This window comes from Tamandua tetradactyla, chromosome 9 (assembly GCF_023851605.1).
Source record: "Tamandua tetradactyla isolate mTamTet1 chromosome 9, mTamTet1.pri, whole genome shotgun sequence".
Taxonomy (NCBI): domain Eukaryota; kingdom Metazoa; phylum Chordata; class Mammalia; order Pilosa; family Myrmecophagidae; genus Tamandua; species Tamandua tetradactyla.
Window position 1 is genome coordinate 2,074,603 of NC_135335.1, and position 66,704 is coordinate 2,141,306.

Below are 66,704 nucleotides of genomic sequence, written 5' to 3' on the forward strand. Positions count from 1 at the left end.
CTGCGATTCTGAGCTGGGACGCCCAGGGACACACAGGCAGCCGCGGCTTCTCAATCCCCAAATAAGGTGGACAAAGTCCGCTCTGGCTGAGGGGTCAGGAAGCCCGGGCGGGGCTGGAGGCGCTGCTCCCGGAGCTGAGCTCAGTTCCTTCTTCTCTAAACAATGGGGCCCGTCTGACCCTCGCTGCCCCTCCAACTGCTCCACCCAAGCTCCCTCCACCTCATGGGGTGCTGGGGCCCCTGGAGTTGCATGGAGGGAGCTGAGAAGGGAATAAGGTGGCAGACAAGACCCAGGAACTGCGCAACTTGTAAAGGGCCCCCCAGAGGAAATGGGACCTTTCCCGGGGGAGAGCTTCCCAGCCAGCCTGCGGGGCTTGGGGCTGCCCCCTCCATCCTGAAGAACAGGGACTGGTCCCTTGGTGGGTGTGGGCAGTGATGCCCCTTGTACCATCATACAGGACACTCTCCGGGTTCCCCTGCCCACTCCCCTTCCCTCACCCCTGCTTGCACCCTCCCCACGCCCCCCCCACCCTTGCCCGTGCCCCTGCCCGTCCCCTGCCCACACCTCTGCCCACTCTCTTCCCCACTCCCCTGCCTGTTCCTCTCCCCTTCTCTTTCCTACTTCCTGCCATGGCTAATCTGGCAGTCACTTCCTCCAAGAGCCCACCAGCTGGCAGAGAGGAGAGCCTGGTCTGGTAGAGAGGATGCAAGCAGCCCCCAAATACCAGGGAGGACGGGGGATGGGTCAGGAAAGCAAGCCAGTGCCTGGTCGGGGTGCTAGGATCAGGTCTTCTGTTGCCCGGCTCAGTGGAGGAGCTCTTGAACCTACTGCTGTCACCAAATACACCTTGATACACCCAGGCACACCTGGACACATCCAGACACACCCAGACACACCCAGACACATCCATACATGCCCAGACATGCCCAGACAAGCCCTGTATGCACACACTCATGGGACACACATAGTTACATGCACACACACAGCCCCACACAGGTGAATGCACACGTGCACACTCAGGCACACATGAGCATGCAGTCATATGCACACACACACACACACACATACACACACGAACGGTCCTCTTGGGCAAAGGTCTCCAGAGCTCTGTGCCTCCCCAGGGACGTAGACCTCGGCCACTGCTCCAGGCCTCGGGCTGCAGTGGTGGGAGACCCTCTGCCTCCGACCCGCCCTGGCCGGGGGCCTAGAGAGGGGATCGTGCCCTGGGGTCCTAGCCCAGCTCCTCTCGGCCCTCCCTGCGGCAGCCACTCTGCTCACCGCGGATCTCCTGCCACCCTGAACCCCAGGAAGTGGGCCAGCCTCCACCGGCACAGGGACCCGGAGCACGCCGGCCCGTTGCTAGGATTAGTGGCTGGATAAGCCACCAGGCCCTCAGCCCGCGTGCCCAGCCGCAGGTGCCATAGAAACCAGGGGCGCACGGGGGGGGGGGGGGGGGGGGGGGGGGGGCGGGGGAGGCGGGGGCGGAGCTGCTCCTCAGGTTGGGTCTTCCCTCCAGGGTCCCGAGCTCCCACCTGCCCCCAGCCCTGCAGAGCGCCCTCCTTCACAGAGGTCTGCACCTGGAGAAGGTTCCAGGTTCCAGCATCTGCTTTTTCCCCAGACACCAGAATGAAGAAGGATGGCCGAATGCCTTGGGACCTGCAGTGGGAAGAGTGGAGCACTGTCCCTCTCCCGCCACTCGGCCCTTGATGCAGGGAACAGCTGGGCTGCCTTACCTCACAGCCGAGGCGCCTGTCCCTCCCGCAGGCACCACCCACCCTCTGCCCCACACCTGCCCCCTCGCTGCCCTCCAGCCATGCCCCGCCTGAGGCACCAGGTCTGCCGCGGGGACAGTGGACAGCAAAGAAGGTCCCTGTGAACATCGGAGAGGCCAGCTGAGGAAGGGGCCGCCCAGCGCCCGGGGAAGCAGAGACCACTGCCTGGCCCCGACAGCCCACTGGGGTGTCACTTGCCACTACTCCGGCCACCACGCCCTGTCCACCTGCGCCCCCGCCTCCTCCCAGGCGATTGGGACAAACCTGGAGGCAGCCTGGACGCCGGCACCTGCTCTCACCCCTGCAGCCCCCACGGGGACCCGGGCGTCTTGCACATCAGCACTTCTCCTCGGGGCCAGCCTGGCTGCCCTTCCACTCACCTGAGCCCCAAGGTACCCAGCTGACCCCCTACTTCCACTGCCCACTCAACAGCAGAGAGCCTGTGTCCCGGGCACCCGGCCACTTTGCACCTCCTGCCCAGCTGCAGCCTCTAGGGCCCACCCACCCACACAGCCCTTCCCCATGGCCTGCTCCTCTCCTGGGCCCACCATCCTGCACAAATCCACACGGAGACCCCCGGGGCCGCCCATCCTGACGGGCCTGCGAGCGTGCCAGTGGGCACTCCCCTGCATATGCATGCATGGGTGCCCACAGGCACCAGAGACCCTTGGGGTCTCCCCATGGGGCCCCTACAGCCTCCCAAGAGGCCGGGATGCAAGCCAAGACGTAGGGTCCCAGGATGAGCCCCCGCCAGCATCCTGCACTCCCGGCCCGCTTCCTTGCATGACCCTGGCGATGCCAGCCTGGGGACCACAAGGAAAATCTGAGTGGTGGGTGCAGGGCCAAGAGGAAGGCACGGACGAGGGCTGGGCATGCAGGGGGCAAGGGCACAGAGCTTCGGCCACACGCTCACCCCCAGCGCTGGCCTCTGTCCCCACCCAAAGCACTGCCACCTGGGCAGAGAAAACCAGGCCAAAGTGCCAAGAGCCCAGCCCACTCGGCACACCGCTGCACCTGTGCTGAGGGCCCGCTGGGCGGGTGATGAAGGCAGCTCCGGGGGTTCCTGGACGCCCCTTCCCTGAATGCCCATGAAGGCCAGCACCCAGGGGAGAGTCGCCACTCTGGGCTGCCCTGAGTCTCTGCAGACCCGAGCTGTGCACAGAATCCCCTCCCCGTCCCCTCCAATTTCCACAGTGGCTGCCCGCCACCATCGGCTCTCAGTGCCCGTCGTATGCCACGGCTGCCCTGTCCTGGCACAAGCACGCTGACCCATCCACAGGCAGCCCCCACCCCACACCGGGTCTCCTAAGGCTGCCCCCGCCCTGGCACTGCCGTCCTCCCAAGTCTTCCCCCTCCAGCCCCTCCCCCTCCAGCCCAGCGTGAGCGTGTTCCACACTCGCCCGAGGGCTGCACTGTTCACTCACGGCCATGGAACAAATTATCCCAAAACACAAATGTTCCTCACATCAGCAGCCTGCGCCGGGGCCCGCTCGGGGGTCTGATGGGGATGAGCTGCCTGTCGGCCCTGCGGGGAAGCCCTCGGGGATCCCCTCGGACGTGGGGCTGGTAGCCCTACTCCCCAGCACTGCGCTGTGGTTGGGGGGCTGCTCCTGGCCGACCCCCTCCCACCCCGGGTAGGGCCCAGAGGGCGGGCGCCACCCCCGGCCCCACCCCGTAACGCGGCATTCGAGAGAGACGTCCTTGGTGGCCAGGACGTCACAGGGCCCCGGGCTGCCGCCGAGCAGGGTCATATTTTTTTTTTATTAAAAAGAAAAACCTAAACCAAGAAAACAAGGTGATTAAGGTTCCCCTCCAGCGGCAGCCACGCTCGCCGGCAGGAGACTGGCTCGCTGGCACAAACAGGAAGCAGCTGGTTTTCCCGCAACGTGCGGGGAGCCGGGTCCCCAGGGCAGAGCCGTCCCCGACAGGCCGGACCCCTCGAGGCCCCTGGGGCTGTGGGGAGTGCCCGAGGAAGGTGGGCTCCAGCCCCCAGCCCGCCCCCCTGCGCACGGGGTTCGCTGGCTCTGAGACGGCCGCCACGACCCGGCCACCAGCTGAGGCTGGGACTCCTTCGGGGGGGCAAGGAGGCGAGGGCATTGTCAGGTCCAGGCAGAGGTGACAGGAGTCGGCCTATCGCGGACCCCTCCCCAAAGGCCCCTCTTACCTCCCTTCCAAGAGTGGGAGCAGTCGGTTTCCACTGAGAGGGGTCCGGACCGTCTTAGGGGCCTCGCTTTGGAATGGCGTTGAGGTGAAAAGCTTGGGAATGGGCCAAGTCCCTCGGAGGGGCGACTCCAGGTGGAAATGTCCAGCCCAACATGGTGTTCCCCCCGCCCCAGAAGCTCCCAACCCAATCTGAGAGGGGGATAAGTGGGTCTCAGGGGAAAGAGTAGGGACCAAGGTCAGTAGTGAGTTCCCCATCATGGGGAGTGTGCAAAGTGAGACTCGTGTAGAAAGGCCCCAGGCAGACGGACGGGGCGGGTGGGCAGGGCTCTGCACAGCCCACCTTGGGCATTCCCCTTGCAGCCCCCCCAAAGCCTACAGTAGGGACACTTTTCGGCAGGTCCTCATATTTTCGTTAAACACAAAGCAGTCGTCTCTGATCGATGAGACACTCGGCCTCAAGGCCCGGCACACGGTGGGCAGCTGAGAGCCGGCGGTCCGTCCAGGTACAGGCCAGGCCCACGCAGGGCCAGGGGCAGCCGTGCCCTTCTCACCTGGCCCCCAGACTCCCTGCTCCCAGTCGCAGGTTGAGGCTGGGTGGGCTGATTGCATGTTCTCGGACTGGGGACCCTGCTGTACCCTTGCGATCCTGGTATGGGGGTGGGAGGGGACTCTCATCCCAGGTTCCAAACGTTCGCATATTCAGAAGCGCAGAGGTGGGCAAGTTTGAAAGGAGCGTCCTAAGCTGGAAGGGCAGAGGGACTTGGGAGGGCCAGTGGTCAGAATGCAGTTCAGACAGCAATAATTAAGACCACTTACTGTTGTGTTGACCCCAAAATGGAAAACCAGGGAAAAATAGAAGTCAGGAAATAGATACCCCTGTCCTGGAAAAGAACAGTAAAACTACATATAAAAAGACCATTGCAAAATGTTCGAAGAGGGTGGGCCACGGTGGCTCAGCAGGCAGAGTTCTTGTCTGCCACGCCGGAGACCTGGGTTCAATTCCCGGTGCTGCTCATGCAAAAAAAAAAAAGAAAAGTTCAAAGACATCACAGGACCCAAGAAGCTCTCTAATAGTCAAAGAGGAATTACTTTAAAAATCACCTCTATGTTTGTCCAGAGTGATGCTCTGATAAATCCCAGAGTGATTTGATCAGTGAGTGGAAAAGTATTTGCAAAGTCCCCTTCGGGGAATGGTGAGAACGGGGAGAAATTCAACTTCCCCAAGTTGAATTCTTGATATTCTCACAAGAAGTGTGGACAGCCAAAGCTATAGGCTGAGCCCCCTGTTTTGGGGTTTGTTCATATGAAACTTAACCCCACAAAGGATAGGCCAAGTCTACTTAAAATTAAGCCTAAGAGTCACCCCCAAGAAAACCTCTTTTGTTGCTCAGATGTGGCCTCTCTCTCCAGCCAACACGACGAGCAAACTCACCACCCTCCCCCTGTCTACGTGGGACATGACTCCCAGGGGTGTGGATCTTCCTGGCAACATGGGACAGAAATCCTGGAATGAGCTGAGACTCAGCATCAAGGGATTGAGAGAACCTTCTCAACCAAAAGGGGGAAGAGTGAAATGAGACAAAGTGTCAATGACTGAGAGATTCCAAACAGAGTTGAGAGGTTGTCCTGAAGGTTATTCTTTCGCATTAAGTAGATATCACCTTGTTAGTCAAGATGTAATGGAGAGGCTGGAGGGAACTGCCTGAAAATGTAGCACAGTGTTCCAGTAGCCATGTTTCTTGAGGATGATTGAATAATGATATAGCTTTTGCAATGTGACTGTGTGATTGTGAAAACCTTTTGTCTGATGCTCTTTTAATCTACCTTGTCAACAAACAAGTAGAACACATGGAATAACAATAAATAATAGGGGGAACAAATGCTAAAATAAATGTAGTTTAAATGCTAGTGATCAATGAAAGCAAGGGGTAAGGGGTATGGTAGGCATAGTCTTTTTTTTTCTGTTTTAGTTTTCTTTCTTTCTCTATTGCCTTTTAATTTCTTTTTCTGAATTAATGCAAATGTTCTAAGAAATGATGAATATGCAACTAAGTGATGATATTGTGAATCACTGATTAATAAATAAATTTAAATTTAGTAAATAAATTTTTAAAAATTTGACCAAAAAAATCATCTCTATGTAACTCACCACTAATTCGAAATACGATTAAACTAAAGGCCTTCCTTCACCATACCTTGAAATGAACTCAGTTTGAGATAAAGAGGGAAATATTTTTTAGGTCGAGTCCTAGGTGAACTGGCTTTGAACTTGTTTGAAAAATGCCCCATAAAGTTCTTAGACACTGCTGCCGGCAGCTCTCACTGGGTGGTTTGAGCTGGGATGCTCCATTTTGCATAGGGGGAAACTGAGGCAGAGAAAGGTGCCGCAACCTGCCAGGATTTGAATTGAGACCTGGTGGCGCCTGATTCCGTGAGCTGTTTTCAACCATTCTCGTCTCAGGGCCCTTCCTAGGAATTATCAGGAATCCCCAAGAGCCTTTGTTTATATGCATTACACCTACCGATACTCATCACACTAGGAATTAAAGCTGACATCTTCTGAATTTTTTTAAATATTAGAATTTTAAAAATATAAGTGAATTAATTTAAAAATGAGAATAAAACTCACTAAACATTAACACAAAGTAATCTCTACAATTTGCATTTTCAAAATGAAGTAAATTTTGAGAAATCTTTCCACAAGACAGATTCTCATCTTAGCCTCTGCCTTTGGACCATAACGATGTGCTGTTTGATTGATGTACAGATGAAGTTAGAGGAGGGAGGGTGGTTTAAGTGGCTTTTTCCAAAGCTTGCGAATTTTCTTGTTGAATCGACTCCCACACCCAAACAAGTGGGATCTCTTACAAGGATGTTGCAAGGTGGAATCTGGACTCATACTGAGGAACTTTTCAAACTCTGTTAAATTAAAATCCATCGGTCTAAGAGGCGAGATGAAAATTACATTCAAAGCTGAGCCCCGGATTAGATCCTGGAATGGAAAGAGGATATTCATGGAAAAACTGGTCAATCCCAATGGAAGCCTGGAGTTGAACTGTCAGCCTCTTGGTTTTCACTGCAGTGGTGTGAGATGGTGATGAGTGAGGCTGCTGGGGATGGTCGATGCGACTCTCGGGGCCAGCTTTGCCACACTGGGTAAGTCTACAATCATTCCAAAATTCGAAAGTTCATTGAAAGAAAATCCATCAGGCTACTCACACTTCCAAAGGCTCCTTTGCCCGTGTGTGATTTAGTAACACCCCCGTGGGCTGTTGGGTAAATGCTGGTTCACTGATGACATGAGGACCTTCATCACGCAATATCAAATGCTCGCATCCCTTCGTCTCAGCGCCAAGCCCATCAGGAGCCTTTACGGATTGAAAGCCGTCAGCTCTTCCCAAATGCCACAATGCACTCCAAAGCTCCTTTGTTCAACACTCCTCACGCTCATTTTGGAGAAACCACCCCTGCCATTCGTCGGAGGGAAAACGGCACCAGCGGTCAGTTGAGCTTGTAACTCAAATACTGCTTTTCCCGGAGACGCCGCCGCCTTCGGGGTTAATGTTAGACTCACTCAAGGGTCAAGATTAACGGAATTAATAAAGTTTACGGCTTCCTAAGGACCTTCCTATGTGACCCTGGCAGCTGGCCGACATCCCAGACCTGCAGTGGCTACTCGGAGCGAAGCCCAGGTTTCGGGGTGACGTGGCACCCGGGCAGGCGACCCTTGTGTGGGAGAGCTCCTCGGACCCCCACCCCACCCTCACTGCCTCTTCCTCCCCCAGTCCAACTTTCCCAGGTCTTCGAGGTGCACGCATGTCCCCCTCTTCCCGGGAGCCCCTCTGACCCTTCCAGCCTGGAGGAACTTTCCGGAGCTCCCGTGGCCCCCACTCTGCCAGCCCAAGGCTCCAGTGCTGTGAGCTTCCTCTTGGACCCCAGCCCCCATGATAGAGTCTCAGATTAGGCAGCTGTTTCTCTCTCCACCACCCAAGCCTGAGCCCCCTGCCCTCAGACCTGGCAGCGAAGTGTCCTTGGTTTGGGGAACCCTTCTGACTCCATGGTAAGCCACTGAGAACAGAGCCCTCGGCCCTTTGCTAATTGTAAGCAGAGTGCCGTCAGAGCGGCAGCTCCTGGCTGCGTGGGCCCTGCCCCACCTCTTTCCATGCACAGCACTCAGCTGTGGACTTCCTAGGATGTCACAGGGAATTAGACTTGAAATCCAGCACTGAGTTTCCATGGAACTCGCCATGGGCAGGAATTACCGGGATTAAGGGGCCCCTGCCTTTTTGGGCTTCCTTTCCCGGGCAGCCCCGGGAGGGCCCTTTCCCCGGGGACGTCCTCGAGACTAGGGAGGGGACCACACGTTCCAGGCACACACACCCCCACCCTTTTCCTCTGCCTGTGCCAGCCAGAGCCTGGATTGGCACCTGGCAGAGCCGGCGAGAGGGCGTCTGCCGGGTCAGGGCCCAGCCCATGTTTCCTCTGACCTCCAGTCGCTGGGCTGCAGGGAATGGCAGGGACACCCCCACCTGGGCACGCGGGCCTCACCAGGGCCTAGACCCAGAGGCCGGGGTCCAGCGGAGAGCACCAGAGGCCGAGGCTCCTGGCACAGGTCAGGGCAGGGTGGGCCCTGCCGGCTCAAAGCATCACCCTTGTTTCGTCACCTTCCTCCTGTCCTTTGTCCCCAGCAGATGGCCCCAGACAGGACACGGAGAGGGCCTGGATGCTGGGACCGGGGCTGCTTGCTCCAGGCCTCCCGCCCTCCTGCCTGCTCTGCCCGGTGCCAGGCCCCGAGTTGGGAGGTGCCTGGTGGGGAAGGAGAGGCTCCCCAGAGCTGGAGGGGGCACGTATGGAGCAGCTGCTGGGACCTGGAGGGGCCGTGAGCTCGCCGCCCCACTGCTTCCCGCCTGGACGGTGGGGACGGCTCTGTCCCTTGCACACACCCCGGAGAGCTTGCGGCAAGCCTCTGTCTTAACGTGGGGATGCGGGGGCTTGGGGACAGAAGGCAGCAGCCTCCGTTCAACTCTGCGTCCCTGGCATAGACACCCCTCAAAAGTGGAAGTGAGGCAGGAACCAGGGAGTTCTACAATCGGGCCTGACCCCCACCCTGACCCTCACCACACAAGGCCGGGGCCCTCCCCTGGGGCCGAGAGCGGGTGCCTGATGCACCCTCAGGTCAGTGCGAGGGAAACCCTTACCTGTCCCACGGGTAGCCTCTTAAAGGTGCTTTCTCTCGCTGCTTAGCCCAGGATGGGAGGAGAGAAGGCATCTGCCCCTGCCACCTGCTCCCTGTGGAAGGGAGCAGAGGAGATGCTGCGGGCAGAGCCTGAGGGCTTCCTGGAAGAGGCAGGCCCCCACTAGTCTCTTGCATTGGGCTCCAGAGGCTCGAGGACTTGGGCACGTCCAACACTAGCTCTGGAGGTCTGGGGAGCTTTAGAGCCAGCCCCCAGGGGCCCTGATTCCCCACAGCCTGTAATTGAGTAATTTTCTCATTACCCTCCTTAGAGCTTTCCGCCTCTCCCTCCAGACGCGAGCTGGCCGGCCAGGCGGCTTCCAGCTGCGTGGCCTGAGCCCGGCACAGTGGCCGGCTCAAAGCATTCAGTGACAACTGAAAGGCTGCGTCCCCATCTAGGAAATGGGGAGTCGAAGCCCCGCCTTGGGGCCGAAGGACGGCAGGCAGCACGGGTGGCCCCACCTGTGGAAGGTATGGGCTGAAGGCTGCTTGCAGTTAATAATACTGTGACGCGGGGTGGCCAGCACCCAGAATTCCGGTCCCCTGGCCCTGGAGGGGGGCGTGTCCTCAACAGGTTGCCTCTCAGCTGCCCGTGAGTTCACTGAAATTGGTTAATGCTCCCACGTGGGCCTTGGTCCCAGACACCCGCAGGAGTAGGGGGCCTTCACCAGAAGTCAGGGGATGGGGAGAGAAGATGTCCAGGACAGGTCTCGAGGCCCAGCCACACCCACAGGACAGAACCGGAGGTGGCAGGGGCCGAGCTGGGCGCGTGCTTGGGAACTTAAAAGAGTTTCTGTCCCCCAGAGCTTCTGGTGACAAGCTTTCAATGCATCGTTCCCTAACTGTAGCGTGATGTTGTCTTCCTTAAACATTTTCTTTTTCAATTTTCATTTCCATCAAATTAGCTATGATGAGCCTAGCCTTGACTTCCTTTGAGTTGATCTTATTTGGGGCTCATGGAACTTTCTGAATCTGTTAATGTACGTTTTTAACCAATTAAGGAAGTTTATAGACATTCATTAATTCTTTAGATATGTTTTCTATCCCGTTCTCTCTCTCCTCCCCTTCTGAAACTCCAAACAGCCATATCTGAAAACTGTTCCATTCGTTTTTTTAAGTCTTTTCTTCTGTTCTAGTTTGCTAGCTGCAGGAATGCAATATACCAGAAACAGAATGGCTTTTAAAAAGGGGAATTTAATAAGTTGCTAGTTTACAGTTTAGGGCCGAGAAAATGTCCCAGTTAAAGCAAGTCTATACAAATGTCCAATCTAAGGCATCCAGGGAAAGATACCTTGGTTCAAAGAAGGCCGATGAAGCTCAGGGTTTCTCTCTCATCCGGAAGGGCACATGGCGAACACGGCGTCATCTGCTAGCTTTCTTTCCTGGCTTCCTGTTTCGTGAAGCTCCTCGAGAGGCATTTTCTTTCTTTATCTCCAAAGGCTTGTGGGCTCTGGAGGTTATGTCATTCTGCTCTGCTCTCTCTGAATCTCATTCTCCAAAATGTTTCCTCTTTTATAGGACTCCAATAAACCAGTCAAGACCCACCCAAATGGGTGGAGACATGTCGTCACCTAATCCAGTTTAACAACCACTCTTGACTAAATCACATCATCCAGGGAGATGAACTGATTACAGTTTCAAACATACAATATTGAATAGGGGTTATTCTGCCTTTATGAAATGGGATTTTGATTAAAACATGGCTTTTCTAGGGGGCACACTTCCTTTCAAACCAGCACGTTCTCTCTCTGCTGCATATTGGATCACTTCTACTGATTTATCCTCAAGAGCACTAGCTCTTCGTGGTCTTTGTTTTGCTGTCAACCCCACTCAGTATTATTTTAATTTCAGAGATTGTATTTTTCAGTTCTAAATGTCCATTTCTATTCTTTTGTATATTGACTCTCTGCTGGAATTTCCCATACTTTCGCTGACTACAGATGAAGCATACAAATACATTCTTTTCTTCCTGAGCACAATTACAGCAGGTTATTTTAAAGTCCTTGTCTGATAATTCCAATATAGAAGTCACCTCTGGGTTGGCCTCAGTGAATTGTCTTTTCCCCTGGGAATGAAACACACGTTCTTGGTCCTACGTGTGCCACGTAGCTTGGATTATAGCCTGGGCTCCGAGAAGGTCGCGTTGTAGACGCTCTGGAGTGTGGTATGTATCTTTGAAGAGTGTTGGTGCACTTAGCTCCGCTGGAAATGATTCGATTCCAGCTGCCATCTCTTACTCACCTGAGGTGGAGGCAGCTCAAAGCCAGTCAGGACAGCTTTTGGACTTCCCCATGCCAGGAAAGGAGATGTCCCTCCCCTGGCTATTTTTAGGATGCCCTTACTCTGCAGCAGCCTTGGCTTCCCATCTTCTTCTCCGGGTTCCCCCAGCCAGAAGGATGGCTCATTTCCACTGGGTTTTCAGATGCCCCCAGCATCCGGTGACTACAACTGCCTTGGGGTCCATTGTTTCCTTCAAGTTTGGACTTTTCTAAAACATATCTGCTTTTCTCAGCTTTCTAGAACCCTTGGACAGTTTTGTGCTTGTTGTCCGGGTTTATTGTTATTATCTGCAGGAGGGCTGGTTTGTAGAAGCTTACTTCTCCAGACTGAAAGTTGGACGAAGAGCTATTTCAGGCTGGGGGGTGGGGTGGGGAGACAGGATACTGCCAAGAAATCATGTCTGATAAAGCAAAATGCGTTCATGAAATGTGGCTCTAAGAAGGTTGGTGCTGGAGTCAGCTCAATAGGAGTGAGATAGCAGAGACTGGAGAGTAAACATCCGCTTTCATGTCGAGGAAGTTTCTTTCTATTCCCAACATGTTTTATAATCATGAATGAATATGATTTTTTATTAAATATCTTCTTGGCACTTATCAGTATTATAATATGGTTTTTCTCCTTTGGCTTATTAGCTTGATGATATTAATGGATTGCTTAATGTTGAGTCATCCTTGCATTCCTGGAAATAAATCCTGCTTGGTCATGGTGTATTGTTATTTTAATTCAATACACTGCTGGATTTAATTTTCTAATTTTTCTATTTACAATTTTTGCATCTATCTTCACATGTGAACTTGGACTGTGGTTTTCCCTTTTTTGTGCTACTGTGATCAGATTTTGGTATCAGGGTTATGTTAGCACAGAAAATGAATTGGAATTTTGTCCGTCATTTATGCTTGACACATTTCATATGACATAGGTAAGATACTGAAAGCCTGAAAAAAAAAATTGCCCATAAAACTCTCTGAGCCCTGTGCCTTTGTCTGAGGTAGGATTTTTTAACTTTTCAGTCCATAACCTGTTTATTAACATGTTCAGATTTTCTAGGTCCCATTGAGACAATCTCCAGAAATTTGTTCCTTTAAACAAGACTTTCAGATTCCACTTAACAAATTTCTTTGGACATCTATTATGTGCCAGACTCTAGAAAGAGGATATATTACAACCTGAATCAGCAAATAGAATTTCTATGAGAAAAGGCATTCAATGATTTTGCTCCATTTGCATTCCTTCTTTATCTCCTCCTAGGGTCATAACAGGTAAGAAAACAGAATGCAGATGGGTGTTTCTTGATGTGTATCTGTCCATCCACCCATCCATCCAACCGTCCACCCATTCACCCATACACTCATCCATCCTCCCACCCACCCATCCACTCATCCATCCATCCACCCATCCATCCATGCCTCTGTCCATCCATCCTTCCAACCATCCATCCATCCTTCCACCCATCCATCCATCCACCCATCCTTCCACCCATCCATCCATCCATCCATCCTTCCATCCATCCATCCATCCATCCATCCATCCACCCATCCATCCATCCATCCTTCCAACCATCCATCCATCCTTCCATCCATCCATCCACCCACCCATCCATCCATCCACCCACCCACCATCCACTTATTCACCCATACATTCACCCATCTATCCCACCCATCCACCCACCCACCCATCCACCTGTCCACCCATCCGCCCACATTCATGGAGCACACTTAGAATGCTAATTTTGCCAAGCACTGCTCTAGGTATTGGGGGCTCAACTGAGAGACAGAAGCCAAACGCTGAAAGACCAAATTGGGATTCACAATAGTCCAGGCGGAGAGCCCACCCAAACCAGGAGCAAGTGTGCAGCTACTGCTCTGGAGGCAGCCAGGAGCTAAGGAGGGAAGAAACAGGGTCCCAGGAAAGAAGGCTGGAGGTGCCTCCTGCACAGTCAGGAAGGGTTCTGTGGGTGCTCACCTGGCACCCCCTCAGTCTTGCTGCCCCCGATGTTTTCATGGTGAAACGTGAGTCTCCTGTAGAGAAGGGCTGGAGGGCAGGAAAGGGACCTGTCTGTCTTTGGGCATGAAGGAAGGGGAGGACGGCGGCCGGGCGGCAGGGGACTGTCTGCCCCCGACGTCGGGCAGGTGGCTGTGCCAAGCTTGCAGCCCCTGGATGTGCAGTACTTCCTGAAGCCGAGGTAGAGCGACGATAGCTGGGGAGCAGCTGCCTCGTCCCGCACAGGGTCCAGTCTCCCTGTCTGCATTTCAGGGTCCCCACCAGGCTTCCTGCACCTGTCCTCTCACCGCAGAACCCCGCCAGGTCCAGGGGTGGGAAAGACTCCCCAGCTAAAGGCCACCGCACCTGGCGGGGATGAGCCAGCCCTGCATGGACTCCAACATCACAGGCCTCAGACGAGGTCTCCAGGGCTTTTCTTCCCCCAGAAACCACCCAGCTGGAGCCAGGACCTAGCTGGGGTGCGCCCCAAGTCCCTGGGGCATGAGGAAGAGGGGGCACACATCGCCTGTCCCAGCTCCTCCCCTCCCCCAGCTCTGCAGAGAACCAAATAGCCTTATCAGAAAGTCCCGCAAGTGACTGGTTAACCAAATAGCTAGAATTCCTGCTCGGAGGCACATCTGTTGCTGATGGAAGGGAGGCCGGGATGACAAGGCAGGGAGGGGGAAGCAGAGGTGGTGGCCAGACCTTCCCCAAGTGGTGCTCCTGGCAGAGCAGGAGTCTTCCCAGGCCCCAGGGGCCCCTGGAGGGGGGGGGCGGAGGAGAAGGAGTGCCCCCCCCAGGGTAGCGCAAAGATACTGGGCTCCCCGGAGCCCCTCCCAGCCTGGAGTCCTACCCCCACGCCGGACCTGCCCCTACCCACCCCAAACACACCTCCTCACCCCCTCGGCTCCAGCCCCTCCCACACCCAGACCATCTTTCTAGAACTCGCATCCCAGCCACTCTCTCTCCCCTGGGAAGTCCCTCCCTGCTGTGCAGAGCTCCCGGTTGACCCTCGGGGCTGTGGCCTCCAGGCCCTGGCCCCGCCCCGCGGGTGTGCCCCCCTGCCTTGCTCTCATGGAACGCCCCCAGACCTGCACGCAACTCCCTCACCTGAAATGCCCCCCACTGTGCCCAGGCTGGCTCACTGCGAGCACCCCTCAAACTGCACACGAATCCCGGGTTCCTGCGTTTCCAGGAAGCCTTTATTCGCCCCTTACATGGTTGTGGGGGGGCGGGGATGGGTTTATCCTCCCACCTCTGGCATCACCAGCCCCTGGCCAGGGAACTCCCTCTGTGACTCACTCCTTGGTACCCAGGAGACCGTGGACAAGTGCAGGGATGAAGACGGGAATGAGGACAGAGACAGGGGAAGAGGGGTGGCTGGGGAGCGATCTCAAGAGGGCAGAGGCCCGAGGCCGAGGAGGTGCTGAGACGGGGCTGGGGCGCAGGGGCTGACCCGCGGGCCACAGGCCCTCGGCTGCTCGGCCTCCTTCCTCGGAGGTGCTGGCAGGAAGGCCAATGCTGGCTTCGTTTTCCATCTGCTCAGCTCGCGCTGGGCTGCTCGGCTTCTCCGAAGGCCGCTGCCCGAGGCACGTGGTCATGTGCAAACCGCAGAGAGGGCCAAGCCGGGCCAGCAGGAGGCCGCGGGGGCCGGCCGCCTGCCCCCGCCCCCCAGGGCACCCCGCGCCCTGCCTCGCCCCCCACCCAGCGTCCTCTGCCCCTCACCAGTGTCCTCTGGAGCTGTGCTGGCGACACCCCTGACACCGTCCACTGTAGGGCAGCCAGCTCCTGCGGGCACAGACGGCCCGCTTCTCTCTTGTGTGCCCTGCTGAGCTGGGGAGCAAGGACCTGGGGACCTGGAAGCGAGAGCCAAGGGGGCCCCGCAGGCAGGTGGGTGCTGGCCGACAGCCCCAGCCCTGCCTTTCCTTGGGTCCCCAGCTCCTGTCTGCACTCGGGGTGGGGCTCCCTTGGAGGGGACCAACCGGAGGCCATGTCTCCCCTGCCCTCCTGTCCTCTTGGCTCCACTGGACCCCGTGGGTACCCACTCAACTCCCAGACAGATATGCACCCCACTGCTGCCAGCCCCTGAGACGCACTTGGGGCCCCTGCTCTGCCCCTCGCCTGCCCTGCGTGCCCTCCCACCCCCGCCCCACCAGGCCTGCGACCCCTCCCCAGGCCCGAGGGCCTAGAGCACGCTCGGGAGAGGGAGAGGGCCAGGCTGGCCGCAGGGCTGCTCTGCGGCCAGTGTAAACAGATCCCTTCTGTCTGCCTGGGGGGCGGGGGAGGGAGTTGTCTTAGGCTTTGTTATGTTCTGAAAAAAAAAGGCAAAAAATTTGGGTCACAAACCACAAACTGTTTTGCTTTCTGCATAACTGGCATAAACAGGCATTTTCTCCTGGGTTTCTGGCCGGCTGGGGCCTGGGCTGGCCAGGCTGGGCGCACGGAGGAGGGGCCGAGGCCGTGCCCCGAGGGGGGGTCACCCGGCTGGGGGCCAGCCGGGCAGGTGGAGCTGAGCTCCCGGGCACACAGGTCGGGGGAGCTGTGGCCCCCCCAGGCCTTGTGCCCTGGGACCTGGCTGCACCTGTGCGTGAGCCCAGCTGGGAGCAGCCGGAACCTGGAGCAAGCGACCTCGGCACTGGGTGCGAAGCCCTGGGATCAGAACCCCAACAGTTTTCGGGTTGGCCTGGGGGGCCCTGCCCCCAGGGCAGCAAGCCAGTCTCTGGGGACTAGGGGGAAGGGGTTCCCCTGTGACCCCCCCCGGGCCCCCGCCTTGCCCCATCTGTGCCCGGGCTGCAGAGAGAGCAGTGGGCAGCCATCCTTCCTCCCGGGTCACTGACTACCTCCAGCGGCCAGGGAGGGGTTAAAAGGTGGAGGGGACGCTGGTGAGACCCGAGGCCTGGGGAGGGGGCTGGGGGCGTCAGGACTGTACAGAAGGAGGGAATAAAGCAGCAACGGAGGGAGGGGCACAGCGTGTGTGTGTGTGTGTGTGTGTGTGTGTGTGTGTGTGTGTGTGAAGCCTGGGGGAAGGCAGGGAGGGGCTTCGGGGGGGTGGGGAGGAGGGGGAGGGGGCATGAAGAGAGGAGGGCACGGGGGAGGGGTGTGGGGTACAGAGGTTCCTGGGGCGGGCGGGGCCGTGGGATGGGAGGGGTCGTGGGAGGGGCATGGCGTGACTTAGTAATGGGAAGGGGGAGGCTTCCTTCCAAGCGGGCATGGCGGGCGGGGGGCTGGCATGGGAGAGAGGCCTGAGGGGTGCCAGCAGCTGGCCCCTTGGCTCCTAGGCACTGTGGCGAGGAGGGCCGGAGACCCTGGAGCTGCCTCCTGAGATGTGAAATGTGGGGCAGGAGAGCCGGTGGGAGGCGGGGCTGGGCTGGGCGGGGTCGGGAGGCCGCCGGGTGCAGGGGGTCATGGGGCGCCCCCGGGGGGCTGCACAGGAGGCCAGGGGAGATGTCGTTTGGAAGCTCAGCCTTCCACACCTCTCCTTCCCACCCCTCGGGTTGCCCCTTCGGCTCTTCCCCCGGGACCCCCAGGCACGGTTGCTGTTTCATGGGCGGGGCTCACAGGGGCTCCCCGAGGAGGCGGCAGTTCCCAGCATGAGTCAGGCCCACGCCTGCAAGGGTGGCAATGCAGGCAGGCGGCAGCCTGTGCAAAGGCCCTGGGGTTGGAGCGGCTCCTGAGCTAGGAGAGCTGGGAGGGGGTGGCCTCCTGAGGGTTTCGGCCTGCCCCCCAGGGCCATAAGGACCACTTTAGGGGTTCTGAGCAGAGACAGGAGCTGCTCTGACACTTGAAGGCCCCTGGGGGTTATTGTGAGGCTAAGAGCTGGGCAACAACTTCCCAGGTTTGGGAGTCCTAGGGTCACAGCCCAGGGTGAGGGGACCATGGGCCGGGTGTCCCCCAGGGCAGGTGGGGCTTCCTCAGCAGCTGAGCAGGGGCAGGGAAGGCACAGGTTTATTAGTGGGGGGCTGAAAGCATCAGAAATTCATTCTCCCCAGTTCTGGATGGGAGAAGCCTGCAATCCAGGAGTGCTCCTGCTGGAACCTGTGGGGACTGCCCATCTTCTGGGGGTGGCCGGCATCCTTGCGCTCCCCTCACTGTGCTCGCATCGCCCCAATCTCTGGCTCCACCGCCACCTGGCCGCCTCCTGAGGTGTCTCGAGGACGCAGTCACAGGTTCAGGGGGCAGCCCCTGGAAGTATATGGGGGTTCCACTCTCAACTCGCTACAGCAGAGAGTGAACGAGGGACCCCATCCCAGCTCTGCCCGGTACCACAGCTCTCCTTGCTGTGGCTCCAGGGCGCCAGTCCAGGACTAGCCGGCCCTCTTCCCGGGAGCCTCCTCCCCACCTGCCCCCTACTTGGCCCGCAGACCCCAGACCTCCACTCCAGCGTCACCTTTCCCGACCCCCGGACCCCCGCCCCCGTCTTCCCTGTCGCATCTCACGGCCCGTGGCGGCTGCCCCCATAATGCACAGAGCACAAGCGCTGAGTGCACGCGTGAGTGAATGAATGAGGTTGTGGAGATGAGTGAGTGTGCAGGGCACGGAGAGGGGAGCTGAGGGCCTGTGGCAGTGCGTCCCACGGCCCCGAGCGGAGCTGGCAGAGGCAGAGCTGGTGGAGCAGGGGCTGCAGGGAGGGGCTGCGAGAGCTGGGCGAGCCGGCTGGATGGGGCGGGGGTCCGAGGGGGTCCATGGATGGAGGTGAGTGGGAGGCGGGGTGCAGGGTGTGGAGGAGGTGAGACTGCAAAGGAGGTGCCTTGGGGGGCAATGGAGCAGATAGGAGAAAGGGAAGCCCCCGGGCCCAGCTCTGGGGAGCAGGGGACAACCCCACTTGGGCTGCAGGGCCCAAGTGCTTGCACGGGGGCTGGGGAAAGGGGCTTTACTGTGGCCGTGAGGGCTGGGCAGGCTGGCGCAGAGGGACCCCAGGCCGTGCTCCTCCCCCAGGGGGTCTCAGGTCCGGTACTTCCCCTGCCCACCTTGCTTCTGTACAGGCCCCTAGCCACCCCAGGGGGCCCGTGAACCCCTACTCAACAGTCACGGCTGTGAGCCAGGCGGCCCGCTTTCCTGTGTCCAGTAGTCTCAAGGGTGCAATGGGGATCCCTTCCCCACTCTGGGTCCCCCGTGGTGCCACTTCCATCTGGACAGGCCGAGTCCACCCTCGGGAGGCTGCGCCCCTCATGTCCACTCAGCCCCCCACCCCCGCAGACCCTCTCCCCACAGGGCAGGGCCAGAGGGTGCTGTGGGGATGTCCGTGGGGCTTGGGGAGTTTGGAGACCCCAGAGGTCAGAGGCAGAGTAGTAGGAACGGGGTGTGGGGGCGGGGGCAGTGCTGTGTCCTGCCCAGCTTGGCGCCACCAGAGCCTGGCATGGGGAGGTGTCGGGGTGACACACTCAGCCCCAGCTGCCTCCCAGAGACCCCATCTCCAGAACCTGCCCAGCCCCCAGCCCCCCAAATGTGGGTCCCTGGGGCCGGCACCGGTGGGATTCTACGTTTCAGCGGTGGGCTCTTTCTGTCGGGGAGACCCCCGCAGATGCCCCTGGCATCCCGCAACGCCCCGTCCCCCAACGCCTGGAGCCCCAGGCTCGTGCTCCAAGCAGCGCTTTTGTGCGAGTCTCGTTTCCAGGTGCTGCTCGCCAGGAGGTGGATGGGGGGGGCGTCTGCACCTTCCCTCGCCCCCTCCCCACCCTCTCCCCCGAACCAGGTGCTCAGCCCTCTCCCTCCCACGACCCGGCGCCCAAGAGAAAAAGCAGCAGAGCCAGACGAAAACAATTTTAAATGCTTTATTGGGATTGCAAGCAAAATGTTAAAGACAAAACCAAGCAATGGATTTTGCCAGAAATGCATGTTAAAGGAATTAAGTTGAGGCGAACACGGGCCGCTGCGAGGTGGGCTGACAGCGGGCATAGGTGACACGGGTGTTCGGCGCGTGGGGGGGTCTTCAGGCGCTGGAATGGGGAGGGGCCCAAGAGGGGGCCCCGGCTGAAGACAGCTGGTGGGGGGGACACGGGGAAGAGACCAGATGGGCTGCCACAAGGGGCGCGGGCGGTGAGGGGGGTCAGGTTTGGTCGGGTGGCTGGCGACCTGGGGAGAGCTGCACTTTGGGGGTCACAGAGGCTCCTCGGCGAGCTTGGGGGACACCCATCCCGAATGAGGAGAGGATTAACACTGGGTGGGGTGGGTGTCCGGCCGAACGGGCGGGCAATTTGGAGTGCTTGAGTCTTTTGGATCTGGTGTCAATCTGCTTTGGTTGTCCAATTGCAACAATTTAGCTCTTTGGGCTTCCAGGGAAGCGTGTTTATGCCAATGGTCCGAATGGCCCCTTCTCCAATGCCCGCCGGGGAGCTCTGTGCCGCGGGCGGGCTGGCGGAGACCGCCCCCTGGGTCTCGCCAGCCCTGTCGCCAGGGCCCAGCAGTGTTGGGCCTCTAGACTGCTAGTCGGGCTGCTGGGCAGGGGGGCCGCACTGGGGGCAGAGGTGGGGGTGAGGTAAGCCTCCCAGCCGCCAGGGTCCCTGCTGCAGCCCTAGGCTCCGTGGTGGCTGGTTCCGGGCTAGCCAGACCCGCAGCCTGCTGGGCCCAGGCGCCCCGAGATGTCCGGATGGCAGCTCTCCTGGCTCCGAGGGACCCTCCCGTCTGACCGCCCTGCTCCCCGATCTCGCCCCGCCTTGCCCCCCAGGAGGCTCCGTGGAGCTCCGGGCTTCCTGGGGACAAGGCAGGGTGCTGAGGAGGTGGGCAAGATGTAACCGAGGGAGAGGGGGGTGGGCTCCCCGAGTGCACGGAAGGCGGCCACTGCACGCGCCCGGTGGAGACCCTCTGCTGGCACCCCGCAGCCCCTTCCCTCCCGGCGGCCGAGGCGGCCGGGAGCCCCACCTGTGTGGCCTCCGAGCACCTTCCGCCACCGGGGAGTCACCGCCCCGCCTCCCTCCTCCACCCCTCAGGACCCGCGGGGACCAGCCAGACCCCGCGGGCCAGGCCGGGGAGCAGCCCCCTTCCCCTTGCACTTCTCAGTGGGCGTGGTGGCTGCACCCACCGAGGCTCCACTCTCAACTTAACCCAAGCGACAGGGACAGACTAAAAATAAAAAATCAAATCGGTGGCGATAAATGGCGGGGAGCAGCACGCGGTGGTGTGGCTGACTGGCTTGGCTTGTTCTCGACTTGTGGACGCTGCTCCCCTGTTACTCGGGGACGGGGGTGGGGTTAATTTGGTTTAAGAGCGCGTGTAAAGCCAAGGAGGGATAAAAAAAAAACCAAAAAAACAAAAAACAAAAAAACAAAAAAACAAAACAAAAAAAAAAAAAAAAGGAAAGAAGCCCCAGAGAGCCAATTAAAGGGGGGAAATAGATCAATTGACGTAAATTTGGGGTCCTGATTTCTAACGGTAATTCCGCAAGCGTTTCCCATGGCACCCTCTTCCTGACTTTTCTATCCAAATCTCCCCGGACCACTCCCTACCCGCGGGCTCCCCCCACCCAGCCCCCACTGCCCCCCACCCACCCCTCCAACCGCCAGACTTCCCGCTCTCCCCGCCATCCCGCGAGCCTCCTGGGGGGCCCCGCTGTGGCGGAGTCCCCTGGGAGGCTGGCTGAGGTGGCCACCAGGTGTGCTGGGCTGGGGGGGATCCCACAATTCTCCCAGTCACACGCCTGGTGGGTCAGGCTGCTGGGGGCAGGTTTTGCTCGGTTCTTGCCCTCTCCGCAGGCCGAGCTCGCTCCCCGCTCAGCGCTGTCCGCACGGGGGCCGGAGGTGGAGCCGGCCGCGGGGGAGGAGGGGCTGGGCACGGAAACCTCACGGGGGCACTTCGAGGGGTCTCGTCTGACTCAGCTGTGTGGGTCTTGGGTTGTGTGTGGCAGAGGGTGTGCACATGGATGCGTGAGTGTGTGTGGTGGGTGAGTTCGCATGTGGGTGAGCATGTTTGTGTGTTAGGTGCGCATGTGTGGGAGTGTTTGCCTGAGGGTGAGCGTGAGTTTGTATGCATTAGAGGGTGTGTGTGTGGGGGGGTGAGTGTGAGTTTGTATGCCTTAGTGTGTTTGTGTGTGAGTGGGGGGATGGAAGAGTGCTCATTTTTAGGGGGGAGATGTGCGATGTGGGGGTGTGAGTTGGGGGAGTAGATTTTAGAGTGGGGGCATGCCAATTAAACTTGACTTCCACTAATTTTGGTTTCCGTGCTCCGTGGGCCCCTCCTCTGTCCTCGCGCTGATTTCACGCACGGACAGCGGACTGGGGAACGAGTTGGGCCGTGGCTGACATTGTCTCGGCCTCCTGATTTTGGCAATGTCCAATGAAAGTTTTGGCACGAGAGGGGAGGTGGCGGAGAAGCAAGCCTGTGTGTGTGGCATTTCCGGGGCCTTCATCTCTCGGGGGGCTGGGGGGACACTCGAGTCTTTGGCCAATCTGACTCAAGGTCCAAAGGGAGAGAGAAGGGGGGCCAAATTCCTCTATTTAGCCAATTGTTTGTAAGCCAATTAATTTTTAGTATTTTTTTTTCCAGCCAATTAGTTTTTGTAATTTGTTTCTTTTTGAAGTTCTAAAATGTCATTCAGCCTTGGGGGGTAGGCTAGAGTGTATCGGGTTTGAGCTTTCCTGTTTGTAAGTCTCGAATGTGTCTGCACAATTTGGGGGGTATCTATTTGGGGGGCTGTCGAGGGTGTTAGCAGCCAATCAGGTGAATCCCTTTTTGATGTTTCTGTGCAGCCTGACTCTGGGGAGGCTGGGGCCGGGGGGGCCGGGCTAGGGGAGCCGGGGCAGGTACCGGAGAAACCTTGGAGACGGGCCCTGGTGGGAAGGCCCCTGGTCAGGAGGAAGACGCCAGGGCGGTGGTGGTGCTGGCTGCGGAATCACGACAATTTGGCTCACTTCCGACTGCCGGGGGTCTCGGAAGCGAGGCGTGGCTGGACGGGGTCCTGGGTGGGCAGGGCGGCCAGGGGGCGATGGCGGGTGGCCTCTCGGAAGGCCTCAAGCTCCTTGGCGAGCATGCGTCCCCGGCGGGCACGCAGGAGGGCCGGTAGGCCTCTGCGCAGGCGCTGGGCGGACTGCTTCCAGGTGTCATAGCGGAAGAATTTGCCCACGGGGTATCTGGGGAAGTCGTCCTGGGCGGGGGGCAAGCGTGGCCGTCAGGGCTGCCCGGCTGGCCAACTCCCCCTGCGGCCCTGACCTTCCCGGGAGACGTGCCGGGGGCGCCTGCACCCCGGGTACGGGAGGGGGGGGTCTTACCTACGCGTTAGTGAGGCCAGCTGAGGTGTGACAGGCCGCTAGCCCGCGGCTCTTCTTGCTAACGTCCACGGGGCGAGAACAAACAGCAGACCTGGGAGTTACCCTCCAGGAAACTTCCGACTAGGGGCTGGCTGTGCCTCAGTGCCTTCGCCTGCAGACCCTCCACCCCCGGGCCCTGCAGCCCTGTGCTCTCAGCCTCTGCAGCGTGGGGTGGGGGGGTGCCGGGGGACCCTGCTCTCCGCGCCCGAGCCCTCCACGGGGGACCTCTCCACTGGCCCGCGGGGGGCCGCCTCACCGGGAGTTCGGTCGGAGGGGTCGACACGTCTCGCTCGGACTTGGCGGGGGTGGCACAGTATGTCTCCAGGAGGGCTAGGTCGCAGCTGCGGAAGCAGCACTCCTCCACGATGCCACGGCTCCGGCGGTTTATGCGTGCGGTAGGCCTGCCTGGGGACCCCCGGGGGAGAGCCGGTCAGTGCCTGGGCCCCCGCCAGGCAGCCAGCAGCAGGGCACCCCACCCTCAGGCCAGCCGGCCCCCCACTCTTAGGCGGGACCCCCAGGGCAGGGGCATGGAGACTTCCATCAAGCTCGGGGCGCTCCATCCACCCAACCCTGGGCCCCAGGGCCGGCCCTCGGCCTCTGGCTTCCCCGGACAGGCAGCTCCAGGACGAGGGGGCTGCGCTGGAGGGGCCCTGGCCGCCGGCGCCCCGTGCACCCCGAGAGACGCCGAGACAGGCAGAACAGGAGGGAGAGATAGAAGACGGGAGGAGAGGAGTGAGGAGATCCAACGAAACCACGCCCTTCTCCCTTCCCGTCCTCTCCCGCTCCCCCAGCACGCAGAGCCGCAGGTCCAGGCGCTGTGCAAGGGCGAGCTGCCCCTTGGGGGGCCCAGCGGTGGGTGCCATCGGCGGGGGAGGGAGAGGGAGCCCCGGGGGTGTGGGTGTCCTTTGCAGATAAGGACCCTGAGACCCCAAGGGGCTGGTGACAGGCAGGGAGGCCGCCCTGGCCCACGTCCCCAGGGGAGAGGTCACCTCCGAAGGGGGCCCCCCCGCTCCTGCTCACACGAGGGGGAGGGGCAGTGGGGGAGAGGGGCAGAGGTCCGAGGAGGAGCAGGACAGAGAGCCAGTCCACCAGTACCCCCAGGCTGGAAAACCAAGAGAGAAGCAGGAGAGACAGCCAAAGCGCTCTCGGGGGGCAGTGAGGGGCCCCCCTGCGGCCAGCCCACCCAGCCCTGGGACCCAGAATGCCCCCCACCCAGCCCTGGGAGAGTTCCTGATGGCAGGGGCTGGGTCTCTCCTGCCGGACCCCTTGCCCCCTACCAGGGACATCTGATCTGATTCTTATTTCAAATCACCCCAATAACCTATTACTGCACCCCACCAGTAAAACAGCAGATATCATCGAAATGCACAAAGGAGAAGGCAGGGGCTGCTCTCAGGACCTCTGCCCCAGCCCCTGGCCCCTCAGGCCTTCTCCCAGTCAGGGGGCCTAAAGGGAGGTATTTGGGGGGGGGCAGGTGTATTGTCCCTAAGCTGGGTAAGACGCCCGCTACTCCATGGGTGCCCACCCACTCGGGCATGAGAGTGCAGGGCACCCCACCAGGCAGCTGCCCTTAGGGGCCAGGGGCCATGGAGGTACCCGGAGGTCCCTGGGCAGTCCCTGGGCCCCCAGGGGCCCCCACATCTTGCAGGGCGGGGCAGGCTCAGCTGAGGAGTGGGATCCTTGGCCGGCCCCCACCCACGGAGCGCCGGCCATAACTCCCGGGCCTGCCCTGGGGCTACTTACTGAAGTAGAAGCCGCGGTCCCCGCAGACGAACTGGAGGGTGTCCACCAGCTCCCCGCCGCACAGCGTCTCACTGGGGCGGTAAGCAGCAATGCAGCTCGAGGCGAAGGCCCAGAAGGCAAGAAGCACCAGCATCGACTTCCCCATCGGGATCCCCATCGGTGTCTGGCGGGGAGAGAGCAGAGGCCGTCAGGGGGCCAGGCTGGCAGCCCGTGGGGCCAGCCGGCGCCTCCTCATTTACAACTCCACTAACAGGCGGGAACCTAGGAACAACGTCCTTGCTAGGGAGGCACGTGGACGGCGGAAGTGCGGCTGGGGGCCAGAGCTGACCCTTTACCGTGATGCCGTCGCTGGACCTCGTGTCCATCCGTGACATCATGAGGTGGAGCCAGGCATCAGGGGTTCCTCAGCGGTCCCTGACCCCGCACCCCACGCCCAGCCAAGAGAGAGCATTCAGGCTTTCCCCTTTCCCACCCCCCAGCTGAGCAGGGGGACCCACGAGGACCACGCCCCCTTCCTCCCCCCTCCCAGCTGGGCAGGGGGGTCCGGGAGGACCACCTCTTCCTCCCCAGCCCCCAGCTGTGCAGCGGGGAGATCCCCTGGGCCAGCCCACCCCTCCCCCTATAGCTGAGCAACATTTGGGCTAAGGGTCCAAGGCTTAGCAAGTCAGCCCTGCCCATGCTGGGGAGACCTGGTCTCCCGGACCACCCATCCCCCCCAGCGCATTTGCCCTGAGATCCCCCAAACACTCGAAAAGGCCCAAGGCCCCTTCCAAGGCCTCGCGTCATACCCCAGGGCCAGAGACCCCGAAGCCTCTCCAAGACCCCCCGACCATCCCCTCATCGGCGGTACCAAACGCCACCCCCGGGGGCAAGGGCCGGCCTGGACCCCGCTCCTCTGGGACACACCCCCTCGGAAGGCCACGAGCTGTAGAGCTGGTGCAAGGGTTAATCACCTCCCCTAGGGGCGGGAGGCCTGGGGCGGGGCCTGGGCTTCTCCTGAGACCCAGCAAGCGCCCCGAGTGCCCCCTCCTAGGCTTTGCACCCCAGGAAGTATGGGGTACCAAGCACGGCCGCGGAAGAGACCGTGGCTGGAGGGCTGGGCCTGGGGTGGGGGTGGGGGCCATGCAGTAAATCCTGTACCAGTTGGAGGGGAAATAAGAAGGAAATGCAATCTTGAGCTCTCCAGAGAACTGTGGCCGGCTGCACAGAGGGATTGAAACGCCACCTCGCCCACCTCCGCCTGCCCTGGGCTGGACCCCAGCCAAGGTCCCGCCGCCCCTCTCCCCACTCTAAGGGCAAACCCACTAGGAAGGCAGCCGCAGTCTGAGCGGCCCGGCACCCCTTCTCCCTGCAGACCTTGCCACCCCTACAGCGCTGGGGGAGCCTGAGCAAGAGTCGTGTGGAGTGGGGGACAGGTGAGGGCTGAGGAGAAGCTGGGACTCTGGGACAAGGAGGCAGGAGGCAGCAGGGGACCAGGTGAAGAAGGCGGAGGCTGAGAGGGGAGGGGATGCTGGCATGGGGCAAGGGACGCTGGTGCCCTGGGGAGGCAGGGCAGGAGGGAGCAGGATGGCGGGGGTCCTGGCTGCACCACCCGGGGTTACCTGCTGTTGGACAGGAGGCTCGCTGGGGCTGGAGGAAGAGGAGGAAGAGAAGGAGGACCTGGAAGGCTCTCTCACAGGAGAAGCTAGTGTCCAGTTTCGAGCTGGCCAGTGCCTCGGCTTTTATGTGGGAGCCGGCTCCTCCCAGCCCCCGGCTCCACCCTACCCCCACCCCTCGCCCCGCTGACCACTCCCCCCGCCCCCTTTGTGCCCGCCCCCTCCCTCCTTCCAACCAGTCCCTTCCTCCTGCCCCCTCCCCAGAGGCTAGTCCTGGACCATCCCTTAGCAAAGTGTCATGGGGGGGCTATCCTGCACCCCAGCCCATCTCCCCCCAGGACGATGAGCGTGGGGGAGGGGGCGGGGAGGGGTGCGCCACCTCCTCCTCCTATGGAAACTTCCAGACTGCCCAGTGGGCAGGGGCAGGTCACTTCTCTCTGGGCTGCACACTTAGGCCCTTCTGAGGCCCAGACCCGACCCCTCTCCCCAGATTCCTGGTTGGAAATGTTGGGGACAGGGAAAAGGGTGAGGGGGAATCGTGCGAATGTGGCGGAGGCATGACTCCGTGGCCCACCGGCCCCCCTCGCTCCAGCCTGGCCCGCCCACCCCGTTTCCCTCTCTTGGTCCTGCTGGCACAGAGTCAACATACCAGGGTGGGTTTCTGAGTCTCTGCGCCCCTCCTCATGCCCAGCGCACCCCCAGGCACCCGGGAGAGGGAGTGCGGCCAGGGCGGCTCAGGTCTCAAATCACGAACTTTCAGCAACACCCCGCGGCACCCCCAAACCGACCAGGAAGTCGCCGCTGCAGCAGCTCACACCTCCTTTGGCGCTTCCCGACGCCCCTCCCCCCCAGTCCCGCCGCGCAGGGGAGGGGACCGGCTCCGCCAGAGCCCGAGAGACCCGCAGCCTCCCACCTCTCCCCGCGCTCGGCCCCCTGAGCCCCGCAGGCTGCGCGGGGCGCGGGCCGGGAGCGCGCAAGGGGGGCAGGGCCAGGCGCCCGGGCCTCGTCCCGCGTCCCCGCCGGGGCTAGGCCCGCTCGCCGCTTACCTGGAAGCCGGCGCCGCTGCCGCCCACCTCCCTGCTGCGTATCGCAAACCGAACAGCGGGCGTTGGCCCTCCTGCCGGGCACTCCTCTGCCAGGACCGCTCTGGCCGAGTCGCGGGGGCCGAATGTGCGACGGGTCAGAACGGGGGTTTGGCTTTTTTGGGGGGCGGGGGGCTCGTCTGTTCGTTTAAGGGAGGACGGGCTGTCTGCGGGCTGGGGCGGGCCAAAATGTTGTCCTTTTCGGGGGGGAAGGGTGCCGGGAAATGAGGTCAGCTGTTGTATCAAGGATAGAGGGGGGCAGAGATAGAGGGGGACAGCTAGAACGTGAAAACGGGCGGGGGGGGCCAAAGAGAGGTGGAGAGAGAGAGAGAGGACAGCGAGAGGCGGGTAGGCTCACAGCGGGAGAGAACAGCTCCGAGAGAAACAGAAAGCTGGTAATTAATCCACTTTGGGTCTGCGAGGGCGAGAGGGCGGGCGTGAAGGGGGCGGGCTCGGAGGCCAGGAGCTGGGGGGGACGGGAGGGAGCCAAGGGAAGGTGGCGGCAGAAAAGAGAGCGGGGGGCCGGGACCAGAGGCCAGAGAGGGGCGAGGCGAGACAGAGAAGCCGAGGGAAGGGTGCAACGTCGGGGGCCGGGGGAGGGCGCGGATGGGGGCGGAGCTGAGGCGTCACCCGGGCCGCGGGCGCCCAGCTCGGTTTGGGCCGACGGAGCCCTCGGCCGTCGCGAGCCCGGGCCTCGGGGGAGGAGGCGGTGGCGGAGCGCCGGGGCCGCTCGGGGACGCGGCGTGGAGGGGGAGCGGCCGGCGGCTGCACGCCAGGGGAGGGCCGGGCGGGGAGCGCGGGGAGATGACAACGCCGGCGGCCTGCGAGCCGGACTGCCTGCGGGGGGAACCGCCTCCTCCGGCGAAGCGGGGACCGGGGGTTGAGGTAGATGGAGGAGGAGGCGGCTGGGGATCCGCAGGCCGGCGGAGCGCGGCCCCACCGACGGCGCCCGGGACGGGGTCAGCAGCGCGGCAGCGGACGACGTCGAGGCGGGGCCGCCAGCCCAGATGGAGGCGCTGGCGGGCCGAGCGCGGGCAAGCGGGGGCCAGGAGGCGGGGGCGGCCGGAAGAGGGGGCCGGGGGCCGTCCTGGCCTCACGCAGCTCCGCCGGAGAGCAGGCGAACTCCGGGCGCCAACGCCCGGCTCTTATAGCCGCGCCACCCCGCGGCGCGGCGCCCGCTCGGGCCCCGCTGGCGGTGCGCCCGCGCCAATGGGCGCCCGCGGGGCCCTCGCCCCGCCCCCGGACCGCCCCCGCAACTCGAGCCGTCGGGGAGGGGTGGCGAGGGCCGGGGGCCCCCGAGACCTTGGAGGGGGGGGCTGCCGCGGTGGGGGGGGGGCGGTGGGTGCGGGGTGCGCTGCTGGGTGGGGGGCAGGGCGCTGCAGCGCGCAAAAGAAATGAAGAATAACCCTTCTCAAATGTTCAGGGTACCCCCCCCCGGGCTTCCGGGGTGCCCGGCGCGCGTTTGTTCGGGCCCTGGGGACGCGGGACGAGCCGAAGCTGGCTGCGTCCAAGACCCGAGCGTCGGCGGAAAGCTCTGCGGCCCGCGATGGGGCTGCGTGGCTGCACGCCCCTTCGGATTCCGGGCACAGGTGGCTTGGCTGTGGGTCGGGGGTCCGAGTTCCCGCGTGCGATTGGGAGCTGCGGGGTGGGGGGGTCCCCGGTGGCAGGCGGGACGCACAACCCGGTACCTGCCTGAGCAGGCGCAGCCGTCGCCTTGAGGCACCTTGGGCTGCAGCCGGAGCCCGAGCGCCCCCCGGTGCCGTACCGGAGCCCCGAGCGGGTGCCGAGCTGTGGCGGCTGTCACCAGGTGCGGGGCGCAGGGCAGAGGAGAGAGTGGTGGGGCGGGAAACTTCGCTCAAATCCTACCTGCATGACCGGGCTCCCCGGGGTGCGTCTAAGCAGCTCGCCTTTGGGGCCCACCCAAAATATCCGGATGATGGTTCCCCCGTCCTCAGTGCGATGGACTTGCGTCGACGCGGGTTCGGCCCCGGGGGCCAGCACGATAATTTGGGGATCTGGGGAAACCATCTCCTGGAGAGTTCGGGTGATGTAAAGAGGCATTGTGATTTTTCAAAATCCCGCACAGCCCGCGCGCCACGCCCCGCCCGCCCGCAGCCGGGACCGCGGCTCTCGCCCAGGGAGAAGGGGCCGGGGCGGAAGCCGGCGCCCCCTCGCCCCTCGCTCTCGCCATCAATCACGTCGCCGCGCGCCTCCCCGGAGTCCTCGTCCCGGCGGGCTGGAGGCGCCGCGCTGCCCGCGCGGGAGCCTCTTTCCCGGCGCCCCCCTGACCCTGCGCTAAGCAGCTCTCCCCGGAATCGTGAGCTTTGCACACAGCGAACGAACGCGGCCCCGCTTTCGGGGCGCTTGGCCCGAGGAGCGCGGCCGGGGAGCCGCCAGCTCGCCGCCGGCTCCTGCGCGCGGCGCGCGGGCCTCCTCCAAGTCCGCTCGAGACGAGCGCCAGCCGGGCGGGCCGGGGCCCGGGCTGGACTAGAGGTCCCGGCGCGGAGTCGCGGCCCGGCGGGCCCCGGCACGGTCGGCGCGGCGGGGGGCTCACCGCGAGGCTGGAGCTGGAGCCGGAGGCTGGCGTCGGCGGGCGCACGAAGGAATCGGGCGCAAAGAGCAGGGGAGCGCTCTGCGGCCGTGGACGCTGCTGAAGGTGAGCGAGACCCCTAGGGCAGGCCCCAGTGTCCAGGAGCAACGCCCAGTCCTCTGGAAGACCCGGGGACAATGCCCAAATTTGGGGGAAAATGGGGGCACTGCCCAGTCGTTTTCTTGGACGCGGGTGAAGCAGGGCTCACCTCCTGGTGGGCACGCGGCCGGACTAAATGGGTTTGGGGAAGACGCGGAAATTTCTAAGGTTCGAGGAGGTACGTGGGCTTCTTAGGAGACGCAGACAGGCCCGCCGAGTGCGGGATTGGGGAATCTGGAGAGGGCGGCAGCACACTGCTCAAAGTTCAGGTAGGCGAGTTTGAGCTCTGTCTGATTTGCGGCGGAGAGAATGAGTGTCCCTAAGTGGGGGACGCAGGGACAGACTCCGCTTATATGAGGGGTCTGTGATGAATGACTAACTTTGAGACTCCACAAAACTCGAGTCCGAGTGGAGGAGATCAAGAGAATTGCCCCGGCGGCGTAGGAAGTAAAGATCTGGGTCAAAAATGGGGGAACCCTGCATCTTGTTCAACAGCTGGGGGAACGGTGGGTGTGCATCCAGTTTGTGGCGGGGGGCACGGGTGCAGGCTGCTCCATGAAGACCCCCCCGACCTCAACACCAAAAAGGCACACTGCCGAAAGTAGGGGAAGGAGAGAATGGGCACAGTCGGGGAGCCAATTGTTAGCATGGTGGGGGGCATACTTTAAGAATGCAAGTTCATGGCCTGAAAACTGAAAGTAATATCCATGATTGTCCTGGCTTCGGAGAAATTTCCCCGTTTTTAGAACCCTAAGAAGCATTACCTAAATTTGGGGGAACCTGGAGTGTGATTGAAACTCTAGGGAAATGCTAAAGATCGATGTCCTTGTTTTATATTTTTGTTTAAAATTTATTTAAATAGGTTTAAGAGAATTATGGGGAAAAAAATCTATGTTTGTTTGGGCAATGTCTGCATTTGGAGAATCCCGAACATGATTCAAGTTTGGGGGTTCCAGAAGATTTGCTGAATACAGATTATCTAAAATGTTAGGAACTTGTTAGTAGCTGGGGGGATTGGGGGGGATTGTTAGACTCAGACCTGTAATGCCTAGGATTTGGGGGATGCCGAGAACAATTCTCAGTGTGCTTTGGGGACCCAGGGGACAATTACCTATGTATAGGAACACTCGGGATGGGACAGAGGTCATAAAGTCAGGGGACCCATAAATCAACGTTCAAAAAAAAAAAAGCTCAAGTGTGGTGTAGAGGGGGAAAGCTGAAATTGTTTGAGAGGGCAGAAAAACAGTACCTCAATTTGGCAGCCCCAGGAAAATAATTTTTGAATCTAGGGATCCAGGAAAAATGTTCAGAGTCCTTCAGGAATTTGGGGGACAATATCCAAGTTCTAGGGAAGAAGGACTGTAGGACCCAGAGACTCTACATCCAAATTCTGTGAGCCGCAGGGGTGAGCAATGTTTTGGAGAGACCCAGGAAATGTTGCTGAAATTCGAGGTGACCCAAGGGCATGTCTTTTTGTGACCTAAAGGAAATACTGAATGTTTTGGGGGGACCCACAAGGTAATGCCTCACGGGAGACCAGCATGTCCAAATATGGGGGAACAGGCAAAGGAACTAAATTCTAAATGTGAAGAAATCCAGACTCTGGTCGGTAAGCTCATGGTATACAGAGAATAGTTTTAACATTCAAAATGTCGTGATGCAAAGAAAATGCTCAGAATGTTTCGGGTCTCGTGACACTCCAGACAAAGCTGGGAATCTTTCAGAGACCCAAGAAATAGACTTTGTCCAAGGGGGTTGTTTTCATATATGGTGTGACTGAGGGACAGTCAATGAGGCTGCGAGCTGGGTGACCGTGTTTGCCTTGGGGGCACCAAAAAAAAAAAAAAAAACACCCAGGTTTACACATGAGCACCTGTGGCGTGACTGCTCCACGTGGTTCAGGGACCTGGATGAGAGTTAATAATGTCTAAATTTTAAGGGACCCGATTAGTGAACAGGAAGCTTGTAGGACTCCAGAGAAAAACTGTCTCAGACCATGGTGGCACACGCAGACACACACATACACGCATATTCAAATGCTCCATGAGTTCTGAGGACTAGAAACTATTCTCTCAATTTCAGGGGACCCAAAAAGTCAGTGTAGAGATGATTTACAATTCAGAAAAGGGGTCTGTGCTGCTTTGGGGTTCTGGGCACAATGCTTAAAATTAGGGGGAGGCATAGAATAGGTTGTTCAAACGTGAGGGTTCCAGGAAAATTGCTCAATCCATTGGCGGGCAGGTGGTGGCCGTAGGATTCAATGTCTGAAACTGAGGTGGGAGACTCTGGGCTTGAGGTTCAAAATTATGGGGAACAGGAGAAAAGCTCAGTTTGTTTGGGGAAGCTGATCACAGGACCTGGGGGAGAACGCTTAGATTTTAGGGGACCCAGATTAGTGCACTATAAATCTGTGGGACCAAGAGTGTGGGGTGGCAGTGGTTTGGGTATAAAACTATTATTAACCGGGGGAAATCTCCAGTGAGTTTGGCCACAAAGTCTGAATTCGGGGAATCCGATGGTGGGCGGTGGGGGGCAGCGGCACTGGCTGTATTCTGAGGTCCCCAGGCATTGCTGCCCAGCACAACTCTGGTGCCCCAAATCCTGAAAGTATTTAGGGGATCCGGGGCATTTGGAGGATCCCGGAAAATTAACGTCGGCGTGTGGGGGAAGCAAGGCAGTTGCGCTGTGGGTTGGAGCCCTGGAGACTGAGAAACATTTGAGAGTTAAGTTCTCGGGCTCCGGAAGGAGCCCGCCGTCGTGGCGCCCACCCGGGGACCGCGAGCGCGGGCAGCGCGGCGGCGGCGGCGGCGGGCAGGGAGGCGCGCGAGGGCGAGCAGGCAGCGGCGGGGCTGCTCGGAGCGCACGCCCGGGTGGAACTGCTCCGGTTTTGCCTTCGTCGCCACGAGCGCGCTTCCGTGGCAGAGCCGGGGCCGAGCGGGCGCCGGGGTGGGACCGAGAGACCCGAGGGCGGCGCGCGCCGGCGGGGCGCGGGCGGCGCGGCGGAGGTGGCCGGAGCGCGGCTCCCGGGGCGCCTCGGGGTCCCGGGCACCCGGCCGGCCGCCGCCGCGCAGGCCCTCGGGCTCCCCGCCGCCTCGGCGCCCCACGCGTTCCCGCGCTGCGAGCCTAGGCGAAGCCGCTGCCGGGCGGCCGCCGCGGGCAGGCTCGTCCCCGGCTCGGCTTGGGGGCCCGGGAGCACCCCCGGCAGCCACCCCCGGCCGCCCCGGCGCTCCGCGCGCGCCGCTCAGGCTTTTGCCCCCGGATAATGGGCCGAAACGCATTTTGTTTTGGTAAGGAGAAAAAAGGAGAGGTCACGGGAAAGCGAGGGGAAAAATGAGAGGAGAGAATCGGGGGGCCAGGACCGCTGGCGTTCGGGTGGCAGGGGTCACTTTCCTTGTTTCCCAAGAGAATTTTCATTAAAAGCCTCCCACCCTTTCCCCTGAGGGGAAAGTCCAGTTCTTAAAGACAAATAAACCTGCAAGCGGTGCCCCCACAGGGCTGCCGCCTGTAACAAGGTCACCCACTCGGAATTGGGCAATGCTGGCCAAGGGGGACTGCGGCTCTGGGGTGGCGGGGGCTGTGGGGTGGGGGCTGCTGGCGGAGGGGCGGCACTGTTTGGGATAAGGAAATGGTGGAGAGCTTGGGGGCAAGTACAGTGGGTATCGCTTGTCCCCATTGTCATCCCCCCCCACCCCAAGGGGAAGGATGAGAGGCACCTCAGCCCAGCCCAGCCTGGCACTCTGGGCAAGCAGGGGTTAATGACCATGGGCAGATGTGGAGACCCTGGCAGGGCCAAGGCCTCTCCTTTGCATTAAATTGGCAAGGCTGGGAGACTCCCCCCACCATGAAAAATAGGCCATTTTCCACCCCTAGAGCCCAGAGCATGTGGGGAATGTCCCCCCTTCAGATTCCAGTTTGCATCAATCACCCCCGTGTCCCATTCCAGGAACATCTGGCCTGGTCCCCCCACCCATCACTGCCCCCTCTCCCTCCACAGTCCCCTGCTTTCTGGCCTGTGCCGGGCGGATTTGTCTGTAGGAGGGTGGGCTAAGAGGGGGCCTCCGAGGTAAAAACAAGGGAGTATTTGTGCTGTTTCCCCACTTCGGGACAACGTGGTAAATTTGGGGGTGGGGGCATTGAAAAGTCCTGACTGCAGGAGCCCAGGTCCCTGGGAGACTAAGGCAGAGGCAGGTCCACGGTGAAGGGTCTCTGCTGGGAACAGACAAAACCAGGATTCTGCAGCTTTCCTCCAAGCCCACCCCCACCCCCATGTGAGTCCTGGGGTGCCCCTCCTTGGGGGGGACCTTTCCTGCTTTCTGCCCGGCAGAGGCGGCGGCCCAACAGCCCTCCCCCACACAGAGTTCCAGCGTGTGCCAAGACTTTGCAAGGTAGGAAGGCGGCTGCGGCCACCTTGGGTGCCCAGGGGGTGGGGGCGGGGCGGGGGCCCTGCCAGGGCCGGCGGGTGGCCGGAGGCACACATGCTCCTCCGCCCCCATGCCACTGCCCGCTGCACCCTCACCTTATTTAGTCAAAAGCGAGGCCACGGGAGCCTCCTCGACGCTTGGCAGATCCGGGTCACCCTCAGAAGGCGAGTGGGCTGCCCCCCAGCCAGGACCTGCGGCCTCTTTCTGCCCACGTCCTCTCCTTCCCTCGGGGCTCCGGCCCCCACGGCTGGAAGGGTCCCGCCAGCAGCCTGAGGACGTCGTGGGCCCGGGGTCTCCTGCCCAGAGTTTCGTCCGCCGGCAGGAACCGCAGCCCGCCGACCCCTGCCTGCCCCCAGCCCCGCAGGAGGAGCCCCTGCCCGAATTCCAAAGGCACTAATGGCCCCCCAAAGAGTGGCACTCACCAGCCGGCCTGGCTCCCGCGTCCCGGGCCTGCTGCGCGCCTGCCCGCTCCCCTTTCTCCCTCCTGCGCTGCGGGCGGCCTCGCGGCTCTCCCCCATCCCTCCCTTGGCTCCCTCCCCTCTCCCTGGGACAGAGCCCAGGACTTTGCAAACCCCCCTGTATTCTCTGAGGGTCCCCCAGCGCCTCTCCCTCCCTCCCCACAGGCTGCAGCTAGGAACAGGGGAAAGGGGAGCTCTGCGCCCTCAGCCAGGCCTGCCTGGGAAGCGGCGACCACCGCACCGAGCCGGGAAGTGCCGGAGCCCACGGCCCTAAAGCCTCCCAAAGGCAGTAGATCTCGCAAGGGTAGGTACGTCAGGGGAGGGACTGGGCCGCATGCTCAGGAGACACCCAGGCCTCGCGGCCTCCTTCACTCCCAGCTTTATGTAATGTTTGAACTCGTGACGTGGTTAAAGAGAATGTTTTGGGCTCCTTCTGAGGTGGGCAGCCCAGCCTGGAGGGGTCACCTGTTGTGTCCCCCACTGCAGGCCCCGAGGGTTGCCTGCCTGGGCATGGGACCAGACTCAAGGACAGAGACCCACCCACTCCTCACCCACAGCCCTCCCCAAGGCCCGGTGCCCCGTGCCCCTCTGCACGGGCCTCCCCGCTGTCCCTCCGGTACCTGACCAGTCAGCTAGCCGGACCACCGCCCCGTGCCTGCTCCCGCTGCGTCAGCAGCCGCTCTGGCCTGCGTCTTTCTGGTGAGTTCCCCCAGCCCAGCATACAGGAAGCCCCGGCCTCCCAAACACAATGGCCCATCACAAGTCCTTGTAGCGCTAAAAGCGCCCCCCCCCCCCCAGCCTTTGGTCAGTCCTTCATGCGCTCTGCACAGTTCTGAGCAGCCAGGAGGGCTGCCCTGCTGCCCTGCTGTGCGGTCTCGCAGTGGCCAGTGGGGACACGGACAGGGCAAGCGCTGCAGCCAGGCAGCCCAGGCCGGGGCAAACCCCCCCCCCGCCCCAGTCTCTGCATCTCTCCCCCAGAAGGGGGTTTTCCCTGTCCCCGTCCTCAAATTCGGCCCCGCGTGGTCTCCGCTTCCTTCACCCCACCCCGTCCTTCCCTCGACCCTGTTCTCCCACAGGACCCCCTGGGAGGACCTCGAAGCCGGCTTGACCCTCACCTGAGCCCTCCACCACCAGCCCCGCACAGGGCAGCTGCGTCCCCGGAAACCTCCTCCAGCCCCTCGAACCCCAAATCTCTGCCTCGAGGGGCTCGGATGGCTGAAGGAAATTGGGCGCCCGCTCAGAGCCTGGCACGTTGAGAGCCGAAGAGCGAGCAAGAGATGACAGTCCCCACCGTGCCCCCGGCGCCGAGCACCACTCACCCTTCTCGTCCTGGCGCTGGCCGCTGCCTCCGTGCTGCGCGCGTGGAGTGTGGCGGGGCCGCAGGCTGCAGCAGCTCTGCGGGGGCTGCGGGTCAGGCTGGGTCTGGGCCCAGACCGGGTGAGACGGGGGTCCCTGGCGCCGCGGGCCAGACCCCACCTCCTCCTCCACGACGGCAGGGGTGACTCTCCGGCCCCTTGGGAAGAGCGGAAAGGTGACCTGAGATGGCCACTCAACAGTGACCCTCCCCAAGCCGCGGGTCCCCTGCCCGTCCTTGGCTCTTGGGTGGAGTACCCTGAGGATCGTCTTGTCAGGGTCTGGGTGGGCTGCCCCTCCTGCCCCGGGGGCTGCCCCACGTTTTCCCTTTTTCAAAGTACAATGGAGGGAGGAAGTGGCCAGCAGCTTGCCTGGAAGTGGCGGCCGGGGAGGAAGGAGCGCCTTCTGTTGGACGAGCTGTCCCCTTCCGGGCTGGGGGCCGTGCTGGGGGGCGAGAGGCCACAGCTGGCCTGCCTTGGGGAATCGCAGTACAAAACAGGGAAGCTCCTTTCCACTCCCCACCTTCCCTCTGAGGTGAAGGCGAGGAGGGAGCCCCGCAAACCCCAAAGTCCTGAAGCCAGCTAGCTGGTGGGGTGCTGGGGTGCTGGAGCTTCTCTAGGGTCCAGGGAGCAGGAGAGAGAAGCTTGATGTGCCCCTGGGGAGCTGCCCTTGCCCCACGGCACAGGTCAGGGGGCAGAGGAGGCTGGGAGGGGGCGCGGGAAGCCGGCACACCTTCAGGAAGAAAGAAGCTTTACTTTTACAGGTGTCGCTGGACCTACCAACAGGCATCTGTCCTTGCTCCTTCTCCTTCTCAATTTGTTGGGGGGAGGGGAGGGGATTCTGGTGGGAGGGTTGGGGAACAGGGACTGGGGAGAAGAGAAGCATTATTTTTTTAATGGTATATATAAAGAACACTTTTCCAAACTCGTGGTCTCTTGTTTGTCTTTGGTTGGGATGTGGGGGGCAGGGGGTGAGGGCAGGGGGTGGAAGGGATACAGCAAGAGAGGGGAAACTTCTCCCACAGAGAAACCCTGCCTTTAGCATTTGCAAGAACAGCTGTGCAGGCCTGCTGGGAAGAGTGGTCTAAAGTTCCCCCAGCCGGCCCTCCCGTTCTGCCTCGAGGATGAGTGAAGGAAAACCTGCTCTTCCCTGCGAAAGCCTCCTTGCTCTGGGCAGCTACAGGGAGCACCCCTTCCCACCTGAGTTCCTGTCCCCTCCAGAGCCGAAGCCACTTTGGAGGTGTGCCTGGGCACCGCAGCCCAGGCTCCTCTCCCTCGGCGGGCTCCTGCAGCGGCTGCCCCAGGCCCCCAGCCCACCTCACGGGACACTGGGAAAGCTGCCTCCCTCCTGCACTCAGAGGGGCCACGTGCACGACGGACGCCTGCTTACCTGTAGTCCCAGGAGCACCTGGAGGGTGGATGAAAGAGGACCGGGGAGTCGCTGGTGCCCAGGGTTCTCTGCCGAAGCTGCCCGGCCGATGGGCCACTGGTGGGCCAGTAGCAGCAGCTGCTGCCCAAACTGGGTGCTTGGGCTGCGGCGCCCAGACCCTCCAGCCAGGTGGACAGCGTGGGGAGGCGGCTGTGAGGATGGGGCGCGTTTTTAGAGAGAGCCCGGCCGGAGGCCCTAGAAGCGGGGCAGCCGCTCCACGGCGGCGCACCTGCTCCAGTGCCAACTAAAGCGAAGGCCCTCTCCTCCGTGTCCCCTCCACACCTTCCCTCCTTTCCCTCCCTCACGTCTGCTCTCCCTCGGGGTCCCTCGAGCCCCTCTGAATTCAGGGAGCTTTGCTCCAGCTCGGTGGTGCTGGAAGCACCGGCACCTTCCCATGCCAGGGCAAGAAACACTGGGGGGGCGTTTGGCCTGCCCCCGAACCAGAGGAAGGGTCTCTGTGGAAGAGGGCATAAGATGCACGCTTCTTTGCTAGCTAGGAGGTGAGGGTGGGGTGAAGCAGGTGGGGGAATGGGGGGCCTCAGAACAGTGACCCTTGGCAGCTACTTGATGCATGGACTGTTGGTGGGCGTGGCAGGGGGATATTGGGGGATGGGTGGGGGGCTCCATCCTTCTTCCCGGGTGATTCCTTCTTCAGGGCCAGGAGACTCAGCGGGGGCTTTTCTCCTTCACCCGTCACGGCCAATCTGACCCCTTACATCTTACGGGTGGCACCAGGCTCTAAGGACACCCACAAATGGCAGGTGTCAGGAAGCAGCAGGGGTCTTGCTCTCAAGCCTTGCAGGGTAGGCTGACCAGCTGGACTCTCAGCCTTTTGAGTCTGGCTAAAAGTCCAATTAAGGCACCAACTCAGAGCTGGCAGCAGCCGGGGGTAGGCTCAGACCGAAGGTGGCCTGATTGAACTAAATCTCATTGGGAACTCGAGGCCCTCTTCTCCAACGTCCGGTTGAGCAGACAGCAGGACAAGACTCCCAGAGACGTGAAGTCAGGTGAACTTCTCAGAAGGCCGGCTGCCCCCCACCCACCCCCACAAAACCCACCTCAGCACCCATCCTCTGTGCGTTTATGGGGATTTCGCTCCAGCTGTGGCCTGCCATCTCACCTGCTCCCCATCTCAGCCTGCTGACCGGCCTGTGCTTGGATTTAATTCTCCCCCCTCCATTTGTCTCTCAAGCCCTCCCATCCTTGGCTGGAGGTATAGTGTCCAGTAGACAGAGCTGGCCTTTCAGACAGGGGGAGAGTCGGACTCGAGGGGAATTAAAATTCGGTGGGGATGTCCTAAGAACAGGACACCACATTCCCGGGAGGGAGGCACAGAAGGGACGCAGAGATGCCAGTGGTCCAGAGTGAGTCCCAGGGCACATACAGGCGACTTGGGGCTGGGGTGCAATTCTTGGCACAAAGCAGCTTCAGAGCTTTGGGGGTCTCTGTGGCTGGAGGCTTCACAGGTGAACACTACCCCTCCCCTCAGTGTCTGCCCCCCACCCCCTGGTGTCTGCTGCCTGGGTGCTGCCAGGGGAGACTCAGCTGGGACTGCTGCACTAGAGGAGAGGCTAAGGAGGGTGAGGGGCTCGCCCCAAGCCAGACGAGGGGGTGCCTTCTGGAGTCCCACCAAAGGGGCATCTCCAGATTGGCCAGTTACGTGGCCAAAGGGGTGCAGCCTGAAGCCCACATATCAGAATCCTGGAAGTGGGGGTACCCCCCACCCCCAGAACAGGGTGCCTTGGGTCTGAGCTCTGCCCTACACTGGACTCACATCTCTGGCTTGGCCCAAAGGGTTCACTCCACTCAAGAGTTACTTTATTTTACCAAAATCTCAGCCCAGGGTGTTTAAACCAGGGGAGGAGAGCAGGGGGTGGAGGTCGCATGGGGGACCGGCCAAGCTATGGCGCCACCAAGGCAGGGCCGGAGACATTGGGGGTTGGTGGGTAGGGGCGTGAGGGCTGCGCCCCTTGGCCCTGCATGCCTGAGGGGGTAGGGTCCTAGAGGTGAGACAGAGCTGGAGGAGAAACACAGAAAAGACACAGGTCAGGGGGCAGGGATGAGGCGCAGCTCACAGCAAGCCTCGCCTTGCCCCATGGGCTCCGGGGCCCCAGAGATGGCTGCTGGGCTGCAGGACTCCAGAAGTTTCTGCGCTCGGGCCACTCAGCTCTGCAGCTTTAGTGGTCTCATGCTGACACCTGGTGACCGTTTCTAGACTTACAGAGGCCGAGCCCAAAGATTTTAGGCCTTGCAACTTGGGGCATCTCATGGGAGTTTGGGGGGCCAGGCTGGGTATTTCCCTCTCCAGGGAAAGAGGAGCCCCCTCTGTGGTGTCGGGGCGCAGGTGGGCCCTGTACCTTTGTGCTGGAACCCAAGTTTCTTGTCTGCCCCCATGAGCGCGTTCCAGACCTGGAGGGGGGCTAAGGGAATTTCTCCTTTTGGGGGTTCACCCACCCTGGGGTGCGTGGCGTCGGCAGGGACAGTGCCAAGGGTAGGCTGCTGAAGCATCGTTTTGCTGGGAGAATTACAGGGCGCGCTATTATTTCGCATTAAAATAAAGTCAGGTATATTCCCGAGGGGTCCTGGTGAGAACGTTGGGGCCCCAATGGCAGCAGGGTCCTGGGGTACACATGGGGTGCCCCCCACTTCATTCTCCTGGCCCCCTGGCCCCTCGCTGTATCCTGCAAGGGCGCCGGGCTTCCCAAACCTGGCCTGAGCCTGACATCTCGTGGCCACGTGAGAGAATCACAGCCGCAGCCACGCACAGAGACTCACACTCCTAGAAACCAATTGTCGTTGAGAGAAAAGGGGGACGCAATCCCGAACCCCCAACCCCAACGCCCTACGTTTGTCCTCCCTGAGAACGTGGATCATCTGGGCCTGCCTGGGCCGTGGGCGAGGACCCCGACCCCTGGGATGGCGTAAAACCTCCGACACAGGCTGCAGGGTCTTAGCGGGGGTCCCAGTGGGCTAGAGGGGCTGGCCTGTACCCCTCGGGCGGCTGTGCTTTCAGACAGGGGAGAGGAACGGGGAGCAGGGCCTGGGGGACCCATCCGTCGCTGGCCGCCCGCCCTTGGGCTCCTCTCGGACGCCGCAGGTTGCTGTGAGCTTCCAGTACACGATGCCCACAGCAGGGAGGACATTCTGTGGGTAGCCGCTTGATGAGGTCCTTTCTTGGGCTCTTCTGGGTTTGTAGCCCCGGGGCCGTTGGCGCCAGCATGCTCCTTTCCGGGACCAAATGCAAACAAGGTCTAGAACCTTGCAGCTGACCTCCGACCCTCCAGCCTGGGGGTCACCCTGGACTCCGCCTGGTCCCCTTCCCACAAGACACACTGGTTTTGCTGCTGGGGGAGCTGGGGGAGCGTGGCATGTCTGAGACCCGCGCCCAGGGCAGCAGAATTGGACAAGCCACCTGCCGGCTTCGCTCCTGGGGGTGCCTTCCCCCACCCAGGCAGGCACCCCAGCCTGCGGAACCTTAGGACTTGGGGTCTTGGGGCATTAGTTCCCACATGCTGCCTGCGGTGGGTCATTGCCGTGGGCTGCATGGGCAGCACAGAGCTGGAAGGGGCAGCTCTGGGGCCATTTCCAGGCCTTAATTCTCATCCCTGTCCCTGCTAACTAGGAAGACCCAAATCCCCTCGAGACAGGAGGCTGGTCTGGGGGCTGACGATGCCTGGTGCAAAGCCACCAAGGGAGCTGCGGGAGCTACCGGGGAAGGAGCCTGCTGGGTCTCCACGGCCACAGGCTCCCCACCCAGCTGCCACAGTAGGGGCTCCTTTGAGCCCTTTCTAACTGAGGTCCAGAGAGAGCAAGCAACTTTCCCTAGGGCACACAGCCTCCAGCAGCCAAACGAGGACCCACACAGGCCTCCTGGGCTCCTGAACTCACTCCCTTGTGCCCTGCACTGGCCCCCGAGTGGACACCCCAGCTGGCCCTGGGGGAGCCAGTGTGTATGAGGAGGTGAGGGCCTGTGGTCTCACAACACCCACAAGGATCCATCAAGTCCTTCAAAGCGCGGCTGCTCCTTCCTCCCTCACTGATAGGCACTGCCAGGGCTGGCCAATGCTCCACGCACAGAAGGGGCCAAGGTTCCCAGCTCCAGTGGGAGAGTGGGGCAACACGGAGCAAAGGACACCTCCTCTAGGAAGCACCCCTTGCCTGCCCGTTCCTGTCTCCTCTGCTTGCCCTGGGCTCTGATTGTGCAGCCTTGTAACCGCCGAGAGCCTCAGCTGGAGCTGTGGGCAGGGGTAGGGTCCTGGGGGGGGGGGCAATGCCCCCTCCTGTTTCTCTGCCAGCTCTTTCCCCAGCCTGGAACCTGGGCTTCCGCCCCCTTCTTGTGCACAGCTGGGCCTGGGGTAGGGGAGCACCTTCCAGAAAGCCTGCTTCCACTTGCTGCCCGTCCGCCTTAGGGGGATCCCCATTGCACAGGACAAGCACCCCAGCCCTTCAGAAGGCGCCCATGAAAGCAAGATGCCAGGCCAGAGCTGAGGGTCTTAGAGCCGTCGGTCCCTGCCCCAGGAGCCGCCCCATGGCCTCCGACCCCGACAGGCTGCGGCCGCAGCCACGGCACCTCGCCTCGTTTCTCAGATATAGAGACTCGGGCTCAGAGAGGGTGCGGGACGGTGGTAAGGTCACACAGCGGGTCGGGGTAGGGGGCTGGGGATGCAGGAGAGGGGACGGGAGTGAGACTGGACTTGCAAGAAGAAAAGATTCAGCGTGAATGGCACAAAACTGCAGGGCTGCCACGGGCTGCAGGCTGTTTTCCAAAAACACAGATGGGCTGGGAGGGGTGCTGGGGGCCCTGCTTGGAGGGCCCGGCTGCAAAGGGTCAGGGAAGGGCCTTGGGGCTGGAGGCGGGCCAGGGTCTCCTCTCCGTGCAGACACTCCCTAAGGCAGGGGGCTGCAGATGGGGCGGCACTGGGGATAGGAGGGGGCTCAGGCTCACACGGGAGACATTCATGGGAGGTCAGGGACCCCAGGCATCTGCCTCTCTGAAGCAGCCTGGGCTGCTGAGATGAGGGGTGGCGGCTCGGCTCAGGGGTCAAACCCCTTCCTTTATGCTAAAAGCCTCGCACCCTCCGGAGTCCAGGGGAACAGGCCTCCAGCAGGAACTGGTCCCCCTGGGCGGCAGACCCAGGCCAAAACCAGCGGCTGCAGGGCCAGACGTGCTGCCAACAGTGAGACTTTGGTGCCATCTGCTGGTCACATGTGGGCATGGCCGCCCCCTGGGCAGATGCCTGTCAGGGCCCATTGGGCAGTGTCTTGGCCGGAGCTGGCCCTCACTCCGTCACCTGGAAGGACACACACCCGGGCTCCGCCAGGGAGCCCTTGCCTGGAAGCACGTGGGCCCGGGGCCTGGGGACTGGCCCCCTGTGGGCCTGCTTCTCAGCTGGGCAGCCAGGCAGCCTCAGCATCCCTGCATCGGCGTGGTGTGGCCCTCAGGATCCACTTGGGCCTGGGGAACAGTGCAGATGGTAAATATTTACCACTGATATGGCCACTGCTGACCCAAAAAGGCAAATAGTACCCAAGGGTGGCGGTGCCCATCCACCCAGGCCCAGGGCTTAGTGCACGCAGGGCAGGTGCAACCCGGGAGGTCTGCCTGGAGGCAGCTGCACCCACAGAACTGCCCAGTTCTGTGTGGGGGCACGTGCTTGGCGTCACGGAAGCCAATCGAGGGACAGACAGACATCCTGGCTCTGGGCCTCTGTGTTCCCCCAGGAGTGTGGGGGCAAGAGTGCCTCCCTCAACCTCCCCACAGAGCGGTGGGCAGAGCCAGGGAGTGTGCGGGGCTGGCTGACTGAACTCGGGAGATGGCGCCCAGGAGACCCTGGCCCTCCGGTCACAAGCCAGGGGCTGTCAGTCCCGCCACATCCGTGGGCCCAGCGGTGACCATTGACCCCCTGCTTCCCCCAGGCTGGGCGCTCAGACGTGCCTCAGCACCCCGTGTCAGCGCCAGCTGGGCCGCCCCCGCCTGCCCCATGGGCAGGTGACACCCAGGTGCCAAGGGGCAGCGAGGTCTGAGGGCAGGGCCTGTTCTTCCGATTCCCAGAAGGGGCGGAGCAGGGCACGGCCGGGGGCGGGAGCCAAGGTCTGTGGGCTGGTGGGGGCCTGGGGGCTACTCACGGCCCACCAGTTTCAGCTGCCAGCCTTGTCACCCCGTCTCCGCTCTCTTTCCTCTCTTGGGGCGCGGCTCTGCCACCCATGGGCTCCTGGGGCCTCCCACCTGCCACCCACTCCCCAGGAGACCTTGGCAGCCACTTCTGTCCACCCCTGTGCCCTCCGCGTGGCAGGGGGGAGGCACACCACTCCCCAGTCCCTTACCTCCCCACTGGAGGCTCTCTGTAGCACTTTCTGAGACACGCGGTAATGGGGGCCTGGGGGTGGGCAAGGGGCGGGCAGGGGGCGGGCAAGGCCCCGAAGAGGGTCCCGGGACCCCAGCCCTGCCCAGGCAGGGAGGGGCAAGCAGCCCCGGCTGGGTCTCATAAGTGGGCAGTTCTCCCAGCTTCTGCGGGTGTGATACCCCCTCCCTGACCCCCCACGCCAGAGACCCCAGCTGACGGGGGCCGCCCAGAGAGCTCTCCACACCTGCGATGGGCCCCAGAGGCCTGCAGCTCCCTTTGCATCCCCCACTCGCATCCCCTGTGCTGGGAGCCTTGGGGTCCCCAGGAGAGGAGCCACAAGGGCCAGCCCTGCCCAGGCCTGAGGCACAGTGCCAGCTCCCGGGGGGACAAGGCCCCGCCGCCCACCTGCTCATCTCCTACATACCTCAACCCGTGAGGGACGCGCGGCCCCACGTGCCGTCTGGGTGCTCCAGGGCAGTCTGCAGGTCCTGGCCGCCTCCTCCCTCCTCCTCTGGGTTCAGCGTCCAGCGTCCACCCTCCGCCCGCCGGCCCATCCCTGACCCTCACCCGAGGGCGGGGCCTGCTCGGGTCCCTGGCACCTCCCAGGAGTGGGGGCGCTCTGTGAGGGCGCCCCGTCCTGTGTGCGGCCGCCGGGGCCAGGTGCCGGCCGGGCCGAGCTGTCAACAGTGCTGGGCCTAAGTGGCGGACGTGACAGGTGGCCTGGGGCAGGCAGGTCTTCCGCTGCCCTCCCACGCCATGGCTGGTCCAGGCAGCCCCCCCCAAGCTCATGCACCCTGCTGGCTGGGGGCTGGGGTAGGCGGCCACATGCCCAGGTGATACTGCTGCAGCCAGGACCCCTGGGGCAGGCCCATCAGCAAAAGGGGTTAGCAAAACTGGGTCCCTAGAGCTGGACGGACTGAAGGTGCCGCCCCTGGAGAGAGGGCTCCCCGGCCCTCGTCAGCTCCGGTTCTCAGGGGCCTCTCGGCCAGAAGGGCTCCCAACTGCACCACAGGCCTCGGCTCAGGTAGGTTGGGGGCCTTTTCCTTTGGCTCATAGGGGTCCACTGGCCTCTCCCGGGTCCTCCAGGGTCCCTTGGGTCTCAGGCTGGGTCTGAGCTGGGGACTGTCACTGTCCCGGCCCCCCTAGAGCTGGGGACAGCAGCCCTGCACGAAGCCTGGCACTCGGCAGCTCTCAGCCCCCTTCCCAGCCCCGCCCCCACTGGGCGGGAGACCCGCCCCCAGCCCAGCCTCCACCCTCCTCCAGGGAGGTGGTCTCCACTAGCCCTCAAAATAGAACCTGGGTGGGCCGGGGGGCGAGAAAGTCCCGGAATGTCCCCATCTCTTTCCTGGAAACCCCTCCGGGGAGCCCAAGGCCACACCGGGGCCTTTCTCCATCCAGGCAGCTCAGTGAGTGGGGGGCGGCTCGGAGGCATCTCGGGCAGGGCCCGTGGGAGCTGCACAGCCCAGCAGGCATGGAAGGCCCACCCCCACCCCCAGCCCCGACGCCCCGACGCCCCGACGCCCCACACACAGACGACACGGCCAGGGCTGGTTCAGGGACTTTATTGGGAGGCGGGCGGCTCTAGTTGCAGTAGTTCTCCAGCTGGTAGAGGGAGCAGATGCTGGTGCAGCATTGCTCCACGATGCCCCGCTCCTGCCTGGGGGTGCCCGGGAGGAGAGCCTGCAGGCCCCCTGACTCCAGCGAGGCCGCGCCCACTGCTGAGGGACAGACAGACAGTCAGGGAGGTGCCAACACGGCCTGGGGAGTGTCCCCGGGGAGCCCCTGACACTCGGCCCCCTGCCGCGCTGGTGCAGAGATGGGGGGTGCTGCCTCCACGTGTGGACCCCAAAACCAGCACACCTGCCACCTCCCCTCCCCTGCTGCCCCGGGGAAATGCTGCAGCCAGGAAGAGAGGCAGGTGCCAACCTGGGGCCTCTGCTCCCACTGGCCACCAGCTGCCCCCTGGGTGAGAGAAGGTGTCAACGCCCCCATGTCACCCCGAGACAGGCAGCCAGCCCAGCCCGTGGTTTCCTTGAACGGCCCCTACCCCAAAGCCGCCTCATCATGGGGGGATTTGAGCAGGACGAGGCTGGGCAGGGGGCAGAGGGCTGCGGGGGAACTCACCTCCACATGTATCCTTGGCCTTGGCACCCCGGCATAGCTGCCCTCGCCCCTAGGTTCCCTGACTCAGCCCCAGGGGCTGCCACTCGGAGGCATGACTGAGGGAACCTCACGTCCCTTCTCTGAATCTGCCCAGAGCCCCGGGGCCAGCCCCCGCCCACCCCTGCCCCGCACCCTGGGCCCAGTCCCCACCCGCTCCCGCCCCCCACCTGACCAGCCCCCGCCCACCCCGGCTCACCTGGCGGCTCCGGGGCCTCGCGGCGGGCCTTGGGTGAATAGAAGAAGCCGCGCTCCCGGCACACCAGGTAGAGCGCCTCCACCAGGTGGGAGCCGCACAGGTGCTGGTTGACGAAGGCGGCTGCGGGGGCGGGCGCCCAGAGGGCCAGCAGGCTCAGCAGGGGCAGGAGACGCGTCCACAGGCCCATGGCACCGGCGGTGACCTGGGGACGGTGAGGCTGAGGCCGGTGGCCAGGACCCCTGCCCACCCCGAGGCCCCCGGCCGGGCACCCAGCTGCTCCCAGCCCCCGGCGCAGACCCACCTGCTCGCTGACCACTGCGGAGGTAGCTGGTCCCGGACGGCTGGGGCCACGGGGCCCTGCTGGTTTTATAGACTGGCCGGTCCCCCAGCCCCTGCCCCCCGCTCCTTGGGGCACCTGGGGGGGGGGTGTCGCCAGATGGCCGGGGGCTGAGGCTGCAGTTTCTGGCTCATTTCCCCAGGGCTGGGTCTCGCAGGTGGTCAGCACCTCTCGGCCCAGGAGGGTCATTAGCACCTTAACGAGGGGCAGGATGACGGGAGCTGTTCCTGCTCCCAGCTGGGGGCCCCCGCCCGGCCCCCCACCCCTCGCTGCTTTCCACATTAGTCCCGAGAGCCAGGCAGGAAGGGGGAGTGGGGGCAGCCCGGGGTGGCACACACCTCTGCCCCAGGACCTGTCAGAGGCCACGGGGACATGAAGTGGCCATCTCCCCGTCCCCGCGTGCCCCTGCATGTCAGCCCCCGCCCTGCAACCCCTGGGTGGTGGGGTGAGGGCAGAGCTGGGGACAAGAAGCCACGGGGCTCCAGCCGGCTGTCCAGTCTCTCAGCCCCAGTTCCTCAGCTTTACAGTGGAGACAGCAGGTCCCTCTGCACAGCAGCCCCCCGGGCAGTCCCCGCCCCTCCCCCATGGGCCCACCCGTCCCCAGGTGCTGATCCCCTTCCCTGGCCCTGGCCACCCCTTGGGGTCTCCCGGGATGAGTTCCTGCGGTCTACTCCCATGGGGGATGGTCAGGGTTTCACACCCTCCCCTTCCGCCTCTGACCCCTCTCTGGCCACCAGAGTCGGGATCTGAAAGTTCCAGCTGGCTCCAAGCCCAGCTGTGCTCCAGGTGGGGCAGTCCTGGCTAAGGACAGGGCTGAGCCCTGCCCCTCCTGCTCTCACCTGAGACCCAGGGAGCGCGAGGAGTTTTGGGGGCATCATGTGCCTTCCCCGCCCCCGTCCCTGCTGCCTCTGCCTCGGCTCTAATCCCCCCACCCCAGCCACTTGTCAGGGCCCCGCTCCAGGTCCTCCTGGCTGCTCCTTGGAGCTGTGTGATCTTGGGGGGCTGGACCTCAGGATCTCCCCGCTGTAGGCTCTAGAGAGGGTGGGTGCCAGCCCCTCCAGGTCTGCTGGGGTGCAGGAATGCAGGGCCACACCTGCTATGGGCCCTCGGTGCTTCCTGGAGTGGGGTGGGCAGGGGACCACTTAGGAAGGCGGGAGCCAAGGGGAACGTCTGGCGGGAAGGTAACAGGCCAGACCTTCGGGGCTTCCCCAGGGTCTCAGCAGGGACTCTCAGCCCTTCAGAAATGGCTCCAGGTAGTTCTCATAGGCTGAAAGGACAATGGTCCTGGACTGCTAGGCATAGACAAAGGACAGGGGCTAGCAAGACAGATTACCATGAAGGTCTGCTAGGAAGGAATATGAAAGTGGGGTTTTGATGGATGAGTAGGAGTTTGCCAGGACAGACATCCCAAGAGCTTAGAGCCAGACATGCCAGGAAAGGCTGGAGAGGGTGAGCAGGGCCATGAAGCTGGCATCCACTCCACCCTGTAGGCCGCGGAGGTGAGGCACCTCTGAGGAGGCCAGAAGCTGCTCCTTCCAAAGGCAGAGGGACCAGAGGCCAGATGGGAGGGGTGGGTGCCCAGCCTCTTGCTCAGCCCATTGTCCAGGCCCCCCGCCTTGCTGGGGAGACTGAGGCTGACGAGGTCCCTTGGGAGCCAGGCAGCTCTCTCCCTTCAGGACACATTTGGGGGTACACCTGGAGTCCCCTCTTGGCCCCTGGGCCTGCTGCAAAGATCAGGAACCCTCTGGGTGAAGGGGCAGCTGTGCCCACCGTCCATTCCTCCAGCTCTTCCCTTAAGGGCTGGCCAACTGGAGCCTCGACCCCACTGAGGCCTAAGGGACTCTCCTCCCCTGCCTCCTTTAGGTCAGCCAGTCCCCACGTCCATGCTGCGGCCCCCACAATGGCTGGGGAGCTGGTGAGTGTGAGCACACTAGGTCCTTTGGGGCGAGCAGAGTCCTACTGGGGTGCCGGCAGATTGGGGAGAGGCCACTGAGCAAGGCCGGGGACGGTGTGTGGGGGGGCGCCATGGGGCAGCTCCGCGGCCTGAGCCAGCAGACAGACAGACACGGAGGCAGGAGCCCTTGGGGCGTATCTTGCTTTTATTGAGAGTGAGCGGGGTGGCCCCGGCTCCCGGGTGGCTCGGCGGGCGCACAGCGGCCATCCCGGGGCCAGGGGCCAGGCGGCCAGCAGCAGGGACACATGAGCACACGCGTGCCTGGGACAGAGCTGAGAAGCGGGGTGGGGGGTGTCAGCGGGCCCCCGTGCAGCGGATGGGGGCGAGAGGCGGGGAAGGGCTGGAGCCCCCACGGGCCCGGGGCGGGCGCGGCCTGGCCCTAGCTGATGGCGCCCAGCGCATGGGTGAGTGCGTGGAGCTCGTCCTGGATGCCCTCCAGGGAGCGGTGGATGGCGCGGGGTGAGTCCAGCATCTCGATGGCCAGCGTGTAGGGGTCCAGCCTCACAGAGAAGGGGCGCTGGATGCGGGCAGCGTAGCTCCTGGGGGAGGGAGGGTAGTGGCCGCATCTCCACCCGTCTTCTGAGCCATCGGGACCTGAGGGTCCCCCCTGCCCGACCACCCCAACGCAGACAAGTAGGGAGACCGAGACCCACCCCCGCCAAGGGCTGGGTGAGGGGAGGCAGGGCAGGCCTGACCCACCCCCGTCCCCGCCCTCCCCAGGCCCCGCTCGGCCAGCCTTCCTTCTCTGGGAAGTGGTCCCTGGCTGCGTCCCCAAGCTTGTGTGTGGGAACCTCCAGGCCCCCCAGCACCCAAGGCGGGGCAGTGACGATGTGGGGGCTCACGTCTCACTCCTGGACCCCACTGCTTATCGTGCCCCCTCGAGGCAGCCGTAAGCCCCCGCTCCTACTCTGTGCCAAGCCCTGTTTCCCCTCCCAGCCGTTTGGGAGTCCTACTTGGGAGCTGGCTGCTGGGAGTGGCATGCTGCATGGGCGCCACTTGACTCATTTGTGAAATGGGGACCTGGACTTGGGGAGAGAAAGGGGACCGCGCCCACGGGGACCCCCACCTGAGCTTGTCCTTGGCGTCGCTGAAGCTCTCGGACACGAAGTACACGGACTGGTAGGTCTGGTCCTGGTAGGGCTGCACAGCTGCCACTTCCGGGTCAAACGGCCGGACCTCGGGCTCCGACGACAGGGCGTGCTGGGGGGACAGTCACCCCGGGCCCGAGGGTGAGACGCGGCGCCTGGGTCTGAGGTGACGCGGCGGCGGGCTCCGGGGGTGGGTACGACCTGACACCCCCAAACCCTGCAGCACAGGGCCCAGTCTCCCAGGCTCCTCGCGGGGCAGCCCGTCCCCAGGGCCCGCTGGGGCTGGGGTCTCACCAGGAGCTCCCCGTAGGAGGACAGCAGGCCGGCGCCATACGCCTTCACCTGGCCATTCTGCTTGCACAGCCCGAACTCCACCGTGAACCAGTACAGCTGGGAGGAGCCGCGAGTCAGCCTCGCTGTCCACTCAGCGTCCCCAGGACCAACCCCAGTCCTACCCCCAGGGGCACCCACCGTGGACAGCTTCTCGATTTCCTCGTCAGAAGCCCCCAGGGACGCCAGGCCGATGTCCTGCGGAGGGAGGGGGAGACTCAGCTGGTTCTTGCTTGGGGTCCAGAGTATAGGGGGCACTGGGGGTGTACACAGCCCATCTGGGGGTCTCCGAGGCCGCCAGGGCTGCTGTTCCACAGGCTTCCAGCAGGTGGCAGCACAGGCTGCGGAACCTGAGCCCTGAGCACCCCTGTTAGTCCCGCCAGGGCCCGCCAGAAACAATGTGTCCTGGTCACTTTTTAAAATTAATTAACTATTTTTTGTTGTTAATTTTTTAATTTAAGAAAACAACAATAAGCTTAGAACCACCAACAATGTGTATCTTAGTTAGCTTAACCATAGGCCAATTTAAATATTAAAGTATCCACATAATCATTGCAAAGCCTGTTCCGGGCAGTAAGTTTCAGAAAATGGTCTCCTCCGCCAGCGCAGAACTGCCTTCTGCTCCCACTGCAGGCTGCAGTCACCCCTAAAATACCCAGGGTCCACCCTGGGGTCCCTGGCTCCTTGGAGGGCTCAGGCCCAGTGGGGGTGCAGGCTCTGTCTTGCTGGCCTGTCCAACCATCCACTCCTGACCCTGGCTGCACGCTGGGGCTCCGGGCCGCGGCCGCGGGGGCTCACCTGGGAGAACTGGGCAAAGGTGCGGTCAGCCAGCATGGGCACGTGCCCCAGCAACTCGTGGCAGCAGTCCCTGGGGGCAGGGGACAAGCCGGGCTGGGGGGACACACCCACCCCCTGGGACCCCTCAAAGGGAGAGGAAGCCGGGCTGGGGACAGGCCTGACCCCATCCCTGTCTACTCCCTCCAGGAGGCTGCCCGGGGGTTAGTGGGGTGCAGCGGGATGGGGTGGGGGCGGGGCCCGCGGCTGGCAGGGCCCCCATGAGGGAGGCTGGGCACAGGGCTGGGATGACCGCTGGCTCATTCCCCTTTCTCCTTGGTGGGGGCGGGGCCCAACGGGTGGGCGTGGGGGGGCCGGCGCACTCACGGCTCAGGGGAGTGCATGGGCGAGGACGCGTGGCGGATGTACTGGGTGCACTGGAACACGCGGAAGGCCAGGCTGGCCAGGAAGTCGCGGGCGGACAGCAGTCCGGCCACCGGCCGCAGCTGGAAGCCCGTGCGCTCTGCAGGGTCCCACGGCGGGGGCAGGGGCGGGGTGGAGTCAGGGGTGGAGGGAAGGATCGGAGGGCAGGGTCGGGGCGGGGCGGAGGAGTCAGGGCGGGGGCGGGGGCGGGGGGGGCAGGAGGGCGGAGTCAGGGGTGGGGTGGAGTCAGGGGCGGGGGGGGGGGGAAGGATCGCAGGCAGGGTCGGGGGGAGGAGTCAAGAACCGGGAAGGCAGGGGCAGGGCAGGTGGGCGGGGTCAGGGGTGGGGGCGGGGGAAGGGACCGGGGCTAGGGGACTGAGTCAAGGCGGGGATGAGTCGGGGTGTGTGTGTGTGTGTGTGTGTGTCTGTGTGTGTCTGTGTGTGTGCGCGTGCAAGGACCGAAGGGGGCGGGGCAGAGTCGGGGCGGGGGCGGGGCAATATGGGCGTCGCCCGAGCGCCGGGGCGGGGGGGGGGGGGGGGGCTCCGGCCGTGCTGCCTGGCTCCCTCCCCCGTCCCCCGCCAGGACTGCCGCCCCGCGCGCACCCCGCAGGAAGCGGGACACGTCCTCCAGCTGGGGGATGCTGTCCTCCCGGTACCCGCTGCAGCGCTCCAGCATCTCCAGCGCCTCCAGGTGCTCGCGGCAGGCGTGGGTGCGGTATAGCCCCTTCAGGGTGGAGTAGACCTCCTGCCTGCGGGGCGGCACCTCAGGTCCCGCCAGGCCCCTCCCGCGCCCCCGCCCGCCCTGCCCCTCCGAGCGGCCCCTGCGCGGGGGTCTTCATTGACCTCCCGCACACTGGGAGGAGACCCCTGGGGCGTGGGCAGCGCGGGCAGTAGTCCCCCGGGCGGTCTCCGGACCTCACCAGGTGGCAATCTCCTGGGCCGTGTACTCCACGCGGGGAATCGGGTCGCCGCTGTGGACAGGGAGAGCGCTCAGCTGCCGCTTGGAGCGGGAGGGCAGTGCGCAGGGCAGACCCCACCCCCAGCTTTGGCTGCCGGGCTTTGGGGGCTGGGAACTTGCGAGCTGCTTCACCTCCCCGTGCCTCAGTTTCCCCGGAGGCACTCTTCCAAACCTCGCTGCCTGGGTGGAGCAGGACCCGCGGGGGTGGGCACAGGGACGCTTAAGGTGAGGATGCAGGTGAGGAAGGCAAGCCCCCTCTGTCCCCTCCCCTGCCCGGCGCCCTCGCCCAGGGCCGGCTGGGGTAGGCGCTTACTGCCGGAACTGGAAGGCAATCTCGGCGATCAGCTTTCTGCGCTGCCTGTACGCCTGGTCCGAGAAGCCCTGGCAGGGAGACGCACAGCCTGTCGCTGGGAGCCCGTCCTGCCAGTCCCAGTGCCCCACGGGCAGCAGACAGACCCGCCGGGACCCGTGCCCACCCCTGCTGGGTCTATGGGCACGCAGCTCAGGTCACCGGGCCAGGGGAGGGCCTAGCTCACCGGGTGGTCCAGGTCGAGGTCAGGGTCAAACTTGGTGACCAGGTGGTGACACCTGTCCAGCTCGGAAACTTTCCTCGGGAACCAGGGGACTTGGCAGAGGACAGAAAGAAGAGTGGGTTGCAAGCAGCAGAGTGACCCCTCTCCATCCTGGCCGTAGCCCGCCAACCCAGGCTTCCCAGGGAGGCAGAGGTGGGCTGGGGCAGCGGCAGGAAGGGAGGGCCAGAGGCTGGGAAGGGCGGGAGCCCGTGGGAGGCCGTCCCGCGAGGGCTGTGCCCTCCCCCAGGCGGAGAGCCTAGCGCACCCTTGTCCTCCCGGGCACCACGCACGTCCTCAGCCACGTGGCGCAGCGCGCCGAGCAGGGCGGCCAGGGCCGGGCCGGGCACCTCACAGCGCACGAAGTACTCCAGGTGGGGGCCCCCCGCCCGCGGGCGCTGCGCAGGCCGCGTCTCCAGGTGGTGAATGTGAGCTTCGAATGTCTTGGGGTGCGACAGGGGGAGGGGGTCGGGGAGACGGGGCAGACAGAGACGGAGGGACAGAGGGAGAGGAACACAGGAAGGAGAGAGAGGGAGAGAGGGAAAGAGAGGAGGGGGAGAGAGGAGGAGGAGGAGGGGAAGGAGAGACGGAGGGAGGGGGAGGGGGAGAGGAGTGAGGCAGCGTGCCGGGAGTGGAGAGGCCGTGGGTTCCGCGTCCCCCCAGGTCTGTGGACTCAGCGGAGGGCGGGGGGCTGGGTTGTCCTGGGAACTGGGTTTTGTCCGGCTTGTTTGGGGCCCCTGACCCACTTTCTCGGGGGTGCCCGTTTGTGCCCCAGGTCAGCTCCCAGACGCCCCGAGGGTCCGCGGCCGACGGCCACTACGTCACCCAGCACGGGGTCTCCCTCGCCGCAGCCCGGAGCCCACCCTGATGGCAGCTGCTGACTGGCTGGTCCTGTACCCTCCGGCCCAGGGTGGCCCGAGCGGCTGTGCCATCCGCTGTCACTCACACGGAGGGCACGGGCCACGCAGGGCCTCACCTCGAAGACCTTCACGGCGCGGGACAAGGCGGAGGGCTTGGAGCCCCGCAGGGAGAAGAGCAGGTTCAGCGTGGCCCGCCCGTCCTTCTCCTCTGCGGCCACCGCCTCCAGGGGGTCCCTGGGCTGCTCCGCCGCCGCCGCCGCCGCCGCTGCGGCCGCTGCCTCCCGCTCCTTGCGCGCGTCCTCTATGAGGCTCTGCCGCCGCCCGATGAAGCGCGGGGACTGCGGGGAGAGGGCGCAGCGGCCGTGCCCACCCCGCCCCCTCTGCTCCCCACACCACGCTGCTCAGACGCCGTGCCATCCCGCGGGGGGGCCCCGGCTCTCATTATTTAGCGCCTCCTGTGTACCCAGAGGGACCAGGGCCAGCCAGGCCTCGCCTCCGCGGCAGAGGCTGCACTTGGCTTTCTCGCCAGCCTTGCGCAGCCATTACCAGCAGGGCGGGGAAGACGCTGGGAGCCCTGGTGTTGGGGGCTGTGGGGGAAGGAACAGCCAGGGAAGGTGCTGGAAGCTATGGGGGGGGGTTGGAGGTAGGGCCAGGAAAGGCACTAGAAGGTGGGGGTGTGGAAGGAGAGAGGGCGAGGGAAGGTGCTGGAAGCCCTGGTTGGGGGGTGTGGAGAGAGGGCCAGGGAAGGTGCTGGAAGACGTGGCAGTAGGGGTGCTGCGGGGCTGCTTCCAGCCAGGTGCGGCCCCTGGATCTGACCACCCACTCGCCCAAGTCTTGGGCAGGGGACAGGAAGAGGGAGGTTCAGGTGCTCTTTGCCCCCACCCTGGCCTCTAAGGCAGCCACCGCTGGGAGCCCTGGGCTGGGGGGACTGGTCAGCAGCAGGGCATCTCCTGGCCGGCGCTGGGTGCACAGAATGCAGCCCTGCCCCAGACCCAGATGGATAGCGACCTTCCTGCCCAGTGCTGGGGCCGGTAGGGGGGCACTTCCCCACTTCCGCGGTCAGGGGTCAGTGGGACAGCCTCAGCCCTCGGGACGCGGACGAGCCCTCAGGCTGTTTCTCACCTTGGAGACCCTTCCCCAGTAGAAACACTTGTCCTCCTTGCCTTGCCCCCCTCATAACCCTTCCTGCAGCCACCCTCTGGGGCTGCCCGTCGCCCTCTGCCTCCCCAGCAAACCTCCGCTGAGCTGCCTCCGCAGAGAGTCCACCCCCCGACCCAGGCCTGGGCTGGAGGTGCCTGGGCCCTGGCCTGGAGCTGAGTTTCCAGGGCGGCACTGGACTGGGGGTACAGGGCTGAACAGCTGCTCTCTAAGCCCCTCCCAGAGCCCTGGCCCCACCGTGAGGACCCCAACGCCAGCCGGGGACAGGCTGAGAGCTGAGCAGAGGCCATGGCTCCCTGGGGGTGGGGGGGGGAGGGGAAGCGGCATCTCACTGGAGACCTGGGGGCAAGTGGGGGGATAGCACCCCAGCTGGGCTCCCGAGAAGATGCGTGGAATTGAATTCTGTAGCACATGCCACATTTTTCTTCAGGGTCTGTAAGCGAGCCCTGAGACGCACTGCCGCCTTCTGGACTGAGAAGGCTCCAGAGCTCTAGTCTCACCAGGGGTGGAGAGGGCAGCGGGTCTGCCCAGTGCAGACCCTGGACTTGGGGGCTTCCAGGTGCCAGGCTGGCCCTTCAGAGCCCCCAGGTGGCAGTGAGACCCAGGGTGCTGGGCACAAGAGAGGGAATTCAAGTCCAGCGAGAGCTTTTTGCTCCTGGGGCCTCGTGCATGCATGCGAGCACAGTGTGCCTGGAGGATGAATGAATGAATGAATGAACAAATGAAAGGATCGCCCTTGGGCTCAGGTGAGGCACCCCCTGTCAAACTGGTCTCACCCCTGTGCACCTAGCACCCCCCATCAGCTGCTGCCAAGGCCTGGGAGGGCGTAAGGTGCCCCCTCCACAAGCTGGGGAGTCCGTGGGGGGCGGGAGGTCCCAGGCTGCTCTCTCCCAGCCCACCTAGGGGAGGGTCTGCTCCCTCCCACGTTCAAAACGAGACTGGACTTCTCTGGAGCCGCCCCAAGCCCCCCGGGGTCAGGCCTCGCGGGAAGGGCGTGGGGTCCAGCGCACACAGGCTGGCAGCACCTGGCTGGCGGACATCCGGAGGCAGGATGGGGTGCCGGCCCCCCGAGTCGGCCGCCCCGGCTTCTTGGGCGCCCTCTTACCATGACAGCCTCGGCCTGCCTGGCGTCCAGCTCGGACACGGCCCTGCGGAAGCCCTTGGCCTGGGGCGCGGCGGCGCTGGGGGTGGGCATGACGCGCGCAGTCCGGTCCGTGGTTCGGCTCCCAGCCCCTGCCGGCTGGCCTCTTATACGCCGAGCTGACGTCAAAGCCCCCCAGGGCCCCTCCGCCTCCTCCCCCGACACCCCCACCCCGCCTGGCCCTCCCCCTGCCTGCCGCGCCGAGGGAGGCGGGGGCGGCGCGGAAGCGGGAGCCCATTACATCTAATTGCCTCCTTGTCGCAGACGCCGGGCAGGCTCGGCCCCAGCCCTGTCCCCTGGGTTGTCCTTCCCTCCGGCGGGTGCGGCGGGGACAGGGCTTCGTGCACGCTGGGCAGGGGGCTGGGGCCCGCTGGGGGTAGCCAGCAGATTCCCAGGGGGTGTCCTTCTGAGCTCCCCCCACCCCCAAGGGTGTCAGCAAACCCCTGACCTCCTGCGGCCCAGGCCAAGGCTAGTTCTTCCAGAAGGTTCTTCCCTGCCCAGGATTTCCCGCAGGGTCCCGCCGTGGACTGTGTCCGGATTGGGGTCAGAAGACAGTATCGGCACTTTGCCTGGTGCCCAGCACGTCCAGCAGGCTGCAGAAAGTTCCAGGCCCTCATGGAGCAGGACGCCGGGAAGGATGGACTTTAGAGTCCCCCGCATGGCTCCTGGAAGGCCTGTCCTTCTCCCCCGCCTGCCCAGACCTTCATCAAAGGCCCTCGGACCACGTCTCCTGGGCCCCCCACTGGTATGCCCCCCACCTGTTTCCCGCTTCTTCAGCCAGGTCCACCCCCCACCTCCCCGGCTGGCCAGGTGGGGCTTCACTCGGGGGTGCGGCCACCCCAACCAGAGGAGGGCAGGGAGGCGAGACCCCCCGGGAGTCTAACACCATCCTGCTGCTCCCCTCTCGGCATGAGGGGGGCGAGAGGCGCCAGGCAGCTGGGCAGAGCGCTGGCAAAGGGGGCCACAAGCATGGGGGCCACCCTCGCCTCTCAGAGTGTCACAGGGTCAGCAGGGACAGCCCAAGGCCAGAGTCCACCCCTGAGGATGGTGGAGTGGCTGGAGGGCAGGGCGCCGGGTAGGGGGCCCAGAGCTGACCAGCCCCAGGCTGTGCTTGGCAAAGAAGGAAATGGACTTGACCGTGACCCTGACCTGTGAGCCTTGGGGATTGGGCCCTGTTGTGCCTAGAAGCCCAAAGCGACATGCTGGGCAGAGCTGAAGCCAGCACCCCAGGCCCCGCCATAGGTCCTGCCTGGCCAGTCGCTGCACTGCCCCAGCCCGCACCCCAGCATCTCTTAGCCCTGCACCGCTGACTCTGTCCGCCCCCTCTGGCCAACCTGCTGCCTGACTCGTCCTCCAACAGTGGTCCTGGGACTCTCCCCTACGGGCCCTGGGCACACCCCTCTCTTGCTCTGCGCTCCTCGCTGGCTCCCCATCGCCCTTGGGAGCAATTGGCTGCTCCATCAATGAAGGAGAGCCCACAATCCACCCCAGCTGGACTTCTTATCCCACCCCCACCCCCCAGCCTCCTGGAGAGCTCCTATGCATCCCACAAAACCAAACTCCGTCACTGGTCACTCTGGGGTGCCTGCCCTCACTTGCCCCGACATTAACCTCCTCATCTGGTCTCTGGGGTTTGTTCCGTTGCCATGGGAACTCGCTGAGGGCAGGAACCATGCCACCTGTACCCCTTGCTCCCCGTCTCCTGGATACTGGGACTCTCTGAGCTCTTCTGGTTTCATTGCCTCTACTCCAGAGCCTGGGACAGGGCCTGGCCCAGAGCAGGTTTTCAGCAAGGATGTGTGCCTGAAGCCACCTTGAAAGGATTTGTCCAAGGTCCCCAATGGTGAGGGCAAGAGCTGGGCTTACCTCAGTGGGCAAACTCCTGCAGGGACCTGCCTGAGACCCCCACAGAGCCCCGGGGACAGCCAGCCTGCAGGGACCTGCCTGAGACTCCAAGGACTCCCAAGGATGGCCAGGCTGCAGGGGACCTGCCTGAGCTCCCAATGGTCTCCCAGGAACAGCCAGGCTGGAGGGACCCACCTGAGACCCCCTTAGACTCCCGGGGACAACCAGGCTGCAGGGGAGGTCTCTGACAGCTCGGGGGTGTCCAGACCTGCTGAAGCCTGGACAGGATCTCTGAAGCCCCCATTCTAGGGTGGGCTGGCCAGGGTCCCTCAGTGACGGAAGCCCACCCGCCTGCTGCTACCCCCGCCCCGTGCTACTGTTTGCTCAGAGGCCTGGGGGCAGGAGGGCGGAAGGTCTGCTAAATGCCACGCGGGCGCGCCGGCCCCCGCCCCACGGTGTGGATTTAGCCTTTTGGCAAATGTCTGCCGCTGACACAAACCTGCCCTTTAATTCATTTTGCTCCCTGAGCCGGTTCAGGCTGGGATGGAGGCTGCGGTGGGGAGCTCCGCTTTCTGAATTCCTCCCAGAAAACCCCTGCCCTGGCAGCCTGCTCCAGCCGCCTGGAAGAGCCCTCCCACTTGCCCCTCCAGGGACGCCTGCCGTGCAGCCGGGACCCCCGGCCCTGGCCCTGCCCCCCTCTCCACCCAACGGTGGGGCCCCCAAACCCACCCCTGATGCGCTGCCGTCATCTCCATCTCGGCCTCTATGCCCCCCTCCAAAGAAACCACTAAGACTCCCAGTGCACTCTGAGGCGAGGGGTCTTTGAGGGGAGGTATCAGAGGAGGGGCTGGCCTGGGGGGCAAGCTCAGGGGCCATGCTTCTCCGAGTGGCCCCAATGTCCCCTTCCCTCACCTGCTCCAGGCTCAGAGGAGTCTTTGCAGCAGCCCTCCCCCAGCTCATGCCCTCTACCCACTGCGCCTGCACCCCTCCCCACGGCCCCTTCCCCTCGTGATCATGGTGGGCCCAACCAATGGGCCCCCCAATGCAAAAGCCCGGGAGGGAGCCCGGGGCCCACAGGACCGCGTGCCCACCTGGGAGGGGCAGGGCGGGCAGCCTGATTCCCTGCTGCCAGGTCCCACGGGAGGCTGCCTGGCTTCCTCTCCCAGCCTCACCCCTTCAGGGCTTCCCCACCTTCCACTGTCCCTCCCAAACTCAGGCCCACTGGAGGGCCCCTAAATGAGGTTCAGGGAGGGGACAATGGAGCAGAGCTCTGGATCGCCTCGCCGAGACGGACACGTGCCCATCCCCAGACCCTGTAGGGCCCTGGCCTGAGGGTCCTGGTGGGCCCGGGGCCCCGTGCTGTCCCCTCTCCTCCCAGACACACACTAAGCCCCAGCTAGGACCCCTCAGCTCCTGGGGCTCCATGCCCCACCCTCGAAAATGGACATGACCCCCGGGCATCCAGGGCCAAAGTCCCCCGCCCCAGGCACCTGGGCCAGCTGGAAGGGCTAGTCCAGCAGCATTGCTGGGTATCCTTCGTGCAAGCTCCCAGGAACGGCTCACATCTGTGAGACACGCACACACATGCACGTGCAAACCCACCTCACCCAGATCTACCCCAAAGCTGTCCGGGCAGCCCACTCAGGGCCCAGGCCTGGGCATTCTGCTCACAGACACCCGCCTGTGCAGCCACTGACCCCTGCTGCCCTGGGTGCCGCTGGGGAGTGAGCCTGGGGGGCCTCAGGGAAGCCTGTCTCCCTCCCAGGCCTGAGGTACCCCGAAGACGGCAGCAGGCAGTAAGCATGCACCCTACCCCTCCGTGCCACACTGGGGAGGGATCCCCGCCTTGCAGAGTGCACACACCAGCAGATTTGGGGGGCAGTCATGAACGGAGATCAGGGCATACTGCCTGGTCTCCCGCCTCAGCTTTGTGGATGTCTTTCCTTGCAGGCCCCCCGAATCCAGTGAGGCAGCCCAGAGCCATCCACTGTCCTTCCCCAGGAACCAGAGGAAAAACCCAAATGCCCTGACAAACAAAGAGATCTGCCATCCCTGCCATGGCTAAAATGTCAGAGCAATTAGCCCTAACGAGGCCATCAGATGGAGCGGAGCTGCGGGCGAGGGCGTGCGAGGAATCGTCGCGCTGGACCTGGGACCCGCCTCCCACCGGGTCGATCGGATGTGCTCAGGCATAATTGGGCATCTGGAAGTCAGGAGAGAGGCGAGGTATGGGGGACTGGGGGCAGGCAGGGGGCGGGCAGGGGGCAGGCAGGCTCTTCCCTGCTCCCCACACCCGCCCTCCAAACAGAGGCCCCACATGTCCCCTCGCACCACCACCCACTCCTGCCTGTCCCCCCACCTGCCACCTCTCTGCTCCCTTCCCCTGACCAGACCCCACCAGGCCTCAGGTTGCTGCTGCCTCCTCCAGGCAGTACACCCTGATGGCTCCCTCTCGGAGCTCCCTTCCTGCCAGAGCTAATGGTTGAGGACCGCATTGCCCCTTGTCGTGTGTGTGTGTGTGTGTGTGTGTGTGTGTGTGTGTGTGTGTGTGTGTGTGTGTGTGTATGTAGGAGGTTCATGAGGACCTGTACTTTGTGGGAGTCTGGGGCCTGCCCATGTGCCTTGCTGAAGAGACCAGCGAGTGGGGGCTCCCCCCTGCACCCCTGGGCCCCATGTTCGTGTCAGGCCCCTGGAGCTGTTTTCTGCACCTTCCCAGGAGCCTGCACTACCATCTGCCACACACTTCCCTTCTCCATCCTGCCCCTGCCAAGGACAGCTGATTCCATCTGGGCCCTGGCCACTGCTCCCCACCCAGCCCTGAGTCCCTGGTCACGAGCACCCTCAGCGTTTGCCCAGAAGGAAGGGAGGGCGGGACCTGCTGTTAGGGACGCAGACCCACAGAGCCGCACATGGAGGCAGAGCTTGCCAGGGCTCCCTGGAGGAGGTGGCCTGGGCCCCTGGGCCTTCACTAAGGCAGAGGACGGTGTCAGGCTGTTCCTTCCAGGTGAGGAAGCCAGAGGGCCAGGGGGGACCCAGACAGCGAGGGGCAGGGGGGCTGGAGGCCAGCCATGGAAGGTCTTGAAGGCAGGAGGGTCTGCTGGGCCTGCCCTGACAGCCCACCCCGGGGAAGGTGGGCACCGTGGGGAGGGTCTCACACACGAGCCCCTCTTGGTGCCAGGCCCTTTGCAGAGTCTCCTTAACTCCCAGGCCTTTCAGGGGCACAGTCCCAGCCTCAGTTAGGTGCAGGGGTGCGGAGAGGCTGGAGTAGCCCCCCAAACCTGCTTGTGCAGCACCACCTGGAAGCCCACCCCCAGCCAGGAGGGCCAGGGTGCCGGAGTGGCTGACATTGTCAAGAACAGCCCTGTGTGCATCTGTGTGCACACTTGTGCAAGTTTACATGTGTGTGTGTGCACGCATAGGTGTGCACATTTGTGCATGTGTGAGTGTTCTTGTCCATGTAAGTGTGTCTGGATACACACACTGGTGTGCACACATGTGTGTCTTATGCATGCACAGCTTGCACACTTGTGCAGGTGTGTATGCCTGTATGCACATGTGGGTATGCATGTGTGTTGTGCATGCATGCTTGTGCACACTTATGCAGGTGGGCATGTGTGTCTGTATGCACACGGGTGTACATACTTGTGCAAGCATGCATGAGTGTGACTTATGCATGCATGGTGTATACTCTTGCGCAGGAGTGTGGGTGTGAGTGTGCATGTGTGTGTGTGAGTGTGTCTGTGTGCACACATGGGTATACGCACAGGGGCTCAGCAGGCCTGACCAGCCATAGTGAGGGCATAACTGGGGAGAGTCCTGGCTCCTGCTGCCTTCAACCTTTACTCAAGGGGGAGGCCAAGGCCCCCTCCAGCCCTGCGTCTCTGCCAGGCTGCCCTTTGCTCTGCGGCCCCTCCCCAGGCCCCCCCGCCTCGCGCTGGGCCGGTGATTCAGTCTGTCGGCTCGCCCTCCGCCCGCCGCCCCCGTCCCTACCCCCCTCTGCGGCGCGTGGCCTCTTACAAATGGGCCCGGTGAAAAGCAATGAGGGGGCGCTCAGTTCTCATTAGTCACTCAGCGGTGGTGGCAGCTGGGTTGTGACAGCAATCACGTCTAATTGCAGGGCCTCCCCCCCACCCTGCCCCACGGGCCTGAGTCCCTGTCACCTGCCTGCGCCCAGAGCAGATGCGCCTCACGGTTCTGCGCCGGACAGCCCAGGGCTCCTGAGGGCGGGGGCTGCCCCATTTCCCCACCACCACCACAGGAAGGCCCCTTCCTGTCCCGGGATGCGCCAGCCCCAGGGCAAGTGACAGAGGCCCCTGAACGTGCACATGAACCCCCCTCGCCAGGGGGGGGCTGCATTAGCAGGGGGGGCAGCGGCCAGGGCCCTGGGGTGGGGGTGGGGGTCAGTCTGCCTGTGCTTCAGTGGCCTGGCTGCTCCCACAAGACCCCTCCCAGACCCTGGTCAGGCAGCCAGCCTCGCAGGAAGACAGCAAGGGCAGGAAGATTCCAGAAGGACTAGAGTGTCGTCATACAAGCAGGTCTGAGGGGTCGCAGGGTGAGGTCGTGGGGGGCGCAGCCAGGCCCCGAGACCTTCCTGCACTCGCCCCTGCCCGGGGCGTCTAGCTCACACCCCTCCACCCAGCGCCCCCAATCCCCGGGGCCCAGCCCCTGCCTCCCGCACTTTCCCCACACCTGGGCTTGGTCTGGGAAGATGTTTTTCCAGCAAACCCCCGGAACCGGGCGGAGCTTCCCAGCCCTTCTGGACCTGCTTTTGGGCCGAGAGACCCCCTCCCGGAGCACAGACCTCCGCTCCACGCCCTCCCTCCGGGGATGAGCAGGGCGCGGCAGGAGCTCCCTCTGAGAACTGCGCTGTGCCCCACGCTGGCATCTGGGGGCGGGGTGGGGGGCAAGTCCCACCCCTCGGCTGAGTCGCTGGTCCCCGGCGCAAGTGTTGTTCCAGGAGATGGTCCAATGTCCTAGGACCCTTTGTTTTCTCTGGACCCACCTGCGGGACATGTCACACCGGGGGCGACCTCCAGCTGGAGACCCTGGGGCGCAGGGAGGGGGCAAGCTGCTCGGGGACAACCGGGCCACAGCCGCGCCCAGAGCCCAGGGCCCACAGCTCGCCCCGCTCGGTGCCCGCTGCAGCCACCTTTCCCTCCCGACAGCCCCACTTTCTCCCCGAACACAGCTTCACACCCTGCGAGAGCAGGTGCATGCGGGGAAACTGAGGCCCGGGGAGAAAACTGAGGGGGAGCCTGGGCGGGGGTACGCTGCCTGTTCGTTCCCCACGGGCTCCGGCCGGGACCTGAGATGCGTTCCCCTCACCCGGGCGCCACGTGCAACCCTGCTCCTGCCGTGCCCCCGCGCCCGCCCACCCCGCAGCCCGCAGAGCCCCCCAGCACCTGGGCCGCCCTGGCCCCAGGTTCCGGGATGAAGCAACGTGGCACACTCATTCCAGGAGCTGAGGCTAATCCTGGCGGCTCAGAGCCCCCGCCTCCCCCTGGCTGACATTTCCAGGCTGCTGCACCAGCTGACCCAGCTGCGCCGCGACATTTGGACAAGGCTTATTTGCGTCGACCCGCCGCCTGCTTTTAATAAGCTCATCGCCCCTCAGCAGCTGCCCCCGCCGAGGGCTGGGTGCCCACCTGGGCTAGGGCCGCTTGGCTGACCAGGGAAGCCCAGGCTTTCCTGGGGAACTGCAGCGGCTCGGTGCCCCCCCCTTCTGCTGGTCTCACGGCGGGGTCCCAGCCCCCAGCGGCCTCCCAGGCGGGGGTCAGTGGAGCTGGCCGGCCCTCACCCACCTGTGCAGCCAGCCGACGAAATGGTCCCAGCCCTGGAGAGGCTCCTTGTTTGGGGAGGGGGCGCAGACCTGGCCACTGGCCCCCCCTGGAGGGGGTCTGCCCTGCCCTCAGCCCTGATGCATCACCACTGGGGCCTTGGGGACGAGAACCCAGCTGGGAGGGGCCGGTGGTCAGCAAGGCCGGAGAGCAGGATGGAGAGCTAGGGCCACGTCAGTGCCCGCTGCCCCCAGCCCCAGGGTTTCTGCAGGAGAAGTCATGGGCTTGGAAGTTCCCTGGATTTCCGAGCCTCGGTGCCTCCGAGTCTTCTTTCCATGTGCGTGGGGGGCCGTGTCTGGGCTGGGTCTAGAGCAGGGGCTCCGGCCCCCATACTGCCTGTGCTCCAGCCGGGGGGACGAGGTGCGTCCAGCGGAGGCAGAGGCTGCAGAGCAGCGGCGGGATCCATGCCGAGCAGACCCCTGGTGGAACTCCCAGGAGGAGGCACGGTCCCTGCCAAGGCGTGGAGATGGGACGGGGGCTGAGTTCAGAGACCGCTCTGCCCCCGCGGACCTCCACTCAGGTGGTCTCCTTGGCCCTGCGGCTGTGCCGGTCTTTGCTTCCCCAGCATCTCGAGCAGGGGCTCCATGTCTGCCGAATGGACGGACGGAGCGAGGAGCTCAGAGGGGCCAGACGGGGTGGGTGACCACAAGGCCAGGCCCCCCCGGCCCAGCACTTCCCTTCCCGAGGCCCCAGCCATGATGCATTGAATGGGCTGGGGAGCCCCGCAGCCAGCTCCCCAGCCTGGGCTTAGAGGCTGCAGTAAGGGCTGTTTCCCCACCCCCACCAGCTCCAGACCCCTCCAACCACCCACTTCTGCTGGGCCAGGGGCCCTCTAAGGTCCCCACAGTGGCTGAGGTGGCCCCAAAGGCTGCACTGCCCACCCCTCCACAGGCACTGTCCGCACACACGGCTGCACACCCCCAGAGGGCTCTTTGGAGCATTGCTTTTCATTTTAATTGTTCAAGCACAGACTCTCCTTTCCATGCACACACGTAGGCACACCTGCAGGCGTGTACGTAATGCACACACTGGCACGTGTACACACAGACACACACGGGAACTCTAATATGTGCACCCATGTACATTGCATGCACTCACACATATGCACACATAAGCACATGCACGCACAGGCACACACAAGGACTCTAGTATGTGCTCCTATGTACACACACAAACACACATGTACATATGTGCACATGCACGCAGGCACTCTAGTATGTGCACTCATGTACACATGCATGCACTCACACATGTGCACACACTCATGTGCACACAGGCACACACCGGTATTCTAGTATGTAAACCCACGTGTATATGCATGCACTCACACATGTGCACACACTCATGCACGCACAGGCACACACAGGTATTCTAGTATGTAAACCCACGTGTATATGCATGCACTCACACATGTAAACACACTCATGCATGCAACAGACACGCACATGCACACACATGCAGACACACATGCACATACAGACACATTCACATGTGTACTCACACATGCATGCACACAGAAACCAAGCGGTGCCTGTGCCTTGGCCCTCCCCCGGCCTGACCCTGGAGGGGACCCCTTCTGGGGAAGCCACAGTTGGTATTTTTGGGGAGACTGTCCTGTTCCAACAACCCGGCTGCCCAGATCACTGTCCTGCTGATGTAACCCATGAGTGTCCATTTTCTGTCCTCACCCACAACACCAGACTTTTGTATTTTTGCCAGCGTGGTGGGTGTAAAGTGGAGCCGGGAGGGCAGCAAGCCCCTTTAGGGGGCACCTCCCAGCCCCAGGCCCACGCCCCTTTCTCGTGGAGCCTTTCGCCACTATGAGGGCTCAGTTGGCGGTGACCTCGGGGGTCAGACCTGTCCACCCCCGGTTTTTCCTCTGGGTCCAGCTAGCGCACCCCACCTCAAGTAGAGCAGACTTGGGCCATCCCAGCCCCTCCCCGCTGCACACGGGGGTGCTATGTACTGCTGCACTTATAGAGCAGCCACTGTGAAAGCCAGAGCCGTTGTTTCTTTTTCACAAGGTGCAGCTGGGGTTGGGGGGCATATGAGTGAGTCCTGGCAGTGGGGGGGCTCCAGGGACGTGAGCTCTGGGGCTGACGCTGACGTTTTGATGCTTATCAAAGGGCCCAAAAAAGGCAGGGGCTGCCGTCAGGTGACAAGTGGACACACTGCAGGCCCTGCCCCAGCAATAGGGAGGTGTGGGGCTCGCCCCCACTTCTGCAGCTGGAAGGGGAGCCCACCTTCCCTGGGCTGGGTAATGGGCGGACCCTGAGCTTCCCGACCCCTCAGGACCCCGAGTGGCTCCCCCGTGGGCACCGCAATGGGGTGTCTTAGGCTTAGATTGCCCAAGGGCTTGTGGGGGGCTGGCAGGCTGGGGGGGGGTGGACCCTGGGGCGAGGGGCCCCTGTGATCACTGCCCACCCGACAAGAGCAAAGCTTGTGCCTCAGGTCCAGGGAATTTGCTGCAGAAACTCAACCCCAAGAAGCTGTGGATTAGACTTTGGAGCCAGGGGCAAGGGGGCGGGGGATGCAGGCGAGGTATCCCTCAGCATGTGCGGGATCAGATTTTGGGGTTCAGCCAGGGAAGAGGGTGGGACCTCCAAATGGGCTCTTGGAGGGAAGTCTCCTCGGGCTTCAGCCCCCCCTTGGGCCTCTGTCCTGCTGGTCTCCAGAATGCTGGACATTTGTCCCCACTGCCATCCAGGGCTGAGAAGCAGCACTGACATCGGGGATCCACCTCCCGTCCTGGGGCAGCTGCCTTCTGCCCAGATGGGGAGGTTTCTAGGCCAGTGTCCACAGGAGTCCCTGACATCTGCTGCTCCGCTGTCCCCTGATTCTGAGCCCTGGGGTCTCGCACGGGCTCCCTCCTTCTCTACAGACCCACCCATTTGGGGCGATCAGCAAACACTACCATTTGTTAACACACGCTGCCACTCCTCGAGGCCCCGGTGTTGGGCAAAGACCCCGCAGGGGCTCCAGAGGCCCTGGTGCTCCCTCCAGCCACCCCACGCCCCCTTGTCCAGACGGGCGTCTTCCCATTCTGATTTCACCAAATGTTTGTTTCCTCAGTCACTCCTTCACTCAAGAGCCCTCAGTGGCTCCCACCGACCGGGCCTCATCAGCTGGCTAACGTGGAGGCCCCTGGTCGGCCCCCAGCCCCGTCCCCAGCCCTGCCCACTCCCTTCTGCCTGCGCCCCCTCCCCAGCCTTAGCCCGGGGGACAGGCCTCCCTTCTCCCCATGAGCCCGTCTTGAAGTTTGAACGCTGGCTCCAATCTGCCCCGGGTACA

General features: G+C 63.1%; 3 protein-coding genes and 1 long non-coding RNA gene across 14 annotated transcripts; 1 reads left to right on the forward strand and 3 right to left on the reverse strand.

The window, feature by feature from the left end:
- Nucleotides 1-19,184: 19,184 nt before the first annotated feature.
- Nucleotides 19,185-37,493, reverse strand: IGF2 (insulin like growth factor 2). Of its 6 annotated transcripts, XM_077115350.1 has the most exons (7): nucleotides 37,398-37,493; nucleotides 36,380-36,482; nucleotides 35,975-36,168; nucleotides 28,954-29,118; nucleotides 24,411-24,573; nucleotides 22,924-23,072; nucleotides 19,185-22,504 (listed from the first exon to the last, which is right to left on the reverse strand). In XM_077115350.1, exons 4-7 carry the CDS (start codon nucleotides 29,113-29,115, stop codon nucleotides 22,268-22,270), a joined length of 711 nt encoding a protein of 236 aa, XP_076971465.1. In that variant the 5' UTR covers nucleotides 29,116-29,118; nucleotides 35,975-36,168; nucleotides 36,380-36,482; nucleotides 37,398-37,493; the 3' UTR covers nucleotides 19,185-22,267. The 6 variants fall into 6 exon arrangements, with proteins under 6 accessions (XP_076971465.1, XP_076971467.1, XP_076971471.1 ...); XM_077115352.1 differs by lacking the exon at nucleotides 28,954-29,118; XM_077115356.1 differs by lacking the exons at nucleotides 28,954-29,118; nucleotides 35,975-36,168; nucleotides 36,380-36,482; nucleotides 37,398-37,493 and adding an exon at nucleotides 35,276-35,361.
- LOC143646461 (uncharacterized) lies at nucleotides 27,458-34,931 on the forward strand. The gene is made up of 3 exons (XR_013157473.1): nucleotides 27,458-27,482; nucleotides 34,101-34,161; nucleotides 34,821-34,931. It is a non-coding gene; the product is annotated as an uncharacterized LOC143646461 (long non-coding RNA).
- Nucleotides 37,494-45,326: 7,833 nt separating the features above from the next.
- Nucleotides 45,327-46,501, reverse strand: INS (insulin). Of its 2 annotated transcripts, none has more exons than XM_077115358.1 (3): nucleotides 46,441-46,501; nucleotides 46,140-46,341; nucleotides 45,327-45,495 (listed from the first exon to the last, which is right to left on the reverse strand). In XM_077115358.1, exons 2-3 carry the CDS (start codon nucleotides 46,324-46,326, stop codon nucleotides 45,362-45,364), a joined length of 321 nt encoding a protein of 106 aa, XP_076971473.1. In that variant the 5' UTR covers nucleotides 46,327-46,341; nucleotides 46,441-46,501; the 3' UTR covers nucleotides 45,327-45,361. The 2 variants fall into 2 exon arrangements, with proteins under 2 accessions (XP_076971473.1, XP_076971472.1); XM_077115357.1 differs by having other exon boundaries at nucleotides 45,327-45,498.
- A 2,061-nt stretch (nucleotides 46,502-48,562) lies between these two features.
- On the reverse strand, nucleotides 48,563-55,785 carry TH (tyrosine hydroxylase). 5 transcript variants are annotated; one of them, XM_077114930.1, is made up of 14 exons: nucleotides 55,696-55,785; nucleotides 54,115-54,182; nucleotides 53,549-53,780; nucleotides 52,841-53,015; nucleotides 52,540-52,628; nucleotides 52,317-52,384; nucleotides 51,966-52,016; nucleotides 51,649-51,794; nucleotides 51,010-51,145; nucleotides 50,647-50,716; nucleotides 49,990-50,046; nucleotides 49,813-49,908; nucleotides 49,497-49,630; nucleotides 48,563-48,969 (listed from the first exon to the last, which is right to left on the reverse strand). In XM_077114930.1, exons 1-14 carry the CDS (start codon nucleotides 55,783-55,785, stop codon nucleotides 48,810-48,812), a joined length of 1,572 nt encoding a protein of 523 aa, XP_076971045.1. In that variant the 3' UTR covers nucleotides 48,563-48,809. The 5 variants fall into 5 exon arrangements, with proteins under 5 accessions (XP_076971045.1, XP_076971047.1, XP_076971046.1 ...); XM_077114932.1 differs by lacking the exon at nucleotides 54,115-54,182 and having other exon boundaries at nucleotides 53,549-53,770; XM_077114931.1 differs by lacking the exon at nucleotides 54,115-54,182 and having other exon boundaries at nucleotides 53,549-53,774; nucleotides 55,688-55,785.
- Between the last annotated feature and the right edge of the window lie 10,919 nt (nucleotides 55,786-66,704).

What these genes read in the sequence shown, in the direction of transcription:
- IGF2 (XM_077115350.1), bottom strand. Translation starts at nt 29,115, where the DNA reads ATGGTTTCCCCAGATCCCCAAATTATCGTGCTGGCCCCCGGGGCCGAA. An exon ending in GGACCGCGGCTTCTACTTCA is followed by an intron (nt 23,073 to 24,410) that starts GTAAGTAGCCCC and finishes GGGGGTCCCCAG; the next exon opens with GCAGGCCTACCGCACGCATA. An exon ending in CCCCTCCGACCGAACTCCCG is followed by an intron (nt 22,505 to 22,923) that starts GTGAGGCGGCCC and finishes CCCCCCGCCCAG; the next exon opens with GACGACTTCCCCAGATACCC.
- TH (XM_077114930.1), bottom strand. Translation starts at nt 55,785, where the DNA reads ATGCCCACCCCCAGCGCCGCCGCGCCCCAGGCCAAGGGCTTCCGCAGG. An exon ending in ACCTCGACCTGGACCACCCG is followed by an intron (nt 52,385 to 52,539) that starts GTGAGCTAGGCC and finishes TCTCCCTGCCAG; the next exon opens with GGCTTCTCGGACCAGGCGTA. An exon ending in GACGCCAAGGACAAGCTCAG is followed by an intron (nt 48,970 to 49,496) that starts GTGGGGGTCCCC and finishes TCCCTCCCCCAG; the next exon opens with GAGCTACGCTGCCCGCATCC.
- INS (XM_077115357.1), bottom strand. Translation starts at nt 46,326, where the DNA reads ATGGGCCTGTGGACGCGTCTCCTGCCCCTGCTGAGCCTGCTGGCCCTC. An exon ending in CGAGGCCCCGGAGCCGCCAG is followed by an intron (nt 45,499 to 46,139) that starts GTGAGCCGGGGT and finishes TCTGTCCCTCAG; the next exon opens with CAGTGGGCGCGGCCTCGCTG.